The 60,948-nt window shown below is 41.1% G+C and overlaps 2 protein-coding genes across 4 annotated transcripts; one reads left to right on the top strand and one right to left on the bottom strand.

The window, feature by feature from the left end:
- The first annotated feature begins 2,723 nt into the window (after nt 1-2,723).
- Nucleotides 2,724-12,586, top strand: TSLIG2 (tRNA splicing ligase complex subunit 2). The gene is made up of 4 exons (XM_089511389.1): nt 2,724-2,955; nt 5,140-5,306; nt 7,911-8,277; nt 10,246-12,586. Exons 1-4 carry the CDS (start codon nt 2,815-2,817, stop codon nt 10,300-10,302), a joined length of 732 nt encoding a protein of 243 aa, XP_089367515.1. The 5' UTR covers nt 2,724-2,814; the 3' UTR covers nt 10,303-12,586.
- A 2,123-nt stretch (nt 12,587-14,709) lies between these two features.
- LOC149319256 (four and a half LIM domains protein 2) lies at nt 14,710-53,839 on the bottom strand. Of its 3 annotated transcripts, none has more exons than XM_089511386.1 (6): nt 53,819-53,839; nt 28,444-28,623; nt 21,935-22,109; nt 17,442-17,611; nt 16,799-16,985; nt 14,710-15,612 (listed from the first exon to the last, which is right to left on the bottom strand). In XM_089511386.1, the coding sequence occupies exons 2-6, from the start codon at nt 28,597-28,599 to the stop codon at nt 15,461-15,463; spliced, it is 840 nt and encodes a 279-aa protein (XP_089367512.1). In that variant the 5' UTR covers nt 28,600-28,623; nt 53,819-53,839; the 3' UTR covers nt 14,710-15,460. The 3 variants fall into 3 exon arrangements, with proteins under 3 accessions (XP_089367512.1, XP_089367511.1, XP_089367514.1); XM_089511385.1 differs by lacking the exon at nt 53,819-53,839 and adding an exon at nt 40,622-40,805; XM_089511388.1 differs by lacking the exon at nt 53,819-53,839 and having other exon boundaries at nt 28,322-28,533.
- Between the last annotated feature and the right edge of the window lie 7,109 nt (nt 53,840-60,948).

The raw sequence follows: 60,948 nt of genomic DNA, 5'->3' as shown, positions 1-60,948 counted from the left end.
GTTTTCAATTACTAGCGCATTGTGATTGAAACCTTACTCTAGGGTGCATCTTGTGTGCCTTCAAGTTGCTTCTGACTTATGGCAACCCTATCATGGGGGTTTCTTAGCAAGATTTGCTCGGAGAAGTTTTGCCATTGCCTTCCCCTGAAGCTGAGAACATGTGACTTGCCCAAGTGGGTATCGTGGCCATGCTAGGGAGTGAACCCTGGTCTACAGAATCATAATCCAACATTCAAACCACTACATCTATGCTGCAGAAATAATGCAGTTTGACACTGCTTTAAGTGCTGTAGCTCCAATCTATGGACTCCTAGGATTTGTAGTTTTACAGGGTCTTTAGCCTTCTCTCCAAAGAGTGCTGGTGCCTCACAAAAGCACAAATCATAGGATTCTGTAGAACAGAGCCATGGTAGTTCAAATCACTTTAATTCTGCAGCATAGATGCACCTTTGTAAAGTCTTACAGAAACTCAATGGACTAAACCCAATAGTATATGTGTGCACACAGTTCCAGACTTAGAATACAATTTCAAGCATCTAGAGCAGAAGTGGCAACACATGGCCCATGGTGGGCTACATGTGTTCCCTTTTTGTGCTTGTCCCTGGGCTCCCCAGATCATTCTGGATGGGTAAAAGGCAGGGTATAAATATAAAGAAAGCATTATAACTGGTTGGTTGCACTGGATCATACATAGCGTTCATCCTCTGTATGTTCACTTTGAAAGAAACCCACTACATCCAATGGAATTTGTTTTCTGGAAGGTTACATGGGACTTCTAGTACTCATAAGAATAAGTTACAAAGGCCATGGACCTTTTTTGTTGGACTAAAACAATTTAAAAACATCAAGAAATACTGTATTTACTCTCTTTTTGATGATAATTTAGGCTACAGTCCTATGCAGACTTACTAGGGAATAAATCCCACTATATTCAGTAATGGATGCATATTTGGGATTGCATCGTTAACTATATGTTCTTCTGTTTTATTTTTCTTGGATGGATATAAAAAAAGGCTACATGAAAACAAGAGAGGGAAACCGTAACAAAAATCACTAAGATCCTGTAGCAGTTAAAATAGCAAATGCACTGTGATTTAGTTTAGGTAACTTAACCTGGTTTAACTGGTTTAGAAAATTGTGGAAGCAGAAAGTCAGACATTTGTAACCAGTAAAGCAACTTTCTAAGTTAATAATTTTCTTTGTGTTGGTACAGCAAATAGTAAGTCAGGACTGTACTGTACTATGAACTTAGAAGGATGGAATAGATTTGACATCTTTTTAATTGAAAGAAAGAAGTTGGCAGCATGAGCTTTGGTAGACTTCAGCATACTGTACTTCCTCAGATGCAGTTGGATATGATGATGATGATGATGATGATATAGAGAGATTTTGTAGCACCTTTGAGAATATAACTGAAAGAAAGATGTTGGCAGCATGAGCTTTTCTAGACTTCAGTCTACTTCCTCAGATGCATTTGCATATGTTAGGTCTGGTGACACTGAATAGGACCTTAACCCAAATAACACATTACAACAGGGCTGGACAAGTCTAGCAAGTCAAGGGGCCAGCTTTCTGGGATTCTCTGGAGGATGCTTGGATTAGAAAGAACACTAGCAGACAAGATATCCACTTGTGGGTTAAGAAAAATTAATATTTTACTATTAAGCAGTGCAGGGATCCTACAGTATATTTACCGTATAAGTCTATAAGATAAGCCCCAAAACTGACCCCAAAATCCCAGGTTGACCTATTTATGGGTCACTATGGAAATGTGATATAGCAGCTCTTTCAGATTTCCCCACTGAGAAAGAGTTTCTTTATCTCTTGAGCCAAGCAGAAAGAGTCCTGGATGACTGATTGATTATTCTATATTGATTGATATATAATATATTGATTGATATTGCCCTCTGTTTAAGAGTCCTCTCCTGCGCGTCTGACTGAAATGGAAGCTGAAACAATGAATAAAAGCCTCATTGACAGTTTCTATTGCCATACGCACACATACATACACTGAAGGAGCCTCCAAGTTTTATCCTCCTCGGCCTATACACAGGTCAGTAAATCCCATTAAAAGAACTGCATCATTTGTGACTCCCACATTTGGAACAAAGAAATGTGCAAGCGTGCTATTATGGCATCAATCTGAAGTTTACTCCAGATAGACATAAGTATCTGAAACAGGACCTATTTTCTTCAAATAATCCCTAGCACAATGGTCCCCAAAGGGCATTTCAGACTCCAGCTCCCAGAATCCCAGACTATTGGCCAACATGGCAGAGGCTTCTGGGAGCTGAAGTCCAAAACCTCTTAAAAGGCACAGTTTGGGGACCACAGACCATAACACTGGTTATGTGAAGAAACCTCTTTGTAAACTGGGTTGAAGGCTAACATGAACCATGGCAACCAAATGGGAAAAGATTGACCTGGGTATAAAAGGCACTGCAGAAATAACCCAGTTTGAGACTGCTTTATCTGCCCTGGCTAGGGGATCCTGAGGACAGCAGTTTATCGTGGCACCAAGGCTCTCCCTAAAAGAGAAGGCTAAATGCCTGACAAAACTACAGTTCCCAGAATTCCTCAGCATCTAGCCAAGGCACAATTTGTTTAAAACTTCCAATATGAACCCGGAAGTTCCCAATCTTGACTATGACAGGCATATCTACTTCTTTTTTTTTACTATCTCTGTGGACCTCTTTACCAACCACATTTTTTTTTAAAAAAAAGGGAATTATGGGTAACCGGAAAGAAAAGAGAGAAGAAGGGAGAGAGGTTGATTGGATGCCTAGGTAGCCAATCAGGATCGCGTTCGAAAAGATGGCGGCGCTCGGGGGTCGAGGAGGGAGCTCTGCCTTGGAGGGAAGCAGCAGCAACAGTAGCAGCGCGCGCGTGGACTCGGACCTGCTGCTCCACCCGGAGCTCCTCTCGCAGGAATTCTTGCTGCTGACGCTGGAGCAGGTGAGCGCGAGAGCGAGCGGGGGCGCGCGCGCACGCCTGTTCGGTGTACTGAAGTAGGCCCTCGCGCGCGCCGCCGCCGCCGAAAGGGGCGTGGCCAAAGGTGCGCGAGGGGCTCCCTAAAAACCGTTAGGGGCTGCTCTGGCTCAGTCCAGGCCTTAGCCCTGTGAGGGAAGGGAGGTTTACCTCAGGTCGCTCCCTTGACTCACTCCAAAGCTGGTCCTCTGGCTTAAGGGGTGCCTCTGCAAATAAATGTACAGCGCTATATAAATAAAGCATAATAAATAATAATAATACACCGTAGAAATAAATCAGCTTTACACATTACCCCCCCCTCACACACACACACACCCTTTTGAACTGCCATGGCCCCCCTCTTACAGAAAATGAACTGCCATCGTCCCTCTTACAGAACCCTGGGATGTGTAGTTTTGCGAAGCCAAAGGCCTTGTTAAAAACTACGACTCCCAGGATTCCACAGTGCTTAAAGTGAGGTCATTGTGTGTGGATCTATATACTGTAGAAATAGTGCAGTTTGACACACCACTTTTAAGTGCTGTAGCTCCATCCTATGGAAGTCTGGGATATTTTTTTTTTTTAGTTTTTACGAGGTCTTTCTCCTTCTCTGCCAAAGAGCCCTGGCACCTCACAAAACTACAAATCCCAGGATGAAGCCATGATGGTTAAAATGGTGCCGGTGTCAAACTGAATTATTTCTATATAGGGTGGAGATACCCTCCAGTGTGGTAGTCTCCCATCCAAGTATTAGCCAGGCCCAACCCTCCTTAAGTTCTAAGATCACACATTATTTCTACAGTGTAGCAATAAAACAATAAAGTTGGGCAGTGATGGTGAACCTTTTGCAGACCGAGTGCACAAACTGCAACCCAAACCCCACTTATTTACTGCAAAGTGCCATGCCCCTCTGGCTTTCTAGTATTGAACTCTGGCAAACTCTGTTCTGGGGCAACAGCATGTGTACCCACAGAGAAGGCTCTGAGTGCCACCTCTGGCACACGTGCCATAGGTTCCCCACCACTGAAGTAGGGTCTGGCCTGTTAATTCTTGGATGGGAGACTGCCAAGGAGTAGCACATACTATAGGCTAGATTTCAGTGGAAGGCAATGGCAAACTATCTCTGAAGGTCTCTTGCCTAAGAAAACTGTATGAAATTCATGGGGTTGATACAATTTGACAGGAGACATACATGCACACCCACAAAGGGTACCTCTGCATTGTAGAAATAATTCAGTTTGACACCATTTTAACTGCCATGGCTTCATCCTGGGATTTGTAGTTTTGTGAGGCACCAGGGCTCTTTAGCAGAGAAGGTGAAAGACCTCGTACAAACTAAAAATCCCAGGATGCCATAGGATATAGCTACAGCACTTAAAATGGTGTTAATCTACATTATTTCTACAGTATAGATCTACTTACAATAACCAGATGAAGCTACAGTTGCAGATAAAGGAAGAGACGAGAAGACAGTAATGAAAGGGAGGAAAGGTGTCAAATCCTGTCGCTATAGAGGCCCTTTCGAACATCTGTTGCTGCATATTTCATGAAGAACATCAGTTTTCCTGGAAAGTGTACCAATATATCACATGCCTATATAAGTCCATTTGTATGTTGCATTTGTAATTCACATTTGCAGAAAGAATATTGAAGACTGGAGATGTCCCTCATTGGGTCCTTGCTGACAAACCTATTTGACATTAACTTAAAATAATTTTTTGTTACCATGAGCAAAGATGCCCTCTTCTGGGAAGTTTTGCACTTTTCATGTGCCTTAAAATCACACTCTGTCAGCCTCAGACGAGGTCACTGGCAAACCTCCTCTGAACAAATCTTGCCAAGGAAAGCCTGTGGTAGGTTCACTTTGATGTTACTGTAAACCAAAAATGACTTGAAGACACACAGCAACAACAGCAAAATGAAGATGAACAGCATGATGTCAGTTGACATAACAGTTCTTTAAAATAGTGCTTCTTGGGCTATCTGATGTGGGAAACCTGCAATTGTTTTTTCTCCTTGTATGCTCAGAACCAGCACCATATTTGTGTCCATTGTCTACAGTGTTTATTTCCTGGAAACCAGTAGTAGACCAAAGACCACCATTTTAAGTAAATGTATAATTATGCACAGGGCTTGTAGTCATGATTATATTTTTGTATTTCTCTTCAACAGAAGAATATCCCGGTTGAAGATGAGGTGAAAGTCAGTAAAGATAGCCTTACTGATCTCTATGTTCAACATGTTATACCACTGCCTCAGCGTGAGTTACCAAAAAGTAGATGGGGAAAACAGATGGAGAAGAAAAGAGGACAACAGGTGTTGAAACATGGCATGAAAAGGTAATTCTGATTTGCTTCTAGTTCTTGGATTCTGAAATCCTTCAGAAATATGGATGCGTAAGAAATTGCTGAGGCTATTTAGCTCAGTTTTTCTAATGTGACTTGGACTCTCCAGGGTTCCAGACCAGAGGTTTTCCCAGCTCTGCCTGGAAAATGTTATGCAAAGCCCATGCTTTACAAATAGTCCTCTCTCTTTCTACCTCTCAGCTAGTTTTCTTTCACTGGGGAATCATAATGATTGTGGTCTGTTCCTCCCTGATAAAAAATTGAATCAGATTTTATTTTATTGTATCTAATAGGGTTGCGTCCCAAGCCATATAGGTGATTATGATAAGCATTAAAAGAAGTAGAAATTTGACATTGTGATTAATCTTCTTTATTTATTAACATTTTATACCACTTTTCATTTTAAAAAATTCGCCAAGTAATTTATGGTAGAAACAAAATGAAGTTGCAATGTAGTAAAACCAATTGCTAAAGATAGTGGCTGGAATCCTGTACATTATCAGCTGATACTCAACTGAGTCCTTAACTATAAGTAATGTCTCCTGGCCCAAGTCAGGAGAAGTTGTACAATTACTACAATAATAAATGTATGATTATAAGTAGCAGTCATGAATATGAAACACCTAGCTGTAACTGTTTCGTATTCATAACCACTACACAGTCATGGTTTTGACACAACGATCGTATCTCCCTCTCAGCCTGCTTTATGAGGCATCAGCTGCACGTGGAGAAAGAAGTCCATTCTGCTGATGAATCAGAGGGTTGAATGATGTTTTGATGGGTCGCGTCAGGAGAAGTTATTTGGTTAAGTATAAGCTGATACAAGATTCTAGCCAATAAAGCGATGGATTAAAAAACCTAATGGAACCATTTATTAAAAAACAGGGTTAATCCATAAGTGAACAATAAAAAAAAAGAATTAGAAATATGCCTGGGTGCAGAGGAAAAATGGTCTTAGGTGATGTCAGAAATAGTTTATACAAGCAGTCTGCCTCTCCTCGTTGAGAAGATCCTTGCAGACGGAGAGGGCAAACACCATGGAAATTCCCTGCATTTGAATTCACAGGATATTTTGATCAGGGCAAATCCTGTGAATACAAATATATAGGGATTCCAATGCAACAGAAATGAGAAGAAATCATAGCAAGAGCACGGAACTGGTTTTCAGTGGGATTTGTATACTGCTGGCATGCAGAGCTGAGTATCTAGCTGAGTAGCCAAGTACATTCATTAAAAATGTCTGGTGCACTACATGCTTCTGTTTTTCCAAACAATTGTGTCTTATCTAACAGGAAGATACAAAGTAGTTCTGCCCAGCTTGGTAGTAAATAGAATGGGCAAGGTCCTAGTTGGCCTTAGAATGAGTGTGACCAGTTGATCTTGGTTCTGTCCTGAAAAAAAAATTGCATAGTGTTTCCGTTGGAAACAAGTGCACAAATACAATAAAGAAAGCCCTGCTACTGAAGCAACATACCCAGCTTTGGGGGATCTGAGACTATTATCACAAGCATGGCTTGGAAATCAAGAACAGTCGGCCTTCCATATTTGTGGCTTTGACTTTTGGGGATTTGATTATTCACGGATCTGATTAGTATATTCTCTCAAGAAATCTCTAGACCTTCCAGCATGACTCTCTGATCAACATCTGCCAGAAGTTGTGCTGGAGGACCTAGAGGTTCCTAGAGAGAACACTTCTCTAGGCATTTCTGCATCCTCCTTTGCAATTCTGTGGTCAGTGTCTGACAGATGCTGACCAGAGAGTAGCACAGGAGGACCTAGAGATTCCTAGAGAGATGTTCTCTCAGGTAAAATAAATTGTGCTTTTTTATTTGTATTATTTTTATGGGGCTCCTGTGCTCCTAACCCCAGCGAATGTGGAAGGCCCACTATATGTAATATCATAATGGACTCATGCTGTAGCTGAAAAGAAAGATCTGAAGGCACCTTTTGTTTAAAGCTGTAATTTTTTGTTTAAAACTGTAGAACTTAGGGGTTGTGCAGCCCGTCCCTAAGGGGTGGCCTGCAGCTGCCTCCATTTTTGCCGGATCGGGGCCGTGGCAACCGCATGCTGTTGCCCCAATCTGGCCTTTGCAGGGTGCAGTAGCTGCAATGCTGTGGCTTTATTGTGCTCATTCGACACTGCATCGTGCAGATGCAGCGCCAGAGGAGCACTGTGATGCTGCACGCCATGTGGAGCAGTGCATGGCATCAAGATGGCCTGGGGGCAGAGTCAGGGCATGTGTCATATGGTCGCTACACCCCAGCTCCACCCCCAAGCTAGCCTTTAAGACCGGTCTGCACAGGGCCCTAGTTAAGTTAGACTGTGACTGGCTTGAATATGTTTAGTATAATAGTTTCATAATTCTTAATGTATTAATTAATTGTGCCCTCTGAGGATATCCAGACACATTTCTTGTTACTTGAAGTATCTTGTGATACTGATGCAAGCACAGTAACCTGGAAAAAAAATCATGAAAGTTGTGCATGCTTCCACGAAGTATTGTTAGGATAGTGTAAATTTTCATTGTGATTTTGTTTGTATCTATAATCTGTTTCTAAGAATGATACATGACTGTTTTGTTTTTGTTTTTTTGCCAGCATTGCTACTGTAGAAAATCTAAGGAAACGACCACTCATAGTGTTTGATGGTAGCTCAACAAGTACAAGTATAAAGGTTAGGAAGACAGAAAATGGGGCTGTTGATGGTTTAAAATTTGCAGCTGGAAGTACGAGTACGACTTGCAGGAGACTGTCTGTTCCTTCAAATTCTTCTGCGTCTATGTCTGCTTCCTCTCATTCATCGGACTTTAAAGTGGAATCTAGGGTTAATGAAACTAAACAGAACAATATTAGGATAAATAACAGTATGACTTTGGGTCAGAAGTCCCCACCATCAGTGCCTATAACAGGAACTACTGTTGTAAAATTAAAGAGAGCTGCTCCAAAAGAAGAATCAGATGCATCAGTAAGTGTACTCTCAGTAATTTGCAATTGTTCCCTTTAACATGGTCATCTCTTATCTTACATGTGCGATTTATAACTGTAATGAATTATTTCTGCCGCCTTATAGGAGATCACTAGCACTTTATGCATTGATTGTTAATGTCACCATAACTTTTATGCTTACACAATTTTATTATTGTTAAAAATGGGTATATAACAGTTAATGAGCTTTGCCCTCTAAATTTCCTTATTCCAGACTATTTGAAATGCCAGGGAAATATTTTTTAGGAAATTTTTTTAGCTTCATTTTATCTTTGGTTTTTTTTAAAAAAATGCCTACATTTTTGGGAAGATAAATTTGATAAGGAATAAGTTTTAGAATACAATATAGTGAACATGATATATTACATCAAACATTTACTTGCAGTTATCCATTTTGTGTTTCCTCTCCTTTTCATCTAGCTATTAGGAGCTTGGATCCTAATATATCCAACAAAGATATCCTAAAATAACTCAACAAAGTTAATGGAATAAAATCAGTACCATCACTCACGTAGCCACCTACATTCTCAAAAAGTCTTTTCTGAGTAAGACGTGGAGAGTGCTGCTGGAAGCGGGGATCCATCTCAATTCAGGTGGATCTGTGTTTGGGGAGATCCTTCCCCTCTCTAGGATTTCCTGAAGCCTATTCTACATTACTCCAGAGAGTTCTCTTGATTCTCCAAAGAAGCTTTTTATAATGCACACACAGAAGCCTCAGTGAGTGAGGAAACAATCCTTCTCTGAACTTCCTTCCACAGACTTAAAACCCAAGCCAACATTTCCAATACACTATCAAAAGGCCTAAAGCCAATTGTTAGTCCCAACTACAATATCCCAGTTAATGACAAGCCAACACTTACCTCATTGGGACTACTCAGATTGAGGTTAACAATCAGACCAGGGGTACAAAATATGTAGCCCTCCAAAGACTGTCAAACTGCAGTTTGCACAGTGTGACCAGATGTCATAATCACAAAGGAGGACAAGGCACCGCAAAATTGGAGGACATTCAAGAAAAAATGTAGCCTTTCTAAAATAAAAGCTAAAAACACTCATATAAATATAAATTCATCTCATATGGTTTATTTACAACAATATTACTATCTGTATTTTATTATGTACCTAACTGTATTTTTATGATGAATTTATCTTGTTAAAATGCCTTGTTGGCTCACAGTATACTTTTAGAACTCTGAGCTAGACAAATGCTTAAAATTGTACTTTACTAGCAACAAACCTTTGGTGGAACCTACATTTAAATTATTCCTTTCATTTGTTAACTGGGCTGAAATTAAGGGGGGGGGGGGCTCATTCAACATTTGCATTGTGTCCTCAAGCAGCCCATTGCTAACACATTTGCTGTCCTTTTCCCCTCTGAGAAACAAACCTGCCCCTGGTGTCAAGTCTTGTCTGCTCCCCCAGGAGAAAGAAATTTTATAAGGATCCAACCTATCCTCCTATATGCAGTGGGGGCAAGCTGCCAAGTAGACAAATTTCTCAAAGGGTAATGTAAATGTTGTGTTACTCAATAGGCTTCTTAGCTATGCTCAAAATGGAGGATATTTTGGCATTCCTCCTGGACAAAAGGTTGAAATATAGGAAATGTCTAAGAAAAGGAGAACATCTGGTCACCCTTAACTTCCAGCATTTCTCACCATGGCTGCACTGGCTAGGCCTGCTGGAAGTTGCCATCTGAACAACATCTGGATGGTTGCACAGTTTCAACTTTGAGTTTAGACTAATTTTTACAAGAACATTTTGATCCTTATATTAGGAAATGAATTGTCTGAGTTTTTTTGTGCTTTCCTTTTTTATGGTCTCATATTTTTGTGTCTATATTTTACTTCTAACACTAGATGGCAACATAAATCATGCTTCAGATGTTATGCCATGGTAGTTTAAATGTTTTAATAGAGCAAATCTAACATTATTTCTTTCTTCTCCTCAGAATGACCTAAAGCCTACCGAATCAAAGAAGAAGATCCAGCCTGTAACATGGCCATGAATGCACAAGGTGCTGGAAATGTAAATAACGTTTTAGTCTTCACTTCAGAACAGACAAGTTGTATTGAACAGCATCACAGATTGCAGTGGATTCTTCATAATGTTAGTAAACCTACAGTATGAATTGGGCACTGTATTTTAACCCATCACCTGAAGAGAGCATTTCTGGTATTGCACTTTCTTGCCCTTTTGATAATTGATTTTAGTGGAACAAAACTGTTCTACCACCTTACCTTTGGAATCCTCTAGTATACTGTAGTTCAGCCTTTGCATGACCTGATCAAGAAAATCCATGTGAGTTTATCACTATTCATGTTCAACTGTTGATTTGTTCAGTAAATACAAATCCCTGTACAAGTGTATCTAGCTGCAATGGAAGACTGTGCTTCTCCATTCTGCTAGATTTCTCATGATTATCAAATAGTTTCCCCACAAAATAGTTTGTTGGCATGGCTAAAAATATTCAGATCCTAGGGAGCAGGTACCAAGTATTTCAAAGATAGCTGGACTTTTTCAGCCTTGCTGTAAGGCTGTTATTACCATTTACAGAAGTAGCAGAGGGGAAAGGCTGAACTGTGTGGTGTCTTTGCTTCAAATTGAAGTTCCTGTTATAATTGAAGATAAATAGTTTTTTTGTTGTCTTTGGAGATACAGAGATGGACGCACACTAATAGATTGTGTATAGAAAGGATTTAAGAGAAAAGTAGCGCATAAACAAATGTTCTGCTTTTATACAAGTACTTAAGTATTTTTGACAAAATGCTTGTACATTTGTGGAAGACCTTATTTGACTGCTTACTGAATGCCTGCTAAACTTTAGGAGGAAAACTCACACTTATTTGGGCAGTTAAAAATTGGTGTTAATTAACTATACATCAGGCAAAAGGGAATGAAAGTTTGCAAAGAAAAAAAAGTCTTGCCTTCTTTGTGTATGTGAACATGGCAGGTTTGTTTGGAAGCATATGGATTCTCCTTTGGCTCATGTGAAGCCCATGCACATTGAGTATAAATGTTTGAATCACACTCCTGTACACAAAATAATATTGAGTCCTATGCACAAAAGGAATTTTTGTTTACTTAGATGCCTTGAAGATACTGGCAGCATCTCAGTGGAGCAGCTTATTAACTTAGTTCCAAAACTTTAAAATTTTTAGAATTGTTAATATGCAGCCATTTTAAAATGCAATTCAGTTGTAGTAAGAATTGTCCACCTTGCTGGGAGCAATGAGCAATGCAGCCAGTATTGAGCACATTGCTTCAGGGATTTCAATGGGACAGGTAAGTATATACTACGCACTTGTTTCTAATGTAAACTAATGAGAGATAGAGACCACACTTGTCTACCTTAGAGCAAGTGCCACTGAAGTTAATAGGACTTGCTTCTGAGTAGACATGCTTAGGATCGCACGGTATGTGTACAACTTCCATTAGATCATAAGATGTAAGTATGGTGTGTTTGCAGTGTTTGGCTCTTCCTGAATACGTGTGCAGGTTTTGACTTTAGTACAGCACATTTTAATGTTGTGTGTTTTGTATCTGAACAACTGTCTTTCTATTAGCCTTATTTGGTTTAAATAAATTGAATTAAAAGTGATCTCTCAAGTTGTGTGGACCTGCTATATGTTTCAGTTTTATCTGCTGTGTGAGACTGATTGTGTACGTATGTTTTTTCTGGGTAAGTGCTTGCAAACCAGGAATTCAGGTTCATTTCTGGGGTCAGCTTTGAACCTGGATGACCACATATCAATTGTGGCCAGGACTGAACTGGCAAAGCTAAAGGTAGAACTCCAACTGTGCCAGTTTTGGGATATATGTAATCTGGATTCCACCTGCCATTGTTACCTCTCAGGCACTTCTGTGTGCACTTCTGTGAGGATTACCTTTGATCACTGATCAGTATGATAGTTAACTCAGACTGTATAGAGAATATGTAACTTCTGTGTTGATAGCTCCAACGATTACCCATCTAATTCTAGATACAAATCAAAGTGCTACTTAAGACTGTAAAGTCTGATAAAACTTTGAGCTCTGATTATTTGTTTATTATAGCTCTTTCAAATTATTTTCCATCATGAACTTCCTCAGATCTTCTGAGGGCATCTTTCTATCTCACCATTTTCAGAGGCACATTTAGTGAGGACGAAAGAGGTCTTTCTTGGTAGTCACTCCTAGATTTTGGATCACCCTTCCAAGGAAGGCTAGACTGATTCACTTCTTGTAGTTTTCCTTCTGGCAGGTAATGACTTATTTAGCCATTCCTTTGGGATTAAAAGCTGGGCTGTTGTTGAAGGACTATTGTTTGTGGTCCCTAACATGATATTTGTTGGGGAACAGAGCTGTTGCTGGAACCAAAAGCACATACATGTTCACATGATCACTTTTAATGAGGGGCTATTTGGTGAAGCAATTAGAGGTTGGCTTTCTTTAATAGATTGACTTGTCTAATGAATTAGTCCATGATAATAGCTCATCCAGAGCCAGAACATCTTTACAAATGGGGATTTGGCTGCTATCTCTCAGTATCTCTGCAGCACTTGGAAAAAGGTTACATCCTTTGTAAGTGTTAAAAGTACACAGACAGTCAAAAATATAACTTCTACATGTATCAGCTACTTAAAATGGTATGAAATATTTCATATTGCTTGAAGAAAGCCAAAAATGGAACTGCTAGATGCCAGCATGAAAAAAAATGTACAGGAAAGGCCCTGAAATAGTGTGGCCTAGCAGCTTGCAACCAAAGCTATTTTATATCTTGCAACCACAGCTATTTTATAGTTGTACTGAGAAATACATGTTTGCACAAAAATCTTGTTTTCTGTGTAAAATTTCCATGTAATTTTCTACACAAAATAATCCCTCCCCAACACTTTAGGATGTTCAAATATGGGGAGAAAATTGTATACGATTCTGACTGGTCTGATCTTCTTCATGATGGGGTTTCCAGATAGTCAGTGAATCTGTTTTTGTTTTCTTTTTTTCATTTGGGAATTCATAATAATGAATATTCTTTCCATCCCCATTAACAAGTGACAAACTGCTATGGCTCAATGCTATGGAATCCTGGGATTAGCACTAGAGCATTGACAGAAGGCTAAATGTTTCACAAAACTACAATTCCCAGGATTCCATATCATTGAGCCATGGCAATTAAAGTGGTGTCAAACTACATTATTCCTGCAGTGTAGACACATCCCAAGCTTCTGATGAGGCTCCTTTTTACAAAGGGTTTTTTTTTTTTTTTTTTACAATTACACCTTTTCTCTTTGTCCTCTGTCCATCTGGCAGACTTGTTAGCAGCACTGTCATTAGATAGAGGGTGGGGAAAAGGCAGACTTTTAGTGCCAGGTTGCAGTAGCATGTTGTTGTGTTGTCATGTGCTTTCAAATAATTGCTGACTTAATGGTAATCCTGAGGCAAACCTATCTTCCGGGGCTGAGAATGTGCGACTCATCCAGGGTCACCCAGTAGGTTTCCATGGCTGAGTGAAGAATTGATCCTTCCTCTCCAGGATCTGAGTCCAATGCTCAAACCACTCCCCTACCCTGGTGTATGCAGTAGCATAATAGCAGTAAATAGTGCAATAAAACTTGACCTGGGAAAGAATGGGGTTTTGCTCTAGCGGATTCTGATGTAACTCTGTGTGCCTGTCTACAACAGGCAAGATGAAACAGCAGCTGTCGTCAGAAATCTTTATTGAACATGTGTGACCTGCAAAACAGATGGAAAAGAGGAGAGCAGAGAATGCTGGCTCACCAGCTTCACCCAGCATGTTTAAACCCACTGGGTGACCTTGGGCAAGTTACATACTCTCAGCCTCAGGGGAAGGCAATGGCAAACCTCTGAGAAAATCTTGCCCAGAAAACACCATGATAGGCTCACCTTAGGATTGTCATGAGTTGGAAATGACTTGAAAGCACACAGCAAGTTTGGCTACGAAAATATAAATCAGAAGAAAAGTGGAAACTGGTGAAAATATGATTAACCCTGGATGAATTTTGGAAAAAGCTTTCAGGTGATCTCTAGAAGGTTTAAAATGCTTTTGTTTACTTATTCAAGACATATCTGACCTGGTTGTCACATAGCACACGTACATGTTAGCTTTAGATAAAAAGTTCACTTGTTTTTTCTGGTGCTGAAGCCTATCCCTTTTCTTTCCATGTTATTTCTGCCTCTGGCTCCAAGTTTTCTGTTAGAGGTGTAATCTCCAGGAACATACCTAGTTTGGTAACTGTGGTATACCTGTATTATATGTGATCAGCAACTTCCTTAAGAAATATGTTTGCTAGAAATATAAAACATGAGGTTACTACTTTTTTTCCTTTTCATATGAAAAGGTGTGGGGTATTCTCTGCTGTCTGCATGGATTCAACATATGTAAACAAAAGATGTATACACAAGATTTCCCATAAATGCTAATATTTATTAGAAGTAAATTTTAAAACATCAACATTCACCAAAACACAGTAGACTTGTTAGAAATGCATTTTCTTCATAAAATACACGGTGAAATGAAATTTCAAAAGAAGTACCAAAAACTAAAAATGTACTTTGTGCACTGATCTTTCAATACTGTGTAATATTGTGTTCCATTTAAATTTCATACAATCTGATCCTGTGTATGATTTATTCAGAGACAATCCCACAGAACTGAGTGAGAGTTATTCCAATGTAACAACACTCAGAGTAGCAGCCTTAATCTCTCATTTTAAGGCATGAGACACAAAACGTTCTATGTATTTCCTACATATAATCCCCTTCACATCTGCCATGAGACATAAGAAATAATGATTTTTTTGCTCTAGCTAAACAGTGGTCATGGTAATCTGTTGGGAAGCCCCATTTTGAAAAGTATATTAGTTTTGCACTGCACCCATCTGCTAAAAAGAAATATATATGGATATTGTCTGAATAGCTCACAAGTGATTCTGAATGACATTTATTACCTAACAGCTAGTGTCAAAATCACCTTCCCTTTTGTTCCTTCTCCTTCTCCAATGCATTACTAACATCTAGGGGGGAAAAGTTAACTTATTAGTATATATAGTAAATTGCTGTAACAACAAGACATCACATTTTTCACATCTGATCAAAAGCCATACACATCATTACTCATTTTGGAAAATATATGCATTTGTATGAACAGCTATTTAAAACTACTTCTAAATGTCTTTCCCACACTCAGGACACAGGATGTCATCCCTTTCTGTGAGGAAACCACGGCCCACTAATGACAAGGAACATTTCTTACAATTGAAGCAGTCATTGTGCCATTGGCGTTCCTCAAAGGAGATATATTTGGTGCCTCCCAGTCCTGAAAAAGCAAAATAAGTCATTAGGAGAAATCATGGTATATATCCATGTGAAGCCATTTTGGACAAATACATCATTTTTGGTTGATGAAGAAATTCTATGATCTTAAGTGTGTGAGATCCTCTATGATGATTATGAATGTGTATCCTAGATGTATGCATTCATGACTTTTATGTATTCACAATCCCTAGGCAGCTCCTTGTTGAGGGGCTGTCAGGATCATGGTCCTGCCATGCTTAGTTGCTATGCTTGGGCAGATGTATGTTAATGTGGGATGATATGTTATACTATCCTACTGGTGACTTTAGGAAAAGAAAAGATTGTGCATCAGTAGTGGCCAGGTATAATGAGCTGATTTGTGGAGAGTATAAGCTGTAGATTACAAAGGTCTTTCTTGTGGGAAGCTGTAGTATGAAATGGGTCAAGAAAGGGAAGAAGGAGGGGTGAGCACGGGGAAGACAGTATGTTTTGAGAAGCTGACAAATGGGATGAAGGCTTTTGTAATGGATGAATTGGTTGAACTCTAAGTTTACTATGTAACTGAAAAAATTATTCACTCCTGATAACTGTGAGCTGTGATCTACTCTACTTACTGAATAAAGCTTTTCTGAAACTACTGAAGGCTTGACGTTCGAGGAATGGAGTAGTCTGTACATTACAACAGTTGTGTAGGGACCATGACAGTCCTCCATTCCCCACTTACCAGGCAGCAGCCACTGCAATCAACAGGGTCCTATTCCTGTAGCTGACTGCCATTGCCAGCACCCTTTCCATGAGTGATCTCTGGCATGAGGAGTAATTTTGTGATCAAATCTTTGCAAGCTCTTTCACTAGCATTTGTCGAACGGCACCAGTAACTATTTCCTTTTCACCTGGTTATTTTGAAGTCAACCCAAATTTAGAATGCCTTAGGTTTTTAAAATAATAAAAAAATGAGTGTTTTTGCATTTCTTAATTATTACACTATTCTTCTGCCTTATTGCTGAGTGAGACTCTTTTGACTATGACTTAATCATTAAGTGACCAATCTCAAGTCCTTGCTTTCATAACGATAAACAATGCCAAAACTGTTTGTGATTTTTTTTTTGCATCTTGCACTCTATGCTGATCTGATTTATTATAATTTTTTGTGATGCTCATTACATGATCCTTTCTCTTTTCAAAGAAAATGACTGGAAGATACTTACCACTTATTGGATTAGTGCATCCTGCACACTTCTTGGCATAGAGGTTGCAATAACAGTTCAGGCAGTATGCAAACTCATCCCGGGAAGTAAAACGTTGTCCAGACAGCTGTTTTTTGCATCCAGTACATACAAAGCACTCTTTGTGCCATGGTTGCTCCCGGTAAGTAATTCCTCCTGTAGTGATTGGCTGTTTAATTGTATTTTAAAAAGAAATAGAGAAAAGAGGTTGCTGCTTGTGTACAATATGTCCTTCATTTTCACACCGTTTCTCTCTTCTTGGAGACAATCAATTTCTGCTCCTGGAAGCCTCCAGGAGTAGCGCTTTTAAATTAAAATATAGCTGGCCAAGTTTTAATTCAAAAGCAGAAATTGATTCTTTTTTGAGGGGGTGGGCATTGGAGGCACATCAGTGTATCCAGAACAGTCCTGGTGTGGAGAATGCCGGGGTGTGTGTGTGGCTATATGTGGCCCACAGCCTACACTTTGTTACCCCAATCTGTAAACAAGTTTCCCTTTACCGCCAATCATCACAACACTAGGTTTATGAGATTGTCAAAGTGGGAGTAGACATGAGTTTCTTATGCTTTAATAGAGCCCCACATTGGCATCACGAGATGACTGCCACAAAATAATCAAACAATACCTTCTTGCACTGGACACACTGCATAGCAAACTGCTTCTCATAGCAGGGCACACAGAAATTTTGATTGTCTTTGGGGATGAAACTCTTTGTTCCAATGGGCTGTTGACACCGATGGCAGATAAAGCAGGTCTCATGCCAACTATTTCCTTTGTATTCCATCTTGCGTGTACCTGTGAGGGAGATCATAATGTTGAAAGTCTGGTTCAAAGCATTCTCATAAAAAGGGAAGTAGTAATTTGTGTTCCACTTCCAGTTAGCTTTCTAGGAGAAGCAGTACATACATTTGACAGAAGCTGGGGTTAGAGCTCCTGCTTCTTTTTTTAACCACAGCTCCCAGAGATGCAGTCCCCAAAAGTAAATTTTCTAGGCTTTGGAGTTGGGATTATCAGTGAACCGTTATTTGTCTTACATCCTGGGCCATCCTAACCCATAACATACATAGTTCAGTTCCATTACCCATTCAGTTCTTGAGTAACCATTCACAAGAGAGCCAGGACAAGGGTGAATTAAAATGATTGCTTGGGTGTTTTGTTTGCAGTGGCCTCTCACTAACATTTAGTAGTGGGCACTCCTCTGGGTGAAGCACACTTTTCCTTACATCTGGGTTTTCTTTTATTCTTTTTATCTTTAGTGATCCTGCCAGTCAGGAGTTTGGGAATAGAGGTCCTGAACCCTACTTAGCAAAATTAGCCCAATGTAGCCTCCAAGTCAATAAATTGGTTTTACATTTAAAAATAAGTAGGGTAATGCACATAGCCACCTAAAGAGCACCCTCCAACACAGCCAGAGCATTCAGTCCAGAGTCTAAAATGATCAAATTGCATTATTGTCCTCATTTAATTCTTTTGGGTTAATGACAGGTACACTTGTTGGAAATGAACCTGAATTCTGAGTGTGATATTTGGCATCATCCTTAGATCAGTACCGAGCCTCCATTGAGGTTTGTCCTCTTGTGTTTCCATAGAGTTTTGAGGAGATTGCACTCTGTCCAAAAAGCATAGAGCATTTCCTAACACTGATCAGTTTAGGCAGGTCACCAAAAAGACTGCTTTCTCATTCAACTCCCAAGATTCCATAGGATAGAGCCATGACACTTACAATGGACACTTACCCCAGTATATGAGGCTGGTGCCATATTGGAGAAATGAAGCAGTTTGCGATCACATTAACTCCCATGGGTCTATGCTATGGAATTCTGGGATTTGTAGTTTGGTGGTAGCACCAGGGCACACTGACAGGGAAGGCTAAATATCTCACAAAACTGCAAATCCCAGAATTCCATAGCATTGAATCAAGGCAGTTAAAGTGGTGTCACACTGTAATATTTGTGGGTGTCTCTACACTGCAGAAAAAAATGTGTCTTCTGCCTTCTGAATTAATATGAGCCCTTATCCCAGGAACTCTTGCAAGTATATAATAGCTTAAAAGGTCTTTAAATGTAGGATGGGAAATTCAGACTTGAAGCCTGAGTGGTTTCCACAGATATCTCCCATATATTGGGATAACAGGGGCAACAGAAAAGAAAAATATAGCCAAGGATGACAAAAGTACAATAGCAAAGGAAAGGTTTCTGGAGGCCAGGAAAGAAGAAAAGACCCCTGTTTTCCCCCCAGTATGTGCTATAAAAAAACAAACATGCAATCTAGGGACATTTTCTTTCATATGACGTGGGGTAAGATGAAGGTAGGAAAGGTTCTTACATCATCCACAACAGCATAATGGATTCTGGTCATCGTTGTATAATTGTGGTTTATATTTTCCTGTCTTCTAACCAGAACTTCTCCAATTTTAATGTCATGGCTCATCAAGCATAAAAATTAATTTGAGAATAAGTGACATGAGAGGCAATTCAAAAAGGTTTTTTTTTAATTGCCAGTGATCATCAGCTGATTACACACGGACATCCTGACTCATAAGAGTTGCAAACTTTTTTCTTTCTTCTTTTTGGTTAATTTTCATCTCTGTCTTCTGGCTCACCTAGTATAAAGATATTCCTGAGCTATTTCATTATGTTCAACAACAGAAATCAAAGCAGGTTTAATTGGGCTTTGAATTCATGATCCAGGAAGTTGAAGGGCAGCTAGCTTTTTGAGAGAACAAATTTGAAAATGAGGCAATAGTATAAACAATCAAACCTCCAGTATTCAGGGGATAATTTCTTCCATTTTACTTTTAAACCTGGATCAACGATGTGCATTTTGACAGCTCCTTTCCTTATATTTAAAAAGTTCCCAAGACATAAGATAAATATTAGAAAGCTGGTGCATGAAGGGTTTCAAAATGATCTGCGTACCACTCTGCTCTCTCAACTGCAGGGCATTTCTAATCATCATAGAAACAAAACTAATTACTCACTACAAGACCATCCTTTAAAAAAGTTTCAGAGGCTAACATATGACAATATAATTCTAAATGCACAGTGAAAATCTGTTTATAAAAAAGGTCTTCCGGAAGGTAGTTCAGATTATCTAAATGACTGTATCTTCCTATATGAGCCTACCCAAGCAACAAAATCTTCAGGAGAAGTGCTTCACTAGATAATCCCCACTTATGAACATGTTTGGTGGGAACACAGGGGAGGGCCTTCTCTGGGGCTTCTCCCAGACTCTGGGGCCTCATTCCCACTTACAAATAAATTGGCTTGCGATCCGAATCGATGGATTGATTAGATGACAGAGCGTGGTTCACACTACATTTGCCCCAATTGCGTTTTTTCCCTGTAAAATAACCCACTTGTGGTTCACATTCACGAATGAATCGATTCAAAATGAAACCGCTCCAGCCAGTCAAAGAGCAAATTTAAATTGATTCCGATCCGCATCTGGTTCACACTTGTGCAGAATTATCCAAAAACGCATGGAAAAAATCAGCGTCAAAAAGACGCAGGTTAAATGGGTCTAGTGCATGCCCCCCTCTGTGAATCGCTTCAGCAATTTGATTCAAGTGGGAACCAGGGTCATTTGAACCGGTTCAAACCAATTTGCGATCTGGTTTAAAAGGTAGTGGGAATCAGGCCTAGAACTCCCTTCCTTGGGAGGCTAGGCTGGCTTCGTCTTGTTCTCCTTTAGTCAGTGTTTTAATTCTACAGACTTTTGATACTATTTTAATATAACATTTCCTGTGGTTTTAACCATATGTGTTTTTAGCTGTTATTCTTAATCTGTAATTCTTTTTATTTTGTAAGCTGTCTTGAGTCCCAGCACTGGGGAGAAGGGAGGGCATGAATAAAGAACAGAATCAGATTGGATAGGATAGGATTGGACAAGATAATTTGGATAAATTGGGTAGAATTTCTTCCACATGGCAGTTAAGAGCACTACCAAAACCCATCTGTGAGTGCATAGACAAATTGTAGCCCTCCAGAAATTGCTAGACTACAACTTCCCAGCATTCTTTTGGTCTAGAGTTGCCATACTGAAAACTGCAAAGGGTTCCTGTGCCTTTAATGGTTGCATTGGAGAGTGCATTCCAGCAGATGTTGCATGGCTACCTCATTGCATGAGAAGCAGCACCTATTTAAATTCCCTTTTCTGTCAAAGGTACAGGAGCCCTCTCCAGTTTTTACTCTAGCAACCCCATTGCTCACCAATAGTTAGGTCAGCAAGGGCTGAGGGCAAAGGAGGTATAAAAATGTCCGGAGATCTGTGTTTTGCTTACTCTTGGAATTGTTAATCCCAACTTTTGAATCAATGAGATTCCTATGTATTGACTTACTATTCAAGAGGTCTGCTCTGTGCATGCTCTTTGTTTGAGTGATGGGATGATCAGGGCAGGAGAGAGATTGTAACATAAGAGAGGATAAAGAAGACTATGGAAATACAGACTCCAAGCCATCCATATAAGAGTCACAAAATTTTAGAGTTGGAAAGGACCACAAGGGCCATCCAAATCCCTACCAAGCAGAAATACAGCTAAAGCACTCCTGAAAGATCGCATCCAACCTCTGTTTAAAGACCTCAAAAGAAGGAGATTCCACCATGCTCCGAGGCAGTCCATTCCACTGTCAAACAGAACTTACAATAAAAAAAGTTCTACCTAATGTTTAGCTGGAATCTCTTTTCTTGTAATGTGGATCCATTGGTTCATGTTCTAGTGTCTGGAGCAGCAAAAAAACAAGCTCGCTCCATCATACCCATTCAGATATTTAAAGATGGTTATCGTGTAACATCTCAGTCTTCTCTTCTCCAAGCTAAAGTACTAGCTACTTGGTATTATGGAAGGTTACAAGCAGAGCTGGGAATCAAGTAGCCGTGAGGGAGGTGGCACTTTGAATACATTCCTTATTCAAATGTGTAAAGATGTTTAGCGAAATTGTCAGCAAATACGTTTTATAGATGGTAGTGGGGTCAGATGCAAAAGACAAAAGAGTATCCAATTGGTGTCTGAAGGTTTTGGATTAGCCAGATTAGCTTGGAAAAGTTACTTTTGGGACTGTAACTCCTCGAATCCCAATTTCCACCTAAAGCCCATTCCCAAAGCAGACAAGTTCTAACCTGGCATGATGGTCTTCTTGCACTCACTACACTTAGAGGAATATTCATTTGAGTAACATTCAGTACAGAGAAGGTGCTCTTCTTTTGCAGCAAAAGGTTTGTCCACCAGCGAGTTCTTACACTGGAAGCAGTGGAAACAGGTTTCATGCCAGTGCCGGTCCTTGTAGGATAGATCCTGCAGAAAACCCAAATCACAGGATGACCTTAGCAAACTGGCTGCAGTGTTAAGAGAACATAACGACTGTGAGCGCATAATGGAGAGAAAAATATCAAAGGTTATATTCAAATTAAATTAAAGTCAGCCTACATTTTGCCAAGCAAACAAATATAGCATGAAACGTAGGGTGCATCTATCGTAGAAATAGTGCAGTTTGACACCATTGTAAATGGTGGAGCTCCATCCTATGGAATTCTGGGATTTGTCATTTTACAAGGTTTTCCATCTCAGCCAAAGAGTGTTGGTCCCTCACAAAACGACTAATCCTAGGATTCTGTAGGATAGAGCCATGGCAGTTAAAGTGGTGTCAAACTGCATTATTTCTACCATGTAGATGCACCCTTAGTGTGTGCACGGAGCACAATCATGGGTCTGTAACGCTTCCTGCTTTTTTATATACACAGTTTACAATATTAACAGTCCCACCTCAAAAAAGCATGCAAGAAGATGCCAATTTGCATAAAATTAGCACGTGCTAATTTACAGGTAGGTATGTAAATTTAGGTATCATTACTATATTTTAAATAAGAATGCATGTCATTGGGTCAGGAGGAACTATGGCCATGCAACCTGTGTGGCTGCTCAATCTGTTTTCTGGGTGCTGCTGATGGTTAACATCAAGGCCTTTGCTCTCCTTTCATATGGATTTTTATCTTAAAACTAGAGTTGGACAGGAAGGCCCTTCTGTACAGCAGGATGCACAGGTGTAAATCCTAGTGTTAGTCAGAGTACAGCCACTGAATTAAAGGGATTTACCTACATGTTCATTCACTATTCAACAGTAGATTCACTGGATCTACTCTAGAGATTTTATCAGCTTGCTCTCCTGCTACAATTACTATAGTTCAAGAATGGAATCATATTGGCTTGGCATCATTTGTTATCACACTTTTCCCCATGATAGTCCTTTGGCGATTCATGTGTGATCTGTTTCTGGCACTGCCAAATGCTACCTGTGTTAATGTGGGGCTTCCTGGCTTCAGTAAACTGTTGGCAGCCACGGTCACTGCTCCTCCCACTTTCTGAAGTGTGAGGCTGCTGCATGCATTCACACAGCAGTCCCACATTTTGGGGGACTAACTAGCTTCGGCAAGTTGTTGGGAGGATGATTGCTAGAGCAAAATCATGCTCACTCATACCAGGTGACTGCATGAGAAGTGGAACTGCCACGGAAGGGACCTATCGCACAAAGACAGTAGTGGAGCAGCAGCAAGAATGAGAGCCCATTGACAGGTTTTGTCCTTCAATGAAAAGATGCACTACAGTATCAGATGGAATGTAGGGTGACAGCAGGACAGACATGACATTGTGTGATAGATATTGGCCAAAGAGGCTTTTCTCCTGTTAATTTTTTTATTTTTAGCCCTGTGTGGTAAAGTCCTAGCTGGGATAAACCAGCAGTAGTCAGGTGATAACAATGTATTAATAACAATGTATCAGTAATATTAATGGCAGTAAAAATATTTCAGGAGCAGCTGTTTTGGCCATACAAAATAAGAACAAAATAATAACAAAATCAAAAATATTAATTAATTTATTGAGAAAACCCAAAGGTACAAAGTACGCCATTCTAAGATTTTAAGCTGATTGGCTTTTTTTTGTCAGGCAAAGACTAATACCATGTAGGGGAAGAAAAAGTGACAGTGTTTTGGGGTAACAGTTCTGCATCTTGCTTGAGGTGTTTGCTTAAGATGGTGTTTAAAGAGGTCTTGAGAGAGGATCAATGCAGATATAGGCCATAGGGGCACTGGGAACAGAGGCAGTGAAAGAAACATAATAAAGTTCTCTCTCCATTGGCAGTAATCAGCAACTTCCTTGAGATCTTGGCCTTCTTCTGTCCTGTGAGAGGCTACAAGCCACTTCATATGCAGAATATAGTGAACCCCAACAAACAAAAGGAAGAAGAACATCATACAAAGAAAAATACAATAGAAAGTGGGAGCTTAAGTGAGAGAACTTAAAAATCATGGTCTTTGAATTACTATCAATCCACAGCTGTTTCATACCCTCTGACATTTCACAGATGAATACCTGGGATTCATGTGGTCAAAATGCCAAAAGGTATTAATGGGGAAGGCTGCAGCAGTTTGCTTTTGCCTGATCCGACTGGAAAAGGCAAGATTCTGTTCTCTCGTGTCCTCTCCTTCCTGCTGAGTGCAAACTACCTTTTCATTTTGAACTCAGGTTGCAGCAATTAAAGTAAGCTGGAGACAAAGAGGAAATGTGGGAGGAAGAGAGAGAAATGGATATTTTAAAAGCAGCTGACAAAGTGAGATGACAGAGGGACCAAAGTGGGACTGTTGAAAAGGTACACTGTTTCAAAAGTCACTTTGGAGACTTCCAGTTAGGACTTTATTGCTGCCTACAATTGCATATGAAGCTCTTCATATAAGAATCCAGGGTCATTAGGTGCAGAGTGATAATTATACATAGCCAGCCTGTGGTCTAATGTGGAGACATTCCTGGCAGTAATCAGCAATCATGTCACCCACACTGTTGGACACACCTATCAAAGGAGGGGGGAAAGGAACTTCTCTTTGCAACTTGGTTAGTAATGTTTCATTTCACATGCAGCCACTCTCATCTGTAGACCCTTCCTTCATTCATCTCCTTTGACCATATTTTGCCTTGGGAGCAAGATTTCTTGTGAAATCAGGAAGATTCCATGTGTGTAGACGGCTAATGGGTCAACTGTGAGTCCAACATCTATGTAATCTGACAGGGCCAGAAAAAGATGGAAGAAAAGCTTAGATGGGAGGCTCTTAACACCTGTGATCTAGAGACACTGCTGTTATTTCATCAAGGGTCCAAAATACACTGCAGAAATAATCCAGTTTGGGGCAGCTTTAACTGCCATAGTTCAATGCTAGGGGAGTCCACAAATTGCAGTTTTGTGAGACATTTAGCCTTCTCTGTCAGAGAGCTCTGGGACAACAATAAACTACAATTCCCAGGATTCCTTAGGATTGAGCTAGGGCAGTTAAAGTGGTCTCAAACTGGATTATTTCTGCAGTGTGTTTTGGACCTTGGTCTTCTTAATGGATCTTTTGTGTGAGGAGAAAATATGGAAGGATTTAAGAAGCACACAAGAGAGTTACAAGTGGAATCTTTCACTGTCACAACCCCTTTGTAAAATTCTGTGATTGGGGCAGGTCTTCTAGATCTGCAATATGTGGTTGTAACTCCCATCAGCCCAAGCCATGATAGCCAATGGAGATGACAGAAGTTGTACCCCAGGAACTGGAGGGTCACAAATTGCCCGAACCTGTTCCTTAAAGAACAGACTATCACTATGGCTTCTCATACACAAGTCTATCAACATAAATCTTGGCTACATTAGGTAATATTAGCAGTGTGAGTGTTTTAAGCGAATTTTAATAAAAACTGCTTAGAACGAAAAGACAAAAAAATCCAGATAGTTTTATCTGGCATGGTATACACTTGTTTTTATAAAACTTAATTTCACAAACAACCAGATTCCTTACTTTTTATTTGCTCTGTTCTGTATCATCGTTCTTTCTTAATTTCTCCTCCTTCTTATTTTGGTTTTGCTTATTTAATCCCCAACCAAAATACTGTACTTGAAAAACATCAGTCAAGAGACTAGTGCCCCATGCCAGTTCCAGTTCCTCCTAGGTATATATCCTTTCTACACTAGCCCTTCATTATACGGCCGCTAAACAGAATGTAGAAAAAAGTGTAATGTTTTCGATCTTTTGGAGAGGGCAATTGACTTCCATGGCAGACAGAGACATGTAACTTCCTAATGAACTGTGATCATTGGTGGGTTTATGAAAGGATATTAAAATGCATTAAATGATCTAAAATAAGTTGGTGGTGCTACACAAATTCAAAGTGGGCAACTTTGGCAGGTCAGGTGTGAGAAATGATTTAACATTCACAGCAACTCACCAAAGGCTGCAGCAGACACACACATACACCCTGGCATTGAAAACTGCTGAAATTTAGTGGTACACAGCTAGAAGTACAACCCCACTTCTGGTTTACAATACTGTGAGGAGCAAGCACACTTGTTTTAAAGAACATATTCTTTTAAAGGAGTGTGTTTCTTCTTTAAAACATGGTGCATGTTTCCCATGCACCTTGTTTTAAGGTGAAAATACAAGGCAGGATTACTGCCAAATTTGGAGATATATGCAGAAGCAATGAAGAAGGAGTGCGGAGAGTGCTTCAGAGCCATGGGTCACATATTGCCCATTTGTGGTGGACAGCATGCATTTAGCCCCATTAGGAGTACTTGCACAGTAAACATTCTGTTGTTAAGAAATTCAGCTGCAAGAGAGTGGAGATTTATTGGTAGCAACTGCATGGGCATCGCAATATTTTAAAGAGTCCAATAACGTTATTACAAAAGCAATACTACAATGGAGCACATTTGCGTTTTTATTCCTTTTACTGTTAAGTAGTCACTATGATTGGCTTTTTGAATATTAGCTGTGTGTGTTTCAGTCTGAAAGCAAGCATGTGTGTGTGTACAGCTCACTTCCCCCCCAGGAATATTTTCTTACACCCCAACAATTTTTGGCATATAAAATTTGCTATCACATACTTTATCTGCACTTGAAGAAAACCTTGTTTTAAAAATATGGGGATATCAGATAACACCTACACTCTCCAAATACATCCATCAGGGTTGAAAAGTTCAGCTGATTAATTCCTTGCTCTGAGATTTGTTGAAGCTGGGCCAAGCTTTGGGATTCTTGAGTGTCAACACATGCAAAAGGCCCATGGGATTTGAAAGGTCTTAATCAAAAGTAAATTCTGGAGAGAAATGGCTACCCCTTCTTTTGCTTGTCAGCTCGGTGAAACTTTGCACACTATGACTTTGTTTCTGATTTGGTTTTTTGGGTTTCTTTGTTTTTGTTTCTGTGTACTGCTCCCCATCACTCAGAGAGATGTATGGATGAAGAAGGACCTTCCACCAGTATTGTTGTAAAGTCCTTATGGTTGTAAGGAATTTTTATGCCAAACCCAAAGGCACAAAATTATCTTGCAAGTTTTCAGAAACACAGATTTCGTCTTTCAAAAGTTTGCACAGAGAATGTTGTGCCTTTTTCTTTGTCTTTAGAAGGGTATTGGAATTTGCACAATATTGTATTGGAATTTGCCTTACCATCAACATGGTGACTCCTACATCTTACAAAGTACTATTTCACTGCTTTGTTAATGGCACTATCACAGGAGATATGAGAGATCTGTTAGCTTATTGTCTTAATTTTTTAAAACAGATTTTTACTTTAAAGGAGCCAAACCAAAATAGAATTGGCAGATGAAAGAATTTAAACCTTTCCCTAGAAGAGCTTTTTTGCTCCATCTCAGCACTCCAAAGCAATTCCTAAACATAAAGATGGGGTGGGGGTAGGGAAACTATTTGTATTTTTTTCTCATTGTGAACCTAGTTATTTTGGATGCTAGTTAAGATAAAGCCCCTTGGAATTCACTGAAAAGGCCTTCTCAGTTGCTGACCCCTCTTTATAGAACTCTATTTCCAGTTACCATATTCAGGGGTTGGACATGCAAAATATAACAAAATACAAAATCCACAAAACAGCAGTAACTTTATTGGCCAACCAAAATGCACAAGTGTGTGTGTGTGTGTGTGTGTGACCAATAAAGGTACTGCAGTTTTCTGGCTTTGGACTTTTGCTGTTTTTGTAGTGACGTTCACCTGGTACTTTATTTCCATCTCAGTTCCAGGTGAAAACCGGTTTAGTTATGAAGAACTTTTTATACTTTGAGGGGTTTAAATGTTGGATTATATCTACTTGCAGTATTTTGTTGTATCATTAATTGATAATGCATTCAGAGGGACACCATAAGTTGAATCCAACTTGATGGCAAATGAGAGCAACAAACAGCATATATTTTGTTACCAGTTGTTCTTTGTGTTCTAGTTCTGTTTGTTAATATTATCAGACATGGCCATTCTGGGAGCCAGTCAATTTTTTGTGGCCAAAAATTCAGAGTGACCAATAAATTCTTAAGATGGGGGGGGGGGGGGGCGGAATCAGGAAGGAAGGAGAGAGAGAGAGAGAGAGAGAGAGGAAGGAGGGTTACTTTGGCCAATAAGATTATCATACTGTAAGACAAGTGTAATGTATGGTCCAATTGTTCAAAATAAGCTCTTATTTCTGAAGCTGTAAAAATACCCAATAACTTTGAAACATCAAGCAGGGTGGTGTTACTTTCAAGACAACCTTTTAGCCAGCATGGATGCAGTTCAGGACATCTGATCTACGAATTAGGTCAGAGAAAGGCACATCCAAGGTACCTTACAATCACAGCCAATTGGCTTTTTACATTCCTCACAGGTGTTGGAGTACAGGCTCTCGTAGCACTTAATGCAGTAGGGGTTGTCTTCCCTCAGGATGTACTTCTTGCCAAACAGGGTCTCCTTGCAGTAGTGGCAGTCAAAGCGTTCTGTCATTTTGACATCTAGGATTTCTCCAGCCTGTCAATGAGAAAAGGAGGGGCTATGGGTTAAAATGATGTTATCCTGAATATCTCAATAGATCTTAGTTCTCAAGAAGGCATAAAGAGAGTCATACAATCACTGTATGACTTAGAGGCACTTCCTCAAGTATTGTGTCCCAAGCCTTTTAGGGCATTAAATGTTACTGCCAGCACCATGAATCCAGAATGGAAATGTATTGACAGCAGTTCAATTATGTGTTATATGATATCTGAAAGGAATACCAGTGATTAGTCTAGCTGCTGCATTTTGCACTAGTTGCAGTTTCTGACTCTTTTTGAAAGGCAGCTCCATTTAGAGTGCACTGCAGTAGTCTAACCAGGACGTTAGTAGTGGAGGGACTACTTTGGCTAAATTATCCCTGTCCAGGAAAGGCTGTAGCTAGCAGACCAGCCAAAGCTGATCCCAAGCACTCTAAGCTACCGGGTCTCTGTGGGCCTCCAATGACAAAGATAGATCTAGAAGCACCCCCAGACTATGCACCTGATCTTTTAGGAGAAGTGCAACCCCATCCAGGTCAGGCAATCTACCCAATTCCCAGACTCAAGAACCACCACCAATCCATCTTATTCAGATTCAGTTTATTCACCCTCATTATAGCATCCAGGCACTGCTCCAGCACTTCCACAGCTCCAGCCAATTCTGATGGCATGGCAGAATATAGCTGAGTGTCATTGGCATACTGATGGCACCCAACCCCATAACTCCTAATGACCTCTCTCAGTGGTCTCATATAGATGTTAAACTACAAGAGAGACAAAATGGAACCCTGTAGCACCTGCACAATGGTCATGTGGCTTAGCAGGAGTTCCTCATTCGCACTCTCTAGAATTGACTTTGTAGATAGGAGTGGAACCACTGTAAAACAGTGCCTCCTATTCCCACCCTCCAGAGCCTGTCCAGTAAGATACCATGATTAATGGTATCAAAAGCTGCTGAAAAATCCAGGAGGATGAATAGGGTAGCACTTCCCCTATCTTTTCAGAGTATGTCATCAGTCAGAGCAACCAAAGTACTGTATTCTATTCTATATGTCTCGGTACTATATTCTGGCCTGAAACCAGGCTGAAATGGATGCAGACAATCTTTTCCCTCCAAAAACCTCTGAAGCTTCCCAGTGGTCACCCAGTGGGTTTCCTTGTCTGAAAAGGGGATTGGATCCCTAGTTTTCCAGAGTCTTAGTCCAAAACTCAGACTACTACACCAAGCTGGCTCTATACTACTGTATTAAAATGGGAGATTAATTCTGAGTAGACGTAGGTATGTGAGCCAGCATGGTTCAATGGTTTGAGCATTGGAGATCAGAGTTTGATTCCCCGCTCAAGCATAAAAACCTACTGGGTGACCTTGGGCAGGCTACATTTTCTCAGTCCCAGAGGATGGCAACGGCAAACCCCCTCTAAAGGAACATGCCAAGAAAAGCCTATGATAAGGTCACCATAAGTAAAAAAATGACTTGGAGGCACACAACAACAACAGAAGTAGGTGTAAACCTTTCCATCCCAGGCTAAGTAATGTTAACTAGTGGATGGAGACAGCAACACTCCAACAGTAAAATCTCATCTTCTGAAAGCATATATTTATCTTCCCCTGCTTATTGAATCCCACTCCTAAACAGCTAAATGGGATCGTGGTGTGTCTGCCAGTGGAGGCTTGTGTTAAAAGTTGGACAGAATGTGCCTTGCTGATCAGATGTAAGGCAGTTTTATCTGTTATCTGCACCCAGAGCTTGGAAACTCCAAGCAAGGTAATTTTCATGAGAGCTAAATGATAATGAAATATACTTCCCAACTAGTCAGACTCACTTTCAGTTGCAGAATCTAGCTTGCAGCCAGAAGGACTAACGACTCACATAAGGGAAAATGCTATGGGGAACCATGGGAATAGAAAGCCATGTCAAACACAAGCCCTTATCAGATGAGTCTGGAACTGGGGGTCTTCAGCACTGGGCGGTTCGAATTCACGTTATTTCGCACAATACCATCATACCTGGGAGCCCCTCCGAATTGGCATGATTCAAATTGGCCAATACGCATTCGCGCGAAGTGCATTCAGTGCAGAATGTTTTGTCACACCGGTGCTCAACATGAGGATTGGCCAATTCGTATCGGCCCCCTCGCACATGCTCAGTGGTGCCCTGCATGGGTTGCGACCTTAAACGCTTCCGGGGTGAAAGGGGAGGTCACGTCATGACAGCCCGGTAAACAGCTGGAGAGCCAGCTCATGCACATTAACAATCGCGATACAACGTGCCCTCTCTACATTCCTCTCTGTTTCCTCTCTACATTCCTGCTTGGTTTTAACGTTACCATGACCTTCCCTTGCAACAAATTAGCAATGCCCGGTTGTACGTGTGTGTGTGTGAGTGTGTGAATATGTATTCTGGGGAGGGGGGGGGGAGGACCAGTTCCAGCGGCTGTCAAAGAGGCTGGATGGCCATCTAAGTAAATGGGGATGCTTTTTTCCTCCTCCTCCTCCCGGCTTGGGAGCCAGCATAAGCTGCATCCCAAGAAGGGAACAGGCGCGGGGCCGCTAGAATCGCAGCGATCGCCGCCGTTCCAGCGGCCCCCGTGCCTCTTCCCTTCTTGGGATGCAGCCTATGCTGGCTCCCAAGCCGGGAGGAGGAGGAGGAGGCCGCTGGAACCGCCCCCCCCCCCGCTTCCCTGGAACCGGCAAGAGGAAAGACCCACCGGAAGTTAAAATTGGAATCTGGGGGTCTTGCGATGGAATTCAGGATTGGGTAGTCACACCAGAGCCATTCGCACTGAGATCGAACAGAGCCCCAATCCAGGATATTGCCAATCCCCTTATCAGCGCACTGGCCAACACGCTCCAAAAAGAGGAGCCAGTACGCATTCAGTTCGGCATCTCGCACATTCACGTGAGTTCGGATTGGGCCATTCGAATGCTGGTATGATGGTATTGTGCGAAATAACGTGAATTCGAACCGCCCAGTGCTGAAGACCCCCAGTTCCAGACTCATCTGATAAGGGCTACAGAGACGTGAATCTCCTACAATCAGTCTTTCTCTTGTAACATCTGCCTTGGCTCTCAGGCAACATCAATATTGGACTTCTACTCATTCCAGGCACTGCATAGGCTGTCCAGCTTTTTGATGCTGCTCTGGTTTTAATCATACCCCAAAGTCAGAGAGACCCAAGAGCCACTGCATATATTCATCAGCTCACTCCCAATGTCTCTAATCAGCCAGCTGCATGACAAGAAAGAGAGTAGAAAAATTCATCTGCATTCTAATTGTCAAAAAGAACTTTCCCAAGGAAAAACACTCAACCTTCCCTTCTTGGCATTTTGCAGTCGTCGTCATCATCATCATCATCATCATCACTACCAGTAGTCCCATGAAGTAATGTCCAAGGCAGTTCCTTGCTGGCTTTCACAAATGTGTGAATTAACCACTGTATAGCACAGAATGTCAGGCTTGGCCCATAAAGGCCAAGGTTCAAATTCCCTCTCACCCACAAGGCTCACTGATTGACCGACCTCTTGGGCCAAACACACTCACAGTTTAACCTCTTTCTCAGAATAGAAAATTGGGGCTATATCTACACTCCAGAATTAATGCAGTTTGACACCACTTTAACTGCTATGGCTCAATGCTATGGAATTGTGGGATTTGTAGTTTTGTGAGAAATTCAGCCTTCTCAGAAAGCTCTGGTACTGCAATAAACTATAAAGTCCAAGATCCCATAGGACAGAGCCATGACAGTTAAAGCGGTGTTAAACTGGATTAATTCTGGAGTGTGGCAGCAGCCTGGGGAGATACTAAAAGGATACATGTATGCTTTCTTAACTTCATGGACAGAGCTGGGGAAAGTTGCCTTCTTGGACTGCAGCTCCCAGCAAGTCAGCTAGCTTGATGACTGACCATGCTGGCCAGGAGATTCTAGCATTAGAAGTCCAAGCTTTGCTTCTGAGTGAGGTACAAATGAGATGAATAAAATAACTGAAGATCATATGTTATGTCTCTATTTTCCTTAGTTGCATTTTGAAGGAAATGTGTAAAGAACAGGGGGAAATCAATGAATAAAGGTGATCAAGCTGGTAGATTCAAATGATCTCATACCAGTATCTATACCTTGGGGCAATCATTTGTTTTTGAACTACACTTCCTACCCACCCCCCTTACAAAACTATCATATTCCCGTGAACTACAGCACTAGGAGTCTGAAGAGTACGTTATATCCCAGGACTCCAGAAAATTGTGCCATGCCAGTTAAAGTAATATTGAGCTGGTATAACTGAGCAGTGTATATACACTTCAAGATTAGAACCATGGCACTTTAAGCCATCCTCCTAACCTGCCTTGCATCTGGGCAGGAGAACTGCAATTGCAGGCTATTGTGGATTGAGGAGAGCAGATGAAGGGTGGGGAGAACTAAGGCATGTAGAGAAGTCATTACTTGCTCTCCATGGTCCTAGTTCCTGATACTTCCCCTCATCCCCTATAGACTGTAAATAGGAACTCCGTTTTCCTATACCAAGGAGTTTGGGTCTTTTTAATTTTCATTTTCTTTTTAATACATCCACACTGCAGAAATAATCCGGTTCAGCACCACTTTTAACTGCCTTGATTCACTGCTAAAGCTGTGCCAAACTGGATTCTGCAGTGCAGATGCAGCTTAACACTGGGACTCAGATTTCTGCTTACGTAGAGTATTTCAGCTCTATTTGTTTCCTTTTATGAAAGAAAGAATGAGATCTGGAACATCTGTGGATATAAATCCAGGCAAGTAGAAGCTTTTGGAAAGCATCTGTGTTATTGTTTCGAAAGCTAACAAGATTATCTTCTTTCTCTTCCTCCTCCTTTTCCTGGGAACTTGGCAAGGTTTGCATGATGTCAGCTGAGAGATTTTGAAAGTTATAGTCCCAAAAAGTAAATTCCTTAAGCTCTGCTCCTGAAGTACCAGGAGCAGATCACTTTTGAGCATCTTCCAATCCTTAGCCCAAGGGCTGCCTAACATTTTTTTTGAGAGAACTGTGTGTCCTTCTTCCAAGAACTGTCATCCAGTTTCCAATCAAAACTTATAAAATCCAGGCAAACAAGAAAGAAGTGATGATGTTGGATGAGGGAATTCTTTGGTAGCAAAGAATTTATTTAAGGGTAAATAACAGTGTCCAGATACAAACAGGCAAATATGAATAATTTCCTCGCAGCACCACTTGGTAAGAAATTACAGTCATCCCTCCTGATTCGCAGGAATCTCTTCTGTGAATCGAAAAAAACCACAAATATTCAAAACCCATTGGTTAAAATGGGTGCACGCTTTTGTATGTGGCACTGTGCATACACCTTAGGCACATGAGCCATTTTGTCCCTCCCCACTTGCCATCTGCGAATTAGCGAGACCACAGACTCCAAGTCCGCGAATGGGGAGGGACAAGTGTGTTTCCTTTTAAAAAAGGGAATCTTCTTAAATCTCACAACCATTTATATCAGAGGTGAGGATTATGCAGTCCTCGATAGAATCATAGAAATTTAGAGTTGGAACAGATAGCAAGGGCCATCTACTTCAATGGTTTTCAAATTTTGGTCCTCCTCCAGATGTTTTGGACTTCAGCTCCCAGAATTCCTGACTGTTGGCTAGACTAGCTGGAGCCTCTGAGAGTTGAAGTCCCAAATACTTGTAGTTCCAAAGTTTGGGAAACACTAATCTAGTTCAGCTCCCTGTCAATTGTTGGATGCAGCTCTCAGCATCTCTAGCTGACATAGGCCTGTTACAGACTGCCAAAATAAAGCTGCTTCGGGTCTCTTTGGAGGTATGCTGTTTTAATGATACATGGGTCCTAAGAGTCCGGAAGCTGCACCAAAGCTGCACTCCAGTGCTTAGGAATGGAGTGTGGCTTTGGCGCGACCTCTGGACTCTTAGGACCCATGCATCATTTAAACAGCATACCTCCAAAGAAACCCGAAGCAGTTTTATTTTGGCAGTCTGTAACAGGCCATAGGCAATGGTGAAGCATGCTGGGAGCTGCAGTCTAACTATTTCTGAGCAGCATGCACCCCAGGGCTTATCTACATGGATGAACTGCCCTGAATTACCTGGGATCACTGCTTCTTGTTTACATGACACAGTGCCAAAACCCCAGATCGGGTCCGGACTGTCTTCATGATGCTCACATCCAATTTGGGTCTTCTTCCCTCTAACCCACATTTAAATAACTCACCATTTGCAGTGAGTCTACAAAATCCACTGCAAAAGAGGGTGGCAGAAGCAGGGCCAGAATACTCTGGGGAGCACCCTGGAGTTTTTCGGCAAGTGAAGACAGAGCCTCAATCCTACTTTCAGTGGTGGTGCCATTAATCGAATCTGAGACCTTCTGTATGTGAAGCTTCTGATGTACCACTGAGCTATATGCATGTATTCTGGTAGCAGGGAGAGGAAAGGCCATGCTGGCTAGGGACTCTGGGAATAACTTTTCCAAGCTCTAGGGAGGAATAGTTCACTCTGGTAATAGACAATTCCTTATGATAAACATTTTTCTGCCCTCTATTGTTTGATGGTTCTTCTCAGATGATGAGCAAAGTGCAAAGAAGGCAAATGGGAGATTCCCATGTTTTCCATTGTGATGGCCTTCTCTCATCTAATTGCAGCTACCCAGTCCCTGTCACAGCTGGGATAAGCCCATTTCTTTTATGGATAATTCAGAACTAATGGCAGTGCTATCCAACACCTTTGAATAACAAATACTCAGTAAACTTATAATATATAAATGTTGAATAAAGAATTTTTTTCTTTCTAATTCATTTTCTTTGCTATATGTCATAGTGATTTGAGCATTGGACTACAACTCTGGAGACCAGGGTTTGATTCCTGCTCAGGCATGCAACCCACTGAGTGACTTTGGGCAAGTCGCACACTCTCAGCCTCAGGGGAAGGCAATGGCAAACCTCCTCTGGACAAACCTTGCAAAACACACACACACACACACACACAACAACAACAACAACATTAGGGTTGCCATAAATCAGAAACAAGTAGAAGGGACACCACACACACACACACACACACACACACACACGCAGTGTTATATGAAAACCAGTATCTCCTGAAGGGTGTGCCTTATTATGCTGCCCATCACCACCACCTCTGCCATCAAGTTCTGCACATCAAGTTCCTTCCATGCTACCACATTTTAGAGTGAGAGAGAAAATTATTGGAGGATCATTTAACTACCTAAAAGGAGGCCAGGGTTTTCACCCAGGGATCTTTAAAAACTGAATAACAGAATTTAATAAAAGAATACAGCTACTGCTAATTGGGGCATTTCAAGACCCAGAACTAGTAGAACGTTTCTTTTCTGTCTGGCTGTGTGTTTGTTTGTGTGCCCTCAAGTAGCCTGTTGACTTATAGTGACCCCATGAATTAGGGTATTCTTAGGCAAGAAATACTCAAGGTGGATTTGCCAGTTCCTTCCTCTGGTATATAGCTACAGCATCTGATATTAATTGGCCATCTCCCATCCAAGTACTAACCAGGGCTGACACTGCTTCACTTCCAAGACTAGATTTGCTCTGGTGCCTTTATGATATTTAAGCATGCTTAGAGTGGAAAATACATTATAGGAAGTGGAAAAGAAAGTTTCATCTCTTGTGCTTTGCTGTATTTGGTGACCAACCTATACTACACTTATATCAGAGTATAATTTTACAGACATTATTTGTAAATTGGCACAATACTATGCATGATCAATGCCAGGTAAGGCATCAATTATAAATGACAGTTGATTGATATCTAATCAGTTCAAAATGTCACTCAGTGACAAGAGTGTGTGTTCATCTAGATTCTAGACATTTTGTAGTTGATACATAAAGTAAAGCTTATAGATTTGGCTACTTCTGGATGAGGCTTTGATTCAACAAATGGAATTTTACAAAGGGTTCAGATATTATTTGTAATTTGTAACTTTCCTGTGGTTTCGCACTTCTTCCTCAACCTTTTTCCTAGCAGAAAAAGATATATCCAGACAAGGCTTTTTTAAAGTGGGGGACCCAAAGTTAGAAGTAATGTGAAGAACTGTAATGTACAGCGATCTAAAGTAAAGTTGGAAGTAATCTAAAGCAAACATGGAAGTAAAATACTGTAATATAAAGGAATGTTAAAGAAGGTTCAAAGTAATATATGGGCTGCTGCTACACTGCAGGAATAAAATATTGCTCATTGCTATGGAATTCCGGGATTTGTAGTTTTGTCAGAGAGCTCTTGGTGCCTTGCCAAACTACAAATCTCAGAATTCCATAGCATTGAACATTGTAGTTAAACTAGTGTCAAATTGTTTTATTCTGGTAGCGTGGCAACAACCTAAACTTGTCATTTAATCTAGAGTAAATCTGAAAGTATGTAAAGTACTTTAATGTAATATAAAGTAAAGTTGGAAATGATGTAAAGTAATTTAAAGAAAGTAACACAAAGATAATGAGGAAGCAACACTATTATTTTTTGCATAAAAGGAAGAAATGGTAGTATTGTTATTTTTTCTGGCATAACAAGCAGCATTTACTTGTGGTTTCTATATTTATATTTGGAGGCTTTCAAAACTTGGTGTTTCTTTAAAATAATTGCAAATAATGATTTATTTTTTAAAATAAATGTTCCAAGCTCTGGTCATGTTTTGCTTCTTTATACGTTTTTGGGAAGAGGGGAAAGTGGCAAGCACCAGAGAAATGGGTAGAGTCTAGTTAGTCAGGGAAGCTTCTAGAATGAACCAAAGAACATAAGATTCCCCCTCCTTCCTCTTTACACAACTTTCCGCACTACGCAAGGAATGGGCAAAGATGTCCAAGGCAAAAGGGCATGTGTCCTACCTATTCCTTGCATACGCCTTCCATGTACTACTTTGGAGGAATGTGGGTGGTGGTTTGATACTCTGCCATATAACTTTATCTGACTATTGAGTGGTTGTTGTTGTTTTGTGCCTTCAAGTTGTTTCCAACTTGTGAAGCTTGTGAATCATTTGTTCTTGACAGCGAGATACCTTCCATTTCCCTCTCTTTCTATTTGTATTCACAGGTAATAAATAGTGTGCGTGTGTGTGTGCATATACTGTGAGCCATCAAGTCATTTCTGACTTATGGCAACCCTAAGGCAAATGTATCATGAGGGTTTCTTGGTACAATTTATTCAGAGGAGGTTTGCCATTGCCTTCTATTGAGGCTGAGAGCATGTGACTTGCCCAAGGTCACCCCGTGAGTTTCGGCTGAGATGGGAATCAAACCTTGGTCTCCAGAGTCATAGGCCACACTCAAACCATTGAACATTGGATTATGACTCTGGATAACAGGGTTCAAATCCCTGCTCAACCATGAAAACCCACTTGGGCAAGTCACAATCTATCAGCCTCAGAGGATGGCAATGGTAAGCCCCCACTGAAGAAACCTGCCAAGAAAACCCTGTGATAGGTTCACCTTAGGGTCGCCATGAGTCAGAAATGACTTAAAGGCAAACAACACACCACTGAGTGCATGCCAGGGCAATTTAACCTCCAACATGTTCAGAATATATGCATATACCTTTCAAAGCAGCCAGTATCCAAGATACAGCTTTCATCAGGTGAATGAGGCATTGACATGTGTGGGCTTTTCCCAATATTATGGTTGTCAGTATTGTAGGTTGTCTTATACTGTGTGTTGTCTTAACTTTTCTTTTTCTTGAAGCCTACAATGTGAGACTTAAAAACATAAATTAATCAAGAATCTAAGACAAAGGATGCAATTACACTGTAATAATGCAGTATGACCCCATTTGAAGTGCTGTAGCTCCATCCTATGGATGCCTGCAATTTGTAGTTTTACAAGCCCCCTCACCTTCTCTGCCAAAGAGTATTGTGCCTCATGAAATTACAAATCCCAACATTTTGTAGGATGAAGCAATGGCAGTTAAAGTGGTGTCAGACTGCATTATTTCTCCAGTGTAGAAGCACCCTGACCTTATTCATACATAGATACAAAGGGGGGATACATATGGGTGGCTCCATGCTACCTTTCTTTACTCCTCATTGGCGCCGCGCCAACAGCACCACATGGCACTGATTTAATTAATTAATTTAATTTGTTTTTTTTAATTTGTTTTATTTATATACCGCTATTCCAAAGATCATAGCGGTGAACAGCAAGTAAGCTAATTAGCAAGTAAGCTAATTTGCCCCCAACAGTCTGGGTTGATGCGCTCCCTAAAAAGAAGCTGCCTAGAGTGGCTTCTTTTCAGGAGTGTCATAATGGCACTCATGCACATTGATACCGCTGCTTCCGGTGAGTGCTGTTTGGGCGCACGGATGCCTATGCGTCATCGTCATGTACCCCATATGGGTGGGGCCATGGCAAGATGGCACATAGGCACCGCTAGTAGGGCTTGGCACATATGGACGCCCAGCCCTACCGAGCCCTAAAATTGGCCCCAGCATGGTGCTTTGTGCCAGTCTGTATTGGGCCTAAGTTTCTCAGTCTAGATGGAAGACTTTCCCCAGGGTCCACATAAAATGTAATAAATATTAAAATAGACATTCATTCCACACCATCTCTTAAAATACATCTTCTGTTCATTTTTACTTTTTTAAAAAAGTGCATTTAACTTACTACTTGATGTAAGGAGTACTGGACAATTGACAGAAGAAACCAGTGTTACATTTAGAGGTATACACTAGGTTTTCCCCACTGGGTGCCATGTTACATGAGAATAATGGATTTTGTAGTACAACACATGTGGAGGGTATCACATTGAGGAACACTGTTGACCCAACTATACAACCCAGCAAAAGTTAATTGTGACTTTATCTCATTGAGATCAATGGGAATAAAAATACACATTCTTACTGAACTATATAGGGCTGTATGACTTTCATCCTACACCAGCTTACTTGGGAGTAAGCTCCAATGAAACCTCAACATTTCTTTTTGCTAGACTGTGCACCTATACTTCCCAGTTCTCTAGAATATAGCTAAAATTGATCCAATTTTCAAGTATAGGGCCCATGCAATAGTAATAGATGGTTACTATGGTGACTATTCAGTCTAGAGTAAATACTAAATTTGATTTAAGAACCTCCAGGAAGTATTATAAATGGGATTCATAGCAAGCGAGACACTGTGAATCAAAGGCAAATGTATCATGGTAGAAAGGAGGAAGTTACTCACAAGCATAGTAAGGCATATAAAGCCACCTCAGATGTCTTTTTAAATAGAAAGCAGGGTTATACATATTTATAAATAAATATATAATAAGTAGTACTAATGAGACATGAAAACTGGTGTTCACCAAGTGAGATGCATTTTGCCAGCTATGCAGACTCTATGTCAATTGTAGAAAAGAAGCACAACACACATGGAACTTGAAAGAAAGAACTACAGGTACATTTTGGTACATAATTATATTTGAATTTAAAAAATGCAATTTACAGAAATATGTTTCTTTTAGTGTTTTTAGCGGAGGAATGTGTTCTATCTACCGTAGGAAATGGGCAAAGCTATCTTTGTTTTCTGTCTTTCTGCTACTGGGGAAAAAAATAACAAGGTCCTTTGTTGCTCCTAGGAAGCAGGAAGGATTGACAGAGGCTCACAGAGGCAAAGAGCTGAGCTCTTACTTATTTGTGCTCGTCCGCGGGGCTTTTCCAGCATGGCATTGAAGAACAAAAATTGTCTCAATGTGAATTGACACAGTGCCATGTCTCTTGCTTACATTCCCATTCAGAAACAGAACATTTTCCCCAAAGGCAAAAAATAATTATTCTTACTCAGTCTCTTTCTATTGTTCAAATTTTCCTGGGGTGTGGTGTGTTCAAGGGGTCAGTGCTATTCCCCTACTGTATGGTATATTTTATAGGCAATTATGGCTGTCACTTTATCCTGTACAAAGCATGGTCTGATCTAGCATTCTAGCCTAGCATCTCATCCTTTGTTAGTTATAGAAAAATCTCCAAAGGTTTATTGTTGATTCTTGGGGGAGAAAAGGGGATGTTTACTTACAGGTAGGTAGTTAATGGTACCCTCTGGAGTTGAAATGGGGAGTCACATCCATGAATCAATGGGCAACACAGTGACCGGCTGGCAGGGAGAAGAGGAGATGGAAAGCTAGCTGGGGAATCCTCCACACTGTGCAAGCAGCTCTTCGAATTTCTGTTCAGCCGTCTGTGTTGTGTGGAAACAGGCGTCTGCCTTCACAGCCTAGTGAAAAACCCCTGTGTATCATTTTACCATATAAGGAGACAAAGCACCAAAGAGACTCACTCTTTGAGGCTCAATGCAGCTGGCATCTAACACTATCTTATGGGAAAGATAGCCTCTCCACACACCTTCCTTCCCCAAATCATCACACTGCCATTTGTTCTTTGATTCCTGAATGTGTCATTATCAAATTAATTGTCTTATTAATATCTTGTCTAATCAATACATTAATATGATTTTAGTCAGATGCCTGTCGTATAATTCTTGCTGTTTTTGTTGCTTATAAGTAATGCTTTTCAGTCTTAAGCAATTGCTGTCTGTACCAGGTAAACTATATAAGCATGTAAAATGTATACATTTACTTAATGCAACCACTCACACATCCACACCTATCTCCACTTTCATCTTCTGCCTTTTCACCGAGTTAAGGTCATAAAGAAGAGGATTATGGTTTTATCTGCTTCCTCTCCTTCCAAAGCCTGCTGTAAATTTGACCTACTGTGAACAGAAAGGGTGCTCAAAGGTCATATATTCCAGAGTCAAACCATTAGTCTTCCTAGTAGTTCAACACTATCTCCACTGACTGGCACCTGCTCTCCAGGGCTTCAGACAGGATCCCATATGAGTAGTTACATGGCAGGAGGGGGTGAGGACATTGCCCCCAAATAAGAATTCTACCCTCCCCTGAAAGTTTCCTTCAATCTCCAATTTTCTAGCTCTGCAAAAAAATTAAAACTTCAGCTGAACTTTTAGATATACAGTTTAAGCGTGCAAAGAAAAGGCACAGACCAAGTTATTTTAGAGAACTAATAGGAATGTCGGTTAATTCAGTATTAGTGTTTTATTGATCGTATTTTGTATTATTGTATCATTTTTACTGATGTAATCCCGCCTCAATCCTTGGGAGACGTGGGAAATATAAATAAACTTTATTACTATTATTATTATTATTGGAATGTGAGCACAGTAGAGCTAAATAGAAGAGTTCCTCAGTGTGAGCGATCTTGAGCGTCACTCTTTACAATGCTAGCGGGTAATAGAAGGAAAATTTCATGGGGGGGGGGGCAATATCATCCGAATTTCATTTTGTGGGGGATGGTGTCCTTTTGCAACTCCTACACACTACCTCTGCAAGTATCCTTTCCATTGTTTGAGAGTAATGTCTTAGAAGTAAGAACATATATGTAAGAAAGTAACTAATCTTGTTACCTGGGACCCAGCAGAAGTGTCAAACTAGTGGTAAGTCTACACTGACCATGAAATTCAGGTGGGCCCTCGATTTTCCAGGTTCACAGCAACCCTGGGCTTGCCTACCTATTTCTATGGTCATCATGGCAAATTGTGGCAAATTCAGTTTAAGTGGCCACATGTTTCCCCATTCCGAGGTTGCCTCATGGTAAAAATTTCCCCACATTATTTCCCCCAAAGATTCCCCAAATTATTTTCAGCCACACAACCATGACTGTTTCACTTTATCCACTCCCCACCACTGTCTATCAAGCATATGGACATATACATGCAATTTGACGAGATCCGTCAAATTGCCAGCTTAGACAGCTTTAAAAAAGCTGTCAAGATGGATCTCTTCTGGCAGGCCTCTCCTGAATAAAAGTGCCCGGCCACGGAATGACTGCCCCCCACATCATGTATCAGCCCACCACTCTGTCCTCGTATTTTGTGTGTGGGGTTTTTTTTTTAATAGATATTTTAATTGTACATGTTTAATCCTGTTTTAAGGGGGGGGGAATTTGGGACATAATTTTGTAAATGTGGATTTTAATATGTTGTGAGCCGCTTTGATTGTCTTGTATCAGAAAAGCGGGATATAAATAAAAGTTTAATTATATTATTATTATTATTATTATTATTATTATTATTATTATTCATTTCCACCCTAGTCCAGTACTCTCCTCTGCCTCTTTTTTTAATAACGGCCATAACTAAAGTTAAGCCAAGCAATTAATCAGAGGTGTGCAGAGGCAGGTATAAATATCTACCAAGCAGATATACTGATACCCAGTTATGTGCAGAAATGAAGCATCATTTTCAAAAATGGTGAATGATTATTTGAATTTCCTTTCTCCTGAAAATTGTCACTTTCTAGAAGGAATCATCATGCAACCACCAGATCCTGGATGTCCTGTTCCAATCACTACAGGTTCCTCCCTCTGTCACCAATGCAAATCTGCTGGTCACACATAGCAATAGGAACTTCATTCATATACCGCTTCATACCACACTAAGCAGTCTCTAAGCAATTTACAACTGTAAGGTAATTGCCCCCAACAAGCTGGATACTCATTTTAGTGACCTCGGAAAAACAGAAGGCTGAGTTGACCCTGAGTCCCTGGCTGGGACTGAACACACAACCTTATGGTTGTGATTTAACCACTGCGCCACCAGGGCTCTCATCCACTCATCCAAATTTCCCAGGAGAAGACAGAGAAAACAAAGATTGGCACAGTACAGACCACCCGAAAACAGTGGTCTGCAGACACCCATTTTAACTCCGGAGGGACGCTGCAGCCACCAAACAGTGCAACATCCCTCCAGAGTAAAAAGAATCTGGTACTTCCAGGTTCTTCTTGTGGCACCCGGGTTATGTGATGTAACAGACGCACAGCGACATGTGGACACTGCACGTCCCTTACGTCAAGATGGTGGCACCTTTGTGGATGGGACGCCACCATCAGGGCACCACCATTGCATACTAGGGTTCCGGACCGTGCGGTTGCTGCGTGGTCCAGAACCCTAATATCGCTGCTGCCATGCCCCTTTCTGCCCATCTGTCTCAGACCATTGCTTTTTTTCCTGCAGATTAAAAGCATTAGGTGCCTAAAAGCTCCCCAGCCACCCACACACCTACCATATGTCTGGGTCTCCATCAATTCAAAGTGAATTAAGGGTGGGTATTTTTTAATAGTGTAGACAATCCCTAGATATGACATTGGAGGGGAAGTAATTACCTGATCCTTTCCCACCTCTTTTTAGTTATAACCCATTTCCTTTCAAATGCTTTCCTGGCTATTGAGTGGAGGGAAGATTATAAGCATCTTATATATTCTTGCATGCAGGGATAAAAACAACCTGAGATGGGAGGGAAGAGATCTATGATTAGGGAGTGAAGAGAATGTTGACCAGCTCTTTCCACTATGGTTTACTCATAATTAAACTGCAGGTTTCTTTTCAAATGAAAGGGACATTTAGAACTGTAACACCATATTACCATAATGGATTTTTAAAAAACAAAACACACAAGCCAATGTTAACTCCCTATGCCCTTGAAAAATTAGCAATATTACACTGTGGTATCATAGTGCTATACCAGTGTTACCAAACTCCAGTGTTATGGTATTACAGCAACCTTATAGCATGATGTTGTCCCTGTCTCCTTTAAATTAAAGCAGTAACGTTAAAACACTATTTTCCTTTTCATTTTCAGGACATAACTAGACCTGCAACAACAGGTGGAGGTCTGTAACCCTGCAGCCTGCAGGAACTTTAATTGCAGTCTCTCTTTCTGATGTTTCACTCCCTCTTACTCTGTTTACTTTCCCAAGCCTAGAGAATGTAAATTGTCTGGTTTCTATTTTACTTTCTCTTAACCTTTAAAGAAGATAGAAAAGGAGAGGAAAAGCTCCTGTCTGGCAGGAATGGGGAAGTAAACAGGAAAGGGTGAATACCAAAGAGGGTAAAGGAAAAGAAATATCTGTGGGCTTGGGGGTGGGGGGGAGAAAGAGCAGAGGAAAAGAGAGAGAACACCAGGAGTGGAGAGAAAGTGAGCTCAGGATGGGGTTCAAGGAGAAAGTCTGCACAGGGAAAAAGGATTGGTTGGAGCAAAAACGGGTAGAACTGAGGACTGTTAATGGTGTCCACTCAGCAATGAGAACACCACTCATCCCTTTAAAAAACACTATCTGCAAAACATTTTTTTTTGTTAACTGCCCTCAAGTCAACCCCAACTCATGGTGACTCTGTGGATGAGGCATCTCCAAGACCCCCCGTCCTTCCCTGCTTGGCTTAAGTCTTGCAAATCCAGGCCTGTGGCCTCCCCGATTGAGTCTTTCCATCTGGTGTGCAGTCTTCCTCTCTTTCTGTTGCCTTTCACCTTCCCCAGCATTATCATCTTTTTTGATGAGATGCATTCTCATGATGTGACCAAAGTACAGCAACCTCAGATTCATCATCTTTGCTTCCAGGAAGAGTTAAGGTTTAAATTTTAGCAATAATTTAAAAAATGGACTGAAAAAAAAACCCCATAGGCATCATTGGCCCAGATTCTATGTTGCTGCAGCCTAGTATAAATATCTGCTGATGGAATTACGTTACAATTGCATTACACAACTCCTATATTGAACAACTATACTATACAATGTATGTGGATCAGTAGGCACTGTGAATAGCCAATGGACCATTGCGTAATTGCAACATGCAATGTGCTGAGGCATTGCACATGTGGAGGCATTGGTTAATGCACCTTCACACAGTACTCTGTGGACCCTACTGTGCAACCCTGCTTCTGCCTACATCATCTGAATTTGTCTGGTCTGCATTCTTCACAAATTTCCTCCTGCACATGTAGTGCAGCTTATGCATGTCTATGGTGGGTTATAGACCACCGCTTTGAGGCGGTCTGCTGCCGCCGCCGCTTGCTCCGTAAGGGAGCCGTCGCAGCCACACCGCGCGGCTCTCTTGCAGAGCAAAAAAGAAGCTCCAAAATGGAGCTTCTTTCTGCGGCACCTCTGTGACGTCGCGAGGCGCCAGGGGCGCATTCGCGACATCACAGGCGCCGCAACACGTTCGGATGCACAGCGTCCAATACGTAAAGATGGCGCCGGCTGTGTGGAACGGCCGGCACCATATTGTACGGACAGAGTCCGTATTAGACCCAGGGGTGTCTAGAAGAGACACCCCCTTTTTAAAATGGGACATCCTGCGGACGTCCCAAGTGCCGGTTTGTAACCGGCCTAGGTCACCAACAGGATTCTGGCCATAAAAGGCAGCCATTGCAAAAGTTATACTGTGTTGTGTTGTGATAGCTTATGGATTCAGAAGACATAGCCCTCCCTTGATTTCCTAATGCTTCTTCCAGCTTGTTAACTGCTCTGTAAAATCTGTCAAGAAAAAGATGGAATAGCTGTACAGCCAGCCTATGGAGCACTCTCCATCTTCATAGTCTGAGAGAGGACAGGAGAGCCACAGAGGAAATACAGATGGCAACACTTATAATATAATAATAATAAAAATTATTTATATCCCGCCCCTTTGAGGTCAATCAATGAATGTTGGCCTGTTGTTGAACACCAATTACTAGGAGACAAGAATGTATCCTCTTGAATTTGTGATTGATTTTATTTTATTTTACGTTCTTTTCTTAATTTTATGCAGACAGGTACATGTATATGACATATGATTTGTTCTTGTGAGCTAAACCTTGGGGACAAACTAAACTGCGGGGGGGAGGGGGTGGGGGAGAAGGACATACAATGTGTGGTAAAAATTTATTTCCAACATTCAGTGACAAGGCTTTTGATTCTGTAGCCTCCTCTCTTCAAATTTTTGGCAGGTTTAAAATGCACATCACAAGTTTTCTGTCTGCCAAACCAAGAAAGAAAGAAAGATGTTGTAGAGTATGTATTTTGTACAACACTGTGCACCAAGAATGGTAATTGTGCAGCCTTCCAGGTGAGGTGGGATTCCGGTACCCTCAAAACTCAGTCAGTATGGCAAATGAATCAGGGATGATGGGACCAGTAGTCCAAGAACATATGGTAGTAACACGTTACTCATTGTTGCTATGTACCTTCAAGTCATTTCTGACATATGGCAACCCAAAGATAAAGTTGTAATGGGGTTTTCTTAGGGGTGGTCTGCTCAGCCTCTTAGGCCTTGTCCAGATGGGCCAAATGCACTGTGCTGGCAGCGTACTAGGGTTAAGGGACCACGCGGCAACCTCACGGTCCCTAACCCTAGTATGGTGTGGCACTGTAACAATGTTGGCGCCCCATATATATGGGTGCCGCCATTGTGACATGACGGATGCATAGCGTCCGCACGTCGTGCTGTGCCAGTTACATCATGAGTACACCATTGGCGCACTTAGGCTTAACTGGTGTGGCACAAAAAGGACCCGCTTTTCGCGGGTTCTTTTTTTCTCCGTGGGGAAGCCACGTGGTTTGACGGCTGCGGTTTCCCTGCGGGGGGGAAAGGTGCCGGCAGGCCTCCCTTTTTGAGAGTCTGTACCAGGCCTTAGTTTTTAGTCATTTGCTACTTGGATGTTTTTCTCTAAAGATATTTTTCTAGATGGCTGCGTTCAAAAATACATTCTTGTGTGACTCAGACTCAGGACTTGTTGATTCAAATTGACTCTGCAAAAATTTTATGTCAGTGATTATTCCTTTGAGATAGTGGATTTACAAGGGGGAAATGGTTTATCATAGCCTTGAAACAAACAGTTTTTTCCCCAGCTGCTTTACCACACACAGAACAAACTATAAACAATAAAAATACTTAAACTTCCCAGTTTCTTCAAAAATAGCAAGTCCTTTTCTCTCCAGTGTGGCATGGGTTTTAACAGAAGTGGTAGAATGAGGGCCGGGGAGGGGAGGATGAGGAGGTGAAAAAGTATAATGGTAAGTTTTTCCTTGCAAAAAGGGAGGGGAAAAACCCCTCAAAATTTATTGAAAACATAGCTTGGTATATATATCACCACTGTTTGCCTCATCTGCAAAATAAAAAACAAAAAACAACATACTTTCAAAATAAAAATTATATATGAAACTTTCTTAATTAGACTGATGTCAGAAGTAATTTTCAAAACAAAGGAACTGACCTCTTTGTTTAGCATTATAACTCATTTTCTTTCACCTTTATGCTGAAAGTTTTCAAGGGCCTCATTCCCACTGGGAGGATGAATTGCTCCTGCTTCACTTCTTCCCTGGTTATAAAAGTGATTCTAAAAAGCCCCCAGTTCCCACTTATGAAAGGGGATCTTTTTCTTAACCCAGTCCAAGCGATTTAATTTGCCCCGATTGTAGTTCTCATTGACAGTGCGCTTCAGAATCCCCCCTCAATCATCCATGACATAAGCAGCTGCCGGCTTGGAAATTGGGGGGGGGGGGGTGGAAGCTGAGAGAGTGTGAGGCAAGGCCGGGGAGGTCACAGGCGAACAGGCAAACTGGGGGGAGGACAAAGGGAAGCCCAGGGAACATAATTTAAAAATGAAATAAATCGGCTTTTCGATTAATTTGATTTTTTTAAAAATAAAGGACCCAAAAAGGCAGCACTGGGTGTGTGTGTAATATCTCTGGGGAGGGATGGTAAACACCCCCACCCCCCTGCCATTTGTCCCTGCCCTCTAAAAGAATTGATTTCAATCCGCTGTTTGGACACGAATTGGAATCAATTTTTCGGAAAAGAACCTCTAAAAACTTGCTATCAAATTAACCCAGGCTTTTTGTGTTTGCTACTGATTATCTCCACTGGAATCAATCCAATGAGGATCAGAATCGATTTCCAGTGGGAACTAAGGGCATATAGCTCGAATCAGGATTCGAAGCTTTTGGTAGAGGGAACGACCCTAAAGCAAATGAGAGGAAAACATCTTTAAAACTGGCATTTCAACTGCAAGTAAGTATCAAGCCTATTTTCACTGTGAAATGCAAATAGCAATCTATAATCTTGAGTGTTGAGTGAGTGCTGATTTGGGATGGTTGAATCAGATGTGATATTAAACCTGGCTTCAGCTCTGAGGTCAGAAGTTCCTAAAGAAGTAATAACAGCCATTCTTCTGTCATATTTTCCTTCAGATTGCATTCCATGAAAAAGGAGAGAATAAGGCAGCAACTCATTTAAGGTCCCTAGGAAGATTACATGGCATACACACTCTGTCCTCTAATAAGTAGAGCAGCCAGAGAAATCAGAAATAACAGCCAGCAGGCTGCAAAGGGATCTTATAGTACCTTTGAAATGGAGAGAAATAAATTGCTAGCATAAGCTTTCTTAGACTTAAGTCTACTTAATCAGATGCATGGAGTGAAGTGCCTAGGGACATACATTTATACCCATGAATGAGCAGGTTGTGTGTGTGTGTGAATAGCAACAGAAATGCAAAACTTGTGGATATGGAGATGACATGACAAGTTTAATTTTAAGGATGGCGATTGGGGGACTAAATTTTAAGGATGGAAAGCTCTAAAGCCAAAGTGAGTAGGTAACCATATGAATAGTGAAGGGAATTCTTAGAATGTAATATGATGCTGGCTGGGAACCAGAAAGGAGCTGTGCTAAAATGGGCAAGACAGCATTCATGAGGTTGGGGTGTTAACTAGTGTTATAATATGTGTGGTTTCCTGCGATGGTTTCCTGGCACACTAAATGTCTATCCATAATTACTTCACTCCACACATCTGAAGAAGTAAACTCAGGCACAGTACAGACCGTCTGCAGGCTCCCATTTTAACTCCGGAGGGATGCCGCAGCTGCTAGACTGTGCAACATCACTCTGGAGTTAAAGGAACTCGGATTTTCCGGGTTCTTTTCCTGGTGCCCTGGTTACGCCATGAGTGTGCCAATAGTGTACTCATGATGTAACGGACACGCCACAACATGTGGACGCTATGCGTTCCTTACGTAAAAATAGTGGCCCCCATGTGGATGGGAGGCCGCCATCAGGATGCCACCTGCACGTACTAGGGTTAGGGACTTTATGGTTGGTGCATGGGCCCTAACTCTAGAATTGGTGGCAGCACGGCCCTTTGGGGCCGTCTTCCCATGCCACAATATCCTTTTGCATACTAATCCAGACTAACATGGCTATGTCTTTGAACTCAGCTAGCAGGCTGTCACTGTTGATTCCAGTGCCTGCCTCACTCTAGCAATGAAAAGAATATTCATTATTGTCCATTCAAACCTCTCAGAGTTCCAAGATCTACAGGAGAAGGTTTTATTTTGATCCAGCCACCATCACAGGATTCCTTGGTGAGGACATGAGAGAGACCCTTCTTGGTGGTTGCTCCCACCCACTGGAACTCTCTTCCAAGGAGTTCCCCCTTACTGCTTTCCTTTTGCTGGCAGGCAAAGATGTTTTTGTTCAAACAGGCTTTTAATATATAATCATTGTTTGGGGAGGCTTTTATACACACTTTGTGTTCTATTTATGTTTTGAAATTTTTGTATGTTTAATGTAATTTTATACTGATCTGGAGAGATTATTTTAATTGATTTTAAATTCTTATTGTGTAGTTTTTAACCAATTTTTATCTGTGAGTGGTCCAATTGCAGGAGAAAGGCAACATATAAATGAAATAAATAAATAAATAAATATAAATTTAAAAATGCATTCTTAGCTCAAAAAACAGGTTGCCTGACAGTCTGAAAAACTCTGTTAGGAAGAATAATAGACCAGTAAGAATCCTATGCAATTTTCTCCAAATATTCAAACTTCCTGATGTGTTAACAGGGGTGTTTTTCTATATGCAAAAAGCATGCCTTTTTTCTACTAAAATACATTTCCTGCAAAGAAAGCACTCTTCTGTTGAAGAAAATGGGATTCTTGTGCCAAACACCATGTTCTACACAGAATAATTCCTCCACAACACTTCAGGATATTTGAATATAGGGAGAATGTCTTGTAGCAGGGAGAAAACTCCCATAATTATTTATCCTCACACCAAAGGAGTAAAGAGTCTAGGATTCACATTCTACCTCACTCTGCCTAACAGTAGGGCCAGTCCTGGTCCCTCAGGTGGGCTTATTTACTGGTGTGCTTAGCAGCAGCAGCAACACAATAGCAGATTCCTTACTAACCCTGCCACTGGTGGAACCACCAACACAGTACCAGATTTATGCACTAGTTAAGTAAATGACAAAGTGATCCATCCTTATTCACAAGTAACAGCGTAGCATGAGAGAATAAGCAAATTCTCCTCTATTTCTGTAGTCACAATGGTGGCTTTAAAATGCAACAGGACAGAAGCTCAGAGTGTTTCTTTAAACTCACGGTTAGCAAAGATATTTACTATACCTCTTCACCATTCTTTTATGTAATAAGAAGGTAAAAAGTATAGAATCATAAAGAGACCACAAAGGCCATCCAGTCCAACTTCCAGGAATATACAATCAAAGCACTCTTGATAAATGCCCATCCAGCCTCTGTTTTAAAACCTCCAAGGAAAGAGTTTCCATGCTCCAGGGCAGTCCATTTCACTGTCTAACAGCTCTTCCCATCAAGAAGTTCTTCCTAATGTTTAGGTGGAATCTCTTGCAGGAGCAAGTCAAGGTAATGCAGGTGAAGTGACAGAAGACTGTTGTCTATTTCCCAATTGAAGGAATACACTTGGGCATCTAATATTCCCCCACTCCCATCCATGAAGTCCAGTACCACCGTTAAGCTCACCGGGGGGGGGGGGAGTTACCTACTTGCCCCACTGTCCTTACTCTGTCTCTCTTGCCCTGTACCTCACAACTGCAGCGCTGTTTTCTCCAGCAAAAGCATCAAGGGTGGGAGTAAAACATAGGCATGGTCCAATCAGATCTACCCAACATATGCATGTGCAGATCTTACTTACACATCTTACATGTTTTCTGCAATAAATACCTATAACAAATGTAACATGAAGTGCTACGCTATCAATTCCCCCCCCCCCCTCCTCAAAATGTAGTTGCCTGGTCCTAGTCATGCTGGGTCTGATAGTAGATGAGGCAGCCTATAAATAAATCCCGGTTATCATATTTTTATTAAAAAAGGAAAGCCACACTCTTCATTCATACTCAATTTTTAAAACTCATGAACCATGAAACTGGTTCAGCCAGGTTTCACTCAGCTAATCATCACTGTCTGGCAAAGCGATACTACTGAACTGTGGACCAGATTTATGGCATGGGAGCTCAATATAGAGCAAGTCTAGAAAAAGAATCATTCCTCTAATAATTATTTGTCCTATATAAAAGTAGATCTAAGAAGGATGTAAGGAAAAAGCAGAACATCTGTGAAGTGTGCAAGAAGAGAACTCCAAACGTATTGACAATACATTTTTCATTTAGGTTTGGTAAAAGCAACGATGGACTAAGTGCGGCCTATAGGCAATGCTAATTTTGAAATGCCTTCAAATGCCCTCTATGGAAGGTATTTGCATTTTCACTATTGTTTTTTCCCCTAAAGGATATGGGGGAGGGAGGGTTTGGGGGCAAATATTTGTTTTTTAAATTATTATTATTATTATTATTATTATTATTATTATTATTTGCAAGGGGGATTCAGTGAGGGAGCTGTTGACCTCCAAAGTTTCCTGGGGGGCTAAAACTGCCCCCTAGCCTTCTACAGTTTCCGCCCCTGAGTTAAGGTTTCATTAGAACAACAATGTTGCCTGTTTTGCATGTAGAATATGGCACTCTCAGGGAGAGAGCTAGCATACTACTGCCATTCCTGGAGAGCTTGTTTTCTATACATAAATCCAATTAATGGAATTTGGGTTACAGATCAGACAAGGATCAAAAGAAAGTGACTTATTCTTCAGGAGCACATAACACCAACTGTTCCAGTGACTTGCTTCTAAACAATTTGACTATTTTTTATCCATTATGCTGAACATAGCTTTGGAAACAATTAGGAAGCTGGCACTTCAAACTGAAATAACACATCTTTTCCCATTCACAGATCATTGCCCCTTGGGCTATAATACATACAGAACATTAAAAGAAAACAATTACCCAGATTAATTTATACAATCTGCAAATATTCATATACAATCACTCTATCTCTCCTGTGCATGTATGCTTTGTAAAAGAAACATAGCACTCCCCTGAGATCACTTTAAAAGGCAATTCAGTGTGATGAATGCTTTAAAATGGGTGTTTGGCAGCTGTTAATGCTACTTTGCACAATGATTATGACAAAGTCTCACATAGATTAGGGGGCTCGCCCTCCTCCTTTTAGCACAACCTTCACTACTTCTTAATATATAGCCAGGATCATTTGAGGCCTCAGGAAAAAAAACAGGAAAAGAATACAGCAGGCAAAGGCAACAGTAGGTTCTGGTTATCTTTTAATGCCTCACAGTTTCCAATTATTCAGTAGCAAAGTGAAAATTTAAAGTAATGAAAAGCATTTCCCCACAAAAAATATTACTCCATCCCCATACAAGCAAAGCAAAAGTCTTCTCCTTTGTTATTACTTACCTTGAGTGAAGAAAGAAATTCATGATAATTGTGATGAACTCCACCAGTAACCAAGCATGCACAGAAATATAATTGAAATAGCCCAAAGTTAAGGATTCTGATGTAGAAAAATACACAGTCCACTTAAATGTGGGGCATCTATTTTCAAGTGTCCCACTTTAGTTTGAAAAACTGCAGCCTCACAAAATATAAGAGAATTCTGAATCTCTTAGTATGCCTTTGGGTGTCTTTTGAAAAGGGAACTAAAGATAATTAAAATATACAAATAAAGTATTTTTCCCAGATCTAGACACAAAAACTCCAGTATCCATACTTCATGTCTTACAGGTATATTAAAGAACCCTGTTTAACAGGCAGTCTGTCTTTTTGGTATGAGTGATGAAGATGTCACATTTCAAGACAAACCATGCAAAACAATCAGAGCTTTAGGTTTACAGACACATCCCTGGGAATAAGTACCATTGAACTTATGTGAAAGATTTGCATAGGACTGCACTACTGGGATGACTTGCCCTATATTCTCTTCTTGTGTGCAGCAAAAGGATAAAACAGTATTGAACTCTCTTGTCATTTTAGCGACATAAAAGCATCTAAAGAATACCTGTGAGGAAACAGAGGACTAGCTCTTGATTCCTTGGTTTGTCCATGATGTTTTGCTTTGTTTTTTAAAGCATGATGTATATTGATGTTACTTGCAAATAGTAAAAAAGAATGAAAATCTCAACATTTCCTTAAAACCATTCAGGGTCTTCCTGAAACAGTGCTGCAGGGTGACAAAAAGGAATGGCTGAACATGAAAGCAGTATTCTTTTCTATGCTTACCTTGCTGGATGAAGTCTGTGTGTTCTGGTCGGGGAGTGAGGGGAGACAAAGGCCAGCACGGAGGCTTACTGCTTTATTGGATTACCCAAACTATGTATTTACTAATTAGACCGTCAAGAGTTCCATTGCCAGATGAGCTATAAATACAGTTATCTCCAAAGAAGCAGCCATCCTGGGTGATAAGAACCAGAGCATCTCTGCAGGAGCCAGCCTTTTAAGGAATCATTTATTAACAGGGACACGTGTCTGCGATGAGAGTAAGAGTGGCTTTGCTCTCTTACTTGATGCAGCCATCCAAGGTCTTCCACATTGTTTCTCTCTGGGCATTTTTACAAGCAATGTGTCCTATGCAGAGCTTGGAACTGCTACTTTTTCAGCTCCAAAATGCCCAGTAGCTCTGCTGGCTGGGGGATTTTGGTTGATGTTATCCAAATAAATAGTTATTCCAAAAGGTGACCTCCAGTTGGTTTCTGTTCCTCGTGCCTTCCACCAATGACATACCCTCCGACTGTCCTGATTTGGCAAAGACATTCCCAAATAATCCTCTGTCATTCTACTTTTCTAGCTGCTTTGAAAATGTTTCTTTCTCTTCCTCCCACTTTCTCCTTCTGTTTTGAGCAAACATTAATGGCTGCAAACTGGGTTCAAAGTGCAAAAATAATTTGCACTCAATTGACTCAAAAAGGGAGAAGGGGGGGGCAGATACTTGCGCTTTCCAGCAGACTCATGTAAAAGCCAACCATTCCCCCCCCCCCCCGTTAAGGGAACTGGAAGGGGACTCTTGGGCCTCGCGTGACCTCCAAAAAACGGATTTTATCGCACAGTGAATCGTCCTCAAAAGGGCCCCATTCCGTCCCCCGGCGCCAAGCCATCCCTGTTCAGTGCTGAGGGGCATTAAATGTTGGGGTTGGAAGTCTTCCCACCGAGGAAAATGGCACCCCTCAGCACTGAATGGGGACAGCTTGGCACCAGGGGATGGAATGGGGCCCTTTTGAGGATGATTTGCTGTGTGATAAAATCCGTTTTTTGCAGGTTGCTCACGGCCCCGAAAGTCCCCTTCCAGTTCCCATAACGGGGCAAAAAAAGTGTGCGATAAAGTTCTTAGTTTGTCTATTATTCTCTAATAATAACTTATGTCAATGGGAATTGTCTTGTAGCTTTGTCCAGCAGGCAGTTCTCCTGGCCATGATAAATCTTAAGTCTTCTTATGAATAACAGCATGCTTATGAGTAAGGCAAGGGATGCAGGAAACGGTTGTGCCTGGTAAACCACATATATAAAGGAATGGGAAAGAGAAGACAAAGGAGAAGGAGTGTTTGGGTGCCTTTCAGGTGACAGTTCTGAGCATTATCAGTCAAAAGGCATGTTCCTTGTGTGATTAATGCCAAATAAAGGAATTCTTGAATAGAGCGTTCATAGAACTGTTTAAAGAGATCATGGCCTCCTTACTTAGGCTGCATCTGCACTGCAGAGCTAATGCAGTTTGACACTGGTTTAACTGCCATAGCTCAATGCTATAGGATCCTGGGATTTGTAGTTTTTGTGGCACTAGAGCTCTCTGCCTTAATATCTCACAAAACTATAAATACCAGAATTCCATAGCATTGAATCATGGTAGTTAAAGCAATGTCAAACTGCATTAATTCTGCAATGTGGATGCAGCTAGACTGCTGCTGTTCAGTTTTTCTCTCCTTGGTGGCTTTGTACATGCATGTGTGCATGTCAAGGGGGGAAACTGAAGAAGAATAGGATTGCAAATGCAAGACAACTCTTGTCTGTTCCCATTGGTACACTTCTGTGACTGAGTTAAAGAAGCAACATTTGGGCGCAGCCTTGTCAGTGAAGGAGCATGGTGGGAGAAATTTGCTTCTCAGATGAAGCTGGGACCCACAACTAGCCCCAGCCCCTTCCTCACAATGCGAGTTTGGCAAGTATATTTTTCTAGGTGCTGGGAAATGAAGAAGGTGGGCTACCAGGAGCCTTGACAGGTTCTTTGCTGCATAATATACTATGTTGTTGTTTTTAAAAGATGTTGTGCAGCAACCAGTGTCTTCCCTAATACGTAGCTGCCCATCCTGAGTGCGGACAAAGTGCCTCTTTTCTACCACTGTTTCTGGAAACTGTTTGGAGGCTCCCTGGGCTCTATGGCCCAGAATGTGAACTTTGAAATCCAGTCCTAACTGAGCCACTCAGCAAATCACCTTTCTTTGGCTACATTTCCAGTGCATGGTATATTATGATCCTCTTAGATTCTAGGAAGACTATACAGTGTAACAGGCCACCATGGAATTAATGAATATCAGTTCTCTCTTTTAAGAGAGAAAAGTTCTCTGTTTTATTCCTTGTATATCTGTACATTTCTAATGGTAAGCCATCATCTAGGCATCTTTTCTGGGTGTCTATATATCTGGGACCCACTTCCTTCTCTCTGTGTGGTATTACCTGATGTTCTTGAGATAATGTATGGCTCAGTATGTATAGGGCAATCTTTTCAGATTGGAAACATGATGACAAATACACCAACCCCTGATCTCCATAACCAGTTAGACAAAGCTCTATTCAGGCATTCTGTTATTCACATGGAGCAAGAATGAGAAGGACCTCTGTGCTTTTCTCACCCGCCTCCATGTGTCAGAGCTTGGAAGAATTATTTTTCTGGACCACAACTCCCAGATTCCCCAACCAGCATGCCCAGTGGTTCAGCTTGTAATCAGTTTCTTTTTGCAGTAACAGACTGTGGCAGATCACCCCTACTAGGTTGCTCACATAGATACCAATCCTGGGGTCCTGCCAACTCACCTTCTCCCTAAAACCTTTATAAGTCACCTTGGATTTACAATTTAGGGACCATAAGGTGGCTAAACCACTGGTCCAGCAAATGTGTTCATTTTTGGGTTTGGGCTTCTGTACATGTGACCAATTTTCTTTCAAAATCCTCAAATGATTGACACTCAGAGAGAGACATGAAACAACAGTAGCAAAAGTTTATTGAATGCAGACTGTTTTAAACATCAAGCCTGTAAATTAGTTCGATACTTATTTCGATGTGTCAAACAGTTTCTGCTTTAAACTTTCCCTGAACCCCCCGCTCAGAGATTTTAAGGCTCATATGAAAATATATCTTGTGTCTCATTTATTTTGGGTGATGGTGGTGTGGAACTAATTGAATTAGCTGAACTAGGGGATTTAATGCATTCAAATGGCATTTACTATTTTGACTTCTTTAGTTCTTTGGTCTCTGACATCATGTAATCTTTGATCTTACATTTTAATTTTCAGTGTTTTGTTTCTCACGGAAATCTCTCTAGCAGATGTCGGCATCTAGGACATGAGACATTTTAACATCCAGGTTGGTGGATATATTTGTCCAAGGAAGAAGTGCTGTTAACATGGCAGTGTGTGAAGCAACAGAAGCTGGGAGGCAGATTGTAGGTGTGAAATCGAAGGCTTTCATGGATGACATCCATAGTTTTCTGAAACATCAGAAATAAATTCTTCTATAACATGGCCACATAGCCTGAAAAACCCACAAAAAACTAAAGATTGTACATGTCTTGACTATAGAAGCCAACAGAATAATCAGTTTTACAGTACTGCTTGTTATGGATTGATTTACCTTGGACTTCCAACAAGAAAAATGCATTGGTCTTCATTAAGACATATTGTAGCATGTAATTAATGATGAAACACTGAGTACTTGATTTAGAGGTGTCCTCTCATGTAGAAAAACAAGGTTGGGAAAAGACACACCAAGTGTGCCTTTAAAAGCTTAATCACTCATGTTAAGAGAGCCTGTATGATGCAGTGGTTTCACCATAGGACTATGACGCTAGAGACCAGGGTCCGAATATCTGCTCAACCATGGAAACCACTGGGTGACCTTGGACAGGTCACACTCTCTCAACATCAGAGAAGGCAAAGGCCTCTGACCGAATTATGCCAAGAAACCCCCAAGATAACTATGGGTTATTGTGGCCTTAGGGGCACCTAAGTTGAAAATGACTTGCAACTACGCAACTAAGTCTCACATGAAAATCAGCTGGATGGTTAAATCGAGGCAAACTCTTCCTCCATAAGTGGAAAAAGAAGACCCTTGCAAGTAGATTTCATAGGCTGATCTCACATTTTGTAATTAAGCACATTATTTTGACTTTCATACATCAGGTATCTCATACCCTCCAGCTTTCCAGAGTTGACAAGACAGTCCTGATTAATCCTCTGTAGTCCCACTTTCCCCCCTGCTTTGAAAATGTCTGTTTCTTTTTCCTCCTCTCACTTTTCCCTTTGTCCTCAGTTTATTAGTATTTCTAAGTGCAAAAGGAGTTTATATTCATTTAACTCAGCAGAAGGGAGAGGAGGGGCAAGTTTGTTGAAACATGCTGAGCTGCTTTTCTTCTTGGTACAGGAATCAATGCCTACTCTTTTCATGCTATTTTTACCTCTAGTACAAAATTTCCTATAAAAAAAGCAATGCTTGGGAACCCATCTACTTCATCCCCTGCCTCCCCACTTCTGCAAACAGTAAGATTTATAATTGCTTCTGTTTTGCAGCTGCTTTCTGGCTCTCTTCTTGTTCAGGCTGGCTGTAGTGTTTCTTTGTCCTTGTGTAGCTGTTGTGAGAGATCCTACTAAAATGACTTCACTCATATTTATATTAATTTCATGACCTAGCAGTCTAAATTCTCATTAATCTGGACAGCTTTTCATTTAATGGCATGCTTAGATATAATTATCTGTTACTTGTGACATCACAAAGTCATTGGTTGCAAAATAAAATAGAGTTTAAATGTCAGAAAACTTCATTTGAGTGATTGGTTCACATTTTCCACTCTATACCAACTTGTTGTCCTTAATTTATGCATGTGATTCTGATGAACTTGCAAGTACTTAAAGACCAAAATTACATTTATTTCATTAAAAAGTAACGTGCTTACCTACTTTTAGGCAATTTATTTCTATTTAATTAAGCAAGACAACACTTCTGGGAAATGTTATCAAATGGCTGCTACCTCTGATCTTTTTTAAATAGATGGGGTGAATTTACATGAATATACCCCCTGTACCTTTATAAAATGTAGTCCAATCTTCTCCAACAGGATGCAGTCTTCATATATTGGACTATAATCTCCAAAGTCCTTCACAGTTGGCAGTACTGTTTGGGGCTAACTGTCCAAAACATATTCTTGGAGACAATTAACATGGACATCTGGACACCTTGGTTTGGAAGCCTCTACTAGTGTTTATAATCTCTGAATTTCTTTCTGAACAGTTCAATCGAAATACAGATTTTGAATTGCTAAATAAATAAATGACATATTTGTCTGACAAATCAAATCAATGAAGTTAATTCATGTTACAAATACATTCCTAGTGGGTTGTAATGAGGCACTTTTAGAATATAACAGGCCACAGAATTTGACTTCATTTTTCATGTTTTTGAGGGGATTTTTAAAATTTACTCTTTTTTTTTTCCATCTGGGCATAGATGTATAATGTTCTGGCAAGGGCCAGTAACTGGCACTTCCATTCTGTTACTACAAATGATCTTAAGCAGACATTGTGATTATATCCATGCTGCAGACTTTACTACTTTAACTGCCATGGCTTCCTCCAATGGAGTGCTAGGGCTTACAGTGAATTGCTTGGAATTCTTAGCCAGAGAGCTCTAGTGTATTAATTCAAGGGTGTGGAGTAAAGAATTTGGAGAGTTGTAGAAATATTTGGGCCCGTTACAGATGGGCCTAAAAATGCGCGCTCCGTGCGTGCTAGGGTTACAAAGGGGCGTCCTTTCCGGATGCCCCCAACTCTAGCACGCGCGGAGCGCACACAAAATGGCGGCAGCCGTTCCACACGGCCGCCGCCATTATGATGTCATGACCACGCTGCCTCTATATGGGGCGGCACAGACATGACGTCATCACGCCGCGCCAGGGCGAACAGTGCGCCCCTTTTCCGTTTGCGTCGCTGGGCGCAGCGTTCAGACGGCTGCGCCCAGCGACGCAGAGGAGAAAGAGGCCAAGCGGCCCCTTTCTCCTCCCCGCCGCCGTGGGGTGTCCTTGGGGCTTGAAGCCCCAAGGACACCCCTTTCCAGGCTGCGGGGAAGGGGCCTTTTGCCGCTTCCCCGCAGCCTGGAAAGCGGCGGATCGGGGCCTCAGCTGCTGCCGCTCTAGCCACTGAGGCCCCGATCCGGTGGGGAAAGGGGCGGGTGCAGGCCGCCGCTTTTCGGCGGTCTGTAACCCGCCCTGGTATCTATGGCTCGGTACCGTGTGGCACCAACTCACTGCCAAAAAGAAGCCAATCTAAGTGGCTGGGGCCATGCAATTGCCTCTGGTTGTCTGTTTCTTCCCATCTGTACTGGGCCATAGTTTCTTAAGACTTCAGCCTTTGATAAGGAAACAAAAATATTAAATATCAAAAGAGAAAAGCTGGATTAAAAAGGAACTGTATTTTTCTGCTTCTGTTCAGAAACTATGCTGAATTGGGCAGCTCTAAAGAAGCACTCTTTCCAAACCCTAACCCTAATTGTGCATGTAAACGCTCCATTGTAGGAGTGCAATTAAAAGGGATGGGGCTGCCATACCTAAGTGGTGAGGGTGGCAATGCCCAAAAGAGAAACCATGACACCTCTCATGGAGATGAGTACAACACACACACAAAACAGACAGTCAAAAAGAGGGCATGGGGTGAAGGGGGGCATGATTGTATCCTGCCAGCATCTGCATGGGCACACCTCTACTCAGATGTCCTGTCCTGGTGAAGTGCTGCACAGTGACGGCTATCCAATGGGATGGCAGCCGCCAGGAGTTTGCTCCTGCAAAGGTGCAGAGGGATGGTGGAGAAACAGTTTAAAAAAGTACCCAGTAGCGCAGCTTGAAGCCACACCATGTGGTCATGACATGAACACTCCAGCTGCCTTGGGAGCAGGTGGTGCAGTTGGTGGGGTTTCAATGTGGTTTCAGAAAAGGCAGCTTCAAAGCTGCTTTTTCTGCCTGTCTGTTTCATCCCTTGGTCTAAACATGCTTCCCTAAGAACTGAGACTGACTCCAAAAACAACACAAGTAGTTAAAAACAAAAGTTTACTAATGGCTTTCATCTATATTTACATAAAAGGCTATATCCTAATCTAGCTA

This window comes from Sceloporus occidentalis, unplaced genomic scaffold (genome assembly GCF_023333645.1).
Source record: "Sceloporus occidentalis isolate IW3139 unplaced genomic scaffold, rSceOcc1.0.p SCAF_2, whole genome shotgun sequence".
NCBI lineage: Eukaryota > Metazoa > Chordata > Lepidosauria > Squamata > Phrynosomatidae > Sceloporus > Sceloporus occidentalis.
Note: the sequence above shows the minus strand (reverse complement) of the source record. Positions and strands in the feature narration are given on the sequence as shown.

Bases quoted from the DNA above. Each gene is read 5' to 3' on its own strand.
- LOC149319256 (XM_089511386.1), bottom strand. From the start codon at position 28,599: ATGACAGAACGCTTTGACTGCCACTACTGCAAGGAGACCCTGTTTGGC. The intron at 16,986-17,441 runs GTATTGTTTGAT...ACAATTAAACAG, and splicing joins AGTGTGTCCAGTGCAAGAAG to CCAATCACTACAGGAGGAAT. The intron at 15,613-16,798 runs GTAAGTATCTTC...TTGCTTTTTCAG, and splicing joins ATGCACTAATCCAATAAGTG to GACTGGGAGGCACCAAATAT.
- TSLIG2 (XM_089511389.1), top strand. From the start codon at position 2,815: ATGGCGGCGCTCGGGGGTCGAGGAGGGAGCTCTGCCTTGGAGGGAAGC. The intron at 5,307-7,910 runs GTAATTCTGATT...TTTTTTTGCCAG, and splicing joins TTGAAACATGGCATGAAAAG to CATTGCTACTGTAGAAAATC. The intron at 8,278-10,245 runs GTAAGTGTACTC...TCTTCTCCTCAG, and splicing joins AAGAAGAATCAGATGCATCA to AATGACCTAAAGCCTACCGA.